The sequence below is a fragment of the Nannobrachium achirus genome (assembly GCF_963921795.1).
Source record: "Nannobrachium achirus genome assembly, chromosome: 12".
NCBI lineage: Eukaryota > Metazoa > Chordata > Actinopteri > Myctophiformes > Myctophidae > Nannobrachium > Nannobrachium achirus.
The window spans coordinates 64,111,305-64,183,393 of record NC_137832.1 but is presented as its reverse complement, the minus strand read 5'-3'; the positions used below and the strand labels follow the sequence as shown (position 1 = coordinate 64,183,393).

General features: G+C 43.7%; 2 protein-coding genes across 2 annotated transcripts; one reads left to right on the top strand and one right to left on the bottom strand.

Moving 5' to 3' along the window:
- Positions 1–24,537: 24,537 nt before the first annotated feature.
- Positions 24,538–40,912, top strand: LOC308295789 (E3 SUMO-protein ligase ZBED1-like; the record flags this gene model as incomplete). Its single annotated transcript, XM_080738835.1, has 3 exons — positions 24,538–25,382; positions 25,910–26,468; positions 40,739–40,912. The coding sequence occupies 3 exons, from the start codon at positions 24,538–24,540 to the stop codon at positions 40,910–40,912; spliced, it is 1,578 nt and encodes a 525-aa protein (XP_080594961.1).
- Positions 40,913–48,097: 7,185 nt separating this feature from the next.
- Positions 48,098–48,634, bottom strand: LOC308295788 (uncharacterized protein; the record flags this gene model as incomplete). Its single annotated transcript, XM_080738834.1, has 1 exon — positions 48,098–48,634. The coding sequence occupies one exon, from the start codon at positions 48,632–48,634 to the stop codon at positions 48,098–48,100; it is 537 nt and encodes a 178-aa protein (XP_080594960.1).
- Between the last annotated feature and the right edge of the window lie 23,455 nt (positions 48,635–72,089).

Sequence of the window (72,089 nt, the reverse complement as noted above, 5' to 3'; positions counted from 1 at the left end):
CATGATGAAATACTGTAGAGGGTTAGTTCAAATATCACTGAAACCAATCTTACCCCAAATGGCCAAAGGGGGGTGCTATATAATTTTGAGCAGTTTGTAAAACGCTTAAACCCGTTTTTATCCTGGTAATTCAATGAATATTGCAGTTTTATGCAAATTATTCTGCCTCTAAAAAGGTCTTTGCCTATCTGTCAAAAGGTCCCCAGTTCAAGCCTTTCGACATGCATTGAAACTGCACGTCACAAAACATGGCTGTGAATCTTTGTCAATTTGAAGTATTAAAGTTAACACAAAATGCTTTTTTGAGAGTAGTTATTTTCGATGTATGACATAATTTGTTGTGAATATAGCCAATTAACAATCTCCCAAGTTGTCCGATAGCGATGTGTTGAGAGCTTGTAGATTGGGTATTTCTGCTAGTTTGGGCCCCACTGGATATTGGTATCTCAAATCTATGTTGTTTAACATGCAACAGGACGTGCATGGATTGTGTGGGGGAGGATGTAATATAAATGTAATGTAAATGTAATGAAGTCACACCAATCAGTCACATGGGGTGGGGTTCAAACCCTGTCTGGGGTTGAATAAAAAGTCTATTGTACACAGCCATTTCCTACACGTCTTTCTAAACATATGGCAGGAGTGTTTTCATCTCATCTGTACTTGTATACTTGAGTCTGCATAGAATGTTTTCTATTTTAATAAACATCACTCTGATTAAAGAGACATGGCCACCATAGTGTTCTAGTGGTTATAGCAAATACCTTTCATGCGGAAGGTTAGGAGTTGTGAAAATAGCAGATCTACAAGCTCACAATGCCTTGCGTTGTGAGCTTGCAATTTGAAAGAGTGAGGTCACACAGGACGGAATTCATTTGCAAGTGTGATTCGAGTTGCGGTTTAACTTGGACAAAATATTTTCCCAAATATGAATATGACTGAATATGACTATATATATATATATATATATATATATATATATATATATATATTAAGCCCATGATATGGGCTTAATATTGACATAAGGGATCTCCATATATGGGGATTAAAGGGATTCTGTTAATGTGAGTGTGGTTCCCCTAAATGGTAAATGGTAAATGGTGCATTTTATATAGCGCTTTTAATCCAAAGCGCTTTACATAGATTGTGCATTACATTCACCCATTCACACACACATTCATACACCGGTGGCGGAGGAAGCCATGCAAGGCACCAACCTACTCACCGGAGGCAATTAGGGGTTCAGAGTCTTGCCCAAGGACCCTTCGACATTAACTCAGGGGGAGCCCGGATTCGAACTGGGAACCCTTCGGGATTTATACCCTTCGTGCTCTAATACCAGTTTCTCTACCCCTGAGCTATGCCGCCCCTTACTGTCCCCTAACAGGACGTCATCTGGGAATGACCATATATGGACAGGTGATGTCACAACAGGATGTCACAATATTACGGAAGGACGGTTGCAACAAAGTACATGGGCTATTGATCGCGATGTGAGCGTTGTCAGTTTTAGATCTGCTATTTTAAAATACATTCTTGAAAAAAAAAATCAAATGTTGAATATTTTGGAAACATTTTAAAAACACACATCTGGTATGGGGGTCCTTAGGTCCATGGTACAAACTAGATAGGGGTCCTTGGACAAATACAATTTGGATGGTCCTTGCAACAAAAATGGTCGAAATACTGGTTTAAATAACATTAGGAAGTAAGCCCAATAAGCAACTATACAGGCCTCAAAAAACCACAACTACTACAGTACCAATATTTAGTCTACTTTACAGAAAAACAAGACCAAAGTCGCTTATAATAAAAGAACATGGCAACCCTGGTTGTGCCCCAACTTCTGTTCAGGCTTTGCTAATGGCAGCTAAATTGTGTTGCATTGTGGGTCATCTGGGTCCTTCACACATTGTTTCATCAAACAAATATACCGGTAGCCATTTTTAATGTGTACAACATTGGGAGAGCTTTGAAGGTGAGTTTGTTCAAGTATGAAGCATTTCCTGTTTGTTGTTTAATCATGATCCTGAACTATTTCATTGTTTGTTCTGCTGTTCTGATTTTGTTATTGATTTAAATACTGGAGTAATTGCTTTTAAATTACTTAAATATTCAATAGTAGGCCTACTTGCTTAAAAAAAACTTGGAAGTAATAATATCAGTAGTGAAATTTGCAGATATACAAGCTCACAACAACATAGTAAAGTGTTTAGTAGGAACAAATATGAGGACTGTCACTCATGTACCATGGAATTAAACTTCCAAGGTATATATAATGTGAAAAGTTAATTGTTAATTAATCATGACAGTAATCATGATTACACCTATTGGTTTATAGACTCATGTTTTGAAACATGAGAGCCATGGTGGATTTGGCCATTGCCATCTTTTTGATTAAAGGGTGGTTCAAACTTGGTCAGAACAAAGTGTCATGTACAAAGTTGTTTAAGTTGCTAAAATGCTATATTAGTTGGTTCAATTATATTTTTATTCTCCTCTATTTTCTTTAACAGTAGGCTACTATTTTCTTTTATATAGCCTATATATTTTTAAAAGGTGGCTCTCCACCATATAGCCTATATATTTTTAAAGGACCTACACCATGAATTTTCACTTTTTCTATTTTAAAACCTTTTTTTGGGGTCCCACTGGCACCTTCTATCCTCACAAAGTCCTATTTCTGTACATTGTGTCTTTCTCTGGTTTTGGGAAGACAGAGATGAAAAGCTTTCCACAGGTTCTCAGAACAGTGCTGTTCTGAGAGTTGATCCGTGTGACGTCACACGGATTCCCGTTTTTTTTCAGAGTAAAAAAAAAAAAAAAAAAACTTTTTTTTTTTTTCAAAAAATCTTTTTTTCAAAACTTTTTTTTTCCAAAAAAATGTAATGCAGTCAATTTTTTTTTTCTTTTCAAAAACAGTTTTTTTCAAAACTTTTTTCAAAACTTTTTTTCAAAACTTTTTTTTCAAAAACTTTTTTTTTTTCAAAAAACTTTTTCTTTTTCAAAAAACTTCTTTTTTTTCTGGAAAAACGCCACTAGATGCGCCCCTGAGCAAACAGAGGCCGTTTTGGTATTGCAGCTGGAGAGCCTCATTATAGTAGAGCTAGAACAAACAAAAAGAATGGTCAGAGTGTTTGTTGAGGGTTAAAACCTGTCTAAGACTCAATTTTGAGCATATATTTATACAAAAAATATAGTTTTAAAAGCATGGTGTAGGCCCTTTAAAAGGTGGCTCTCCACCAAACAAACTGCTTGAAACATGTTAGTCTGTTGTCTGCTGGCATTAGTTGGACAGCGTTGCCAGTTTTGCTTATTATAGGCGTATTTGGTTTTGATGCCCAGTTGTCCAGGTGCCCACATGTAGTTGTACCCGTGCCCACATGTCTCCAGAACCCAGATGGTTTTGGTGCCCTGACATCTGTAGTGTCCAGTTGGTTTGGTGCACACCAGACCTGTTACAGTATACTGTAGATATACTCTAAATTTGGTAAAGAATGTGTTGATAAGTCATAATAACTATGACAGGTTGTGAGCTTGTAAATCAATTGTTCGTGGCTTAAATCCTAACGGGTTTAAGCGTTTCACAAACTGCTCAAAATGATATAGCGCCCCCCTTTGGCCAATTGGGGTAAGATTGGTTTTAGTGATATTTGGACTAACACTCTACATCTTTGCCAAATGCCATGAACATGTTACTTTGCATGTATGATTTAGAGGCAGAAGAATAATTTGCATAAAACTGCAATATTCATTGAATTTATTTAAAAAAGCATGTTTCAATTTTAAAGAAATCCGATCTGACAGATCTTTAGATATCGGTCCAAAGTTCACGTAAAAAAAGTTTTGTGCACGTGGAGCGAAAATTCCAGAATAAAAGCGGGTTTACGCGTTTTACAAACTGCTCAAAATGGCGGCAAATCAAAGGGCGGAGCTTACTTAACAACGACACAGATGTCTTCCGCTTGAGTCAAAGCACGTGTGTAACAAGTTGCATGTCTTCAAACGAAACGAGTCATGACTTATGCCCGTTTGAAGTTTGAATTTTCAAACGCTTCGTATAGCGCCCCCCTTTGGCCGATTGGAATAAAATTGGTTTCAGTGATACTTTGACTAACCCTCCACATCTTTGCCAAATGCCATGAACGTGTAACTTTGCATGTATGATTTAGAGGCCGAAGAATAATTTGCATAAAACCGCAATATTGATTGAATTATTAAAAAGTTATATTTCACTTTAAAAGAAATCCGCCGAGACTAGTTTGACCGTATTGGTCTAAAGTTCATGTGAAAAAAGTTTTGTGCGCGTTATGCAAAAATCCCAGGAGGAGATAGATTTTTACTGTTTTTCATATAATTCAAAATTCTGGGGGATCTAAAGGTCAGAGCGTAAAAGTTGTTCGGCATGAGGAGACGCATACGTGTATACAGGTTTCATGGCTGTACCTAAAACACAGCATGAGCTATACCTGTTCAAAGTTCGCACTTTCGAAGGCTTCCTACAGCGCCACCATTTGGCCGATTGCTATAAAAAATAATAGCACACTTCGCCACTGTAAACTGAACACATTGATGTTTTTATTTTCATTTTCTCACTAAGTATGTAGGAGTAGTAGGATACCGAAGTTTTGAGGAGAACTGACCTGACTGACCTACTAGATAAATAACTAGAAAAATATTGTTCCTTCGAAACAATTGTGGGCTCGCTTCAAGCCAGAAAACAATGGCTATAAAAGTACAAAATGTCAAGATCGCAGGCAGTGCTCTCTTTGACGTTATTGACGTCAAAGATTGGTCCATTTTGTTCCAAAAATGTGTTGTGCAAAAGTTGACCCGCTGGTGGCGCTATAACAGGCCAATGTAAGAAGGGTGGTATCTGTTCCTTGACCTATTGGGAATGTGCTTGCAAGATTTCACGCACATTGCAGGCTGTGTTCATGATTTGAGGTGTTTTTGGCTTTGGCCACTTTATCGCTGCTTGCAGCTATATTCATTATTATTATTTGTTGTGTGTGTGTGCACTTCATAGGCATATTAGATAAAGGTCCTTAGATTGTGTGTAGAATGTTTCATGCAAATTGCAAAAAAAAATCCTATCGGGTTTAAGCGTTTCACAAACTGCTGAAAATGATATAGCGCCCCCCTTTGGCCAATTGGGGTAAGATTGGTTTTAGTGATATTTGGACTAACACTCTACATCTTTGCCAAATGCCATGAACATGTTACTTTGCATGTATGATTTAGAGGCAGAAGAATAATTTGCATAAAACTGCAATATTCATTGAATTTATTTAAAAAAGCATGTTTCAATTTTAAAGAAATCCGATCTGACAGATCTTTAGATATCGGTCCAAAGTTCACGTAAAAAAAGCATAAACAGTGTATGGTTAAAGTTGCACTCCACACGACCAAAGTGCGGTTTAATTCTCAGAAAAACGAATCTCTGATCAATAAAACTACATGGTGATCATTTTCCCCACCACCTCTAAAAATGTTCCTAAATGAACTTTATGGGATCTCAAACTTTGCCATATCTGTACCCTCATTTACAAAGCCAGGATCTATTAACCCATTTAGAACGGGTACACATTATTGTGTATCGTTATTTTATGCTTTAACTATTGGAAAAATAGCAGATATACAAGCTCACAGCGCGGCACCGAGTGCCGCGCTGCGAGCTTGTAGATCTGCTATTTTTTTAATCATGAAAATTAAAATTTGTACCCGATTCTATAAGTGTCTTTTGAATCCTTCTAAGGTTTTTTGGAAAAACCCTATGTTTCTATGTCAGCAATCTGGCCAGCCATCGTCAAAGAAAATGTCCTTTTCACTTAACTGGAGCTCAGTTAGCCTGTTCTTGAGAGACGACTATGTCAGTGGTTCTCAAACCTTATCATGTGAAGGATCCCCCAAAATGATATGTATTTGGCCACGGACCCCCATCTCAAAATATCTAGTTCCAGGGACCACCCAGAAGCAAAACGTGAACGTTGCAAACGTTCACTTTAAAAATACAAATATTCAAAGATTTGCACACATTTTCGCAACGTTTTCAAAAATAGCAGATCTACACGCAGATCTTGTATATATGCTATTTTTCAATAGCTAAAGCATTCAATAATTCTTCTAGGCCTAATATACCACTATGCCACGCCTCCAGGAACAACCCCTCGTGAATTATGGGCTCACATTTCTTTTTTGAATAAGTTATGAATGAATTACAATGTAAATACTGTTACCTAGTTTTGATATAATTTGACGAAGTAGGCAGTGGTAGAATAAATGTAATTGTGTTCTGTGCAAACTTTTTGAAAAATGACTGCATGTTTTGAAAATCTGCCACATTATGTTTTTACATTGATCTACAAGCTCACAGTTCTGGCACAATTCCAATGTCCTCCCTAAGCCTTGTTGACTCACTGACTTAAAGCTGCATGAAACCCAAAATCACTTTTTCTATAAATATATATCTATCTATAAATGCGAGAAGTCTCTGCGTGTGTGTTTGTAATCCGTGTATCTCGAGAACCGCTCGTCCCACCGGCTTCAGATTCGGCACGCGCGCTCCCCGCCGCGGCACGGAGTGCAGTGCCGGGCCTCGACCCGTCCCGACGCGCGGTTTTCCCTAACCGGCGCGAAACGTTCGGAATCTCCTTATGCGGGGCTGATTGTTGACATCAGGCTGTTCCGGAGGAAATCGGCGCAAAATCGGTCATTGTGACATCACTGCAGTGCCGGGCGCAAGCGCTGACTCATTGTGACATCACTGCAGTGCCGGGCCTTGCCTCGACCCGACAGATATCTCCGTATATGGGCATAAGACTGAGAACTCCATATATGGGCATATGGGCAGATACAGAGATCTCCATACAGTATATGGGCATACATAGACAGATATCTCCGTATATAGGCATAAAAGGGACACAGACCCTAGACCCGACAGATATCTCCGTATACTGAGAACTCCATATATGGGCATCTTGCCTCGACCCGACAGATATCTCCGTATATGGGCATAAGACTGAGAACTGAAATCGGTGCAAGCGCTGACTCATTGTGAGATTTGTGACATCACCTCATAAAAGGCTCTGACATCACGTACGCCACATGAGTCAACAAAAAATCTCTGTGAGTGTGTATGTATGTATGTAATCCGCGTATCTCGAGAACCGTTCGTCCCACCGGCACGCGCGTTCTCCATATATGGGATAAAATGAATGCCCGTATGCGGAGCTGATGTCTGACATCAGAGTTTTCCACAACCGGTACTGTGTGTCCAGAGATCTTCATATATGGGCATAAGTGGACAAAGACAAACAGATGGTCAAAACGGGTCCTATGACAACAGGTATATTGGGGTTTGCATTAAAGGGTGGGGCATTCATGGGGTTTGCATTAAAGGGTGGGGCATTCATTCCCTATTTCAAATTCGGCACGCGCGTTCCCCACCGCAGCAGGTAGTGCAGTGCTCGGCCTCGACCCGACCCGATACACGATTTTCTGTAACCAGCACGAAAGGTTCGGATTCTGATGTCTGACATCAGGATTTTCCGGAACTGACACTGTGTCTGCATAGATCTCCATATATGGGCATAAAATGGATGCAGACAGACAGATACAGATATCTCCATAAATGGGCATAAATGGACACAGGCAAACAGATGGTCAAAGATCTCCATATATGGGCATAAAGTGGACGCAGACAGACAGATACAGATATCTCCATATATGGCATAAATGGACACAGGCAAACAGATGGTCAAAACAGGTCCTATGACAACAGGTATAATGGGGTTTGCATTAAGTTTGTCTCCTCCTCCATCTGTTTGTCTGTGTCCCTTTATTCCCATTATGGAGATCTCTGTATCTGTCTGTGCCTCCGACTGTGTTGCAGACACAGTGCCGGTTCCCCCTTTAATGCAAACCCCATTATACCTATTGTCATAGGACCCGTTTTGACCATATGGGCATAAGACTGAGAACTCCATATATGGGCATATGGGCAGATACAGAGATCTCCATACAGTATATGGGCATACATAGACAGATATCTCCGTATATAGGCATAAAAGGGACACAGACCCTAGACCCGACAGATATCTCCGTATACTGAGAACTCCATATATGGGCATCTTGCCTCGACCCGACAGATATCTCCGTATATGGGCATAAGACTGAGAACTGAAATCGGTGCAAGCGCTGACTCATTGTGAGATTTGTGACATCACCTCATAAAAGGCTCTGACATCACGTACGCCACATGAGTCAACAAAAAATCTCTGTGAGTGTGTATGTATGTATGTAATCCGCGTATCTCGAGAACCGTTCGTCCCACCGGCACGCAAACCCCATTATACCTATTGTCATAGGACCCGTTTTGACCATCTGTTTGAAAAAGCGACAGAGATCTCATATATGGGCATAAAATGGACGCAGATAAACAGATATCTCCATATATGGCATATATGGGCATACAATGGACGCAGAATCACAAAGTTCCCCATATACGGGCATAAAAGGGACACAGACAGACAGATACAGAGATCTCCATATATGGGCATAAAATGGACGCAGATAGACAGATATCTCCATATATGGGCATATAATGGACCCAGAACTATAACTGCAGTGATCTCTATATGGACATAAAATGGACGCCGACAGACAGACAGATACAGATATCTCCATATATGGGCATAAATGGACACAGGCAGACAGATGGTCAAAACAGGTCCTATGAAAACAGGTATAATGGGGTTTGCATTAAAGGGCGGGGCATTCATTCCCTATTTACATTGTTCCGAGTTGGCCAGGTCGCCGACTAGACGCTGGGCCGCCCGAAGGGCGGCCCAGCTTCTAGTTATATAAATGAGTCACTTGTGATAGGGAGCAATGATATGGTTCAATTTGGCTTGTGGATTCAGAGCTTTATGATATCTCTGTAGCTATTTCTGTGTTCTTCCAGTTATTATTTATGGTTTCTGAAATGCTGACGGCAAGTGCGGACAGCTCAGTCTGTGTGGCTACTTTCAGAATATAATGATATGCACGCATTACTCCGCCCCTTGCCCTCAACAACAGATAACCACGCCTACATATTAGATTTCTTTTCATAAGCTGAATTCTGATAAAATGAACATAGAGGCGGGGTTTCAGGCTCCTTTAAGTGACGTCAACATGGTAAGGGCTTGAGGGTACATCCCCCTAGTGGTGAGCAAAAGAACTTGTGGGGACTCCGCTAGAGGGTGCAGCTCCAAAATGAGTGGAACAGCACTTTAGATGAGTGTTTCATTCATGACACTTTACATCATTTAAAACTCTTTACTGTCCTTATTTACAGTCATTGCTTTAAAGGCTGTCAGCTGTAGCTTGATGATTGGCTACGCACAGGCATAAACACACTAGGGCATTAACGACTTGTGATTTTTGCAAGTCGACTCGACTCAGTAAAAAGTTGAGTTGAAGCCGACTTTATCGTTTGATGATGTCATCACATCACACACGACCCCCCCCAATTATTTTGGGGGGTCCCCAGATGATTAACTTAATGTGCAACATTGTTTTCTCACTCAACAGTAAACAAACCAACATAAAGTTTAAGTGTATAAAGGGTATCTGCACATTTCTAAAGTGACAATTTAAGGACTTTTAAGGACTTTTTAATACCTCTAAAATGACAAATTAAACATTGTCCAAATTGTCAAATATATAGAGGCAGAAATTGTAAAAATAGCAGATCTACATGCTCACAATGTTGTGAGCATGTAGATCTGCTATTTTCACAATGGAATGTTTTTATTTTTTTACTTTGACTTTCGACTTATGTAATGAAGACGACTGAAGCCCGTATCAGAGTCGGGTCCGCGGTGGAAGGCTGTCCACCGCGGTGTAGTCTTTTTGAGCGTTAACGTTGTAGTTTTATGACTCAAAAAGACTACACCGCACTACACCGCGGACCCGACTCTGATACGGGCTTGAGTCAACTTGTCGACTTTTTTGTTAATGCCCTAAAACACACACAGACATGCATAGATTTGTATGACCTGCTTATGCTCCAGCAGAGCGGGCCTTGTAATTTATATCAGGCCGCACTTGTTGATGGTGACGTCACCAAGAACCGCAATGCTGGTCCCATTGAATGATGTCACTCTGCGTTCAGGGGTTTAACCCATTGGATGGGTGTAAGCGCAGACAGACAGACACACAGACGGACATAGATTTGGCTAATTGTGGGCTAGCCTGAAAGGCGAGACCAGTATGTTATCTTCATTATTTATTTATTTGTGTATCTATCAAGTTCTCCCCGACAGTACAAAGGCAGGGCCCTTAGCCAATGAGGTGCAATTGGAAATTGGTGGGAAAACATCTGGGAGTGGTGGTAGCTGGAGTATTGGTTGAGCTTCGCATGACAGCACGCTGCAGAATATAGTCACGTCAGCAACCACACTTGCAAAGGGCAGATCTTTGTGCCCATACATGGTGTTACATGCGTGCCCACACTGTTTCATAGGAACAGTATTTTTGAGCGGTGCAAACCGCTCCTATAAGTGGCTGTGCGTGTGTCCGTAGCCTTTTTCCTCAGCGTTTTGCCATAGTAAAATGTGTGTGCGTAGCATCATGTTTGTCTAGTGATGTCATATGTCGTAGGCTATGTCTTAAGCATTTTTCCTCAGCGTTTTGCCATAGCAAAATGTGTGTGTGTCCGTAGCTGTGCGTGTGACCGTAGCCTTTTTCCTCAGCGTTTTGCCATAGCAAAATGTGTGTGCGTAGCATCATGTTTGTCTAGTGATGTCATATGATATGTCGTATGTCTGTAGCCTTTTTCCCCAGCGTTTTGCCATAGCAAAACGTGTGTGTGTAGCATAGCCTGTACATCCTAGACTCAAATCCTAGTCTGAAGATGTTATGCAAGCACGACCACTGCTCACTTCACATTGGGTGTGATTTTTTTAGTTTATAGTTAGATAGTGTGGTTGCTATGGGCAACACACTATTGCAGGGGTCAGCAACCTTTTTGAAATGAAGTGCCATGTTTTTGCCAGACCCATGAAATGGGTAGGCCTACATAAGCAAATGTCGGTCTGTCCGGGTTTTCTATATAAAGGGTATATATGATGATGACATGATGATGACATGCCTACAAAAGGCATGATGTCATAAATGATGATGACAGACAGGGGGTCTGGCACAACCAGGTTGACCTGGTCTAGTTATTTTGTAGATAGGCAGTGTGCCACGTCATTGTCAACATAGATTTTAATGACACCCCATCAAATATTCAGACATATTTTGATTGTCAGGACATTGTTATAATGATCATTAGACTCAATTAGCAATAGCCCACCTATCTCCCCGACTCCCTCCGCATGTCAAAGTTCAGAATTTGAATCAATGTAGAATTATATGCAAGATGTAATTTGTTGCAAATTAGGTGACTTCATTTAATTGACCGTTTAAAACGATATTTGATTTTAGATTCCTCCTGCCAGCAACGTGAAAACTGTTTTTGAGCGGTGGTAAACCGCTCCATAGAGTGGCTGTGCATGTGTATGTAGCCTTTTTCCTCCGCGTTTTGCCATAGCAAAATGTGTGTACGTAGCATCATGTTCGTCTAGTGATGTCATGTGTCGTATGTCTGTAGCCTTTTTCCTCAGCGTTTTGCCATAGCAAAACGTGTGTGTGTAGCATAGCCTGTACATCCTAGACTCAAATCCTAGTCTGAAGACGTTATGCAAGCACGACCACCGCTCACTTCACGTTGGGTGTGATTTTTTTGTAAACATTTTGAGTAATGTTAACCAGGTTGTAAGGTTAAGCTGTTGGTCAGGCAACCACACTTGCAATTTTCCAGAAGTGCAACTTTCTAACCAGAAATACTGTTCCTACGAAACAGTGTGGGCTCACATGTAACACCATGTATGGGCACAAAGATCTACCCTTTGGCTGCACCTCATTGGCTAAGGGCCCTGCCTTTGTACTGTCGAGGAGAACTTGACTGATAGATAAATAATGAAGATAACATGTGTTTATTAGTGTGGGCAACACACTATTGTTCCCTGCGTTTTTACTCATCATCCCTTGTAACCCTCAAAACGCATCGCGCTGCGGTGCGTTTTGAGCTTGTAGATCGGCTATTTTTGCTTCTTTTGAATTGGAATCCTGAATATTTTTTTTTATTTTTGAACAGTAATCCTGAAATCTAACCTTTTGTTTTCATTTCAAACGTTTTTAGTTATATACTCATGTTATCTTTATGAACCTAAATACAAATACATTGGACATAAAAATATATATACATTTTAATTAAAGGTGTCGAATTTAGCGCGCTATTATCTAGTTAACTAGAAATCCTTTTAATGCCGAGAATTTTTTTAACGTGCGATTAACGCGAGGCTCAAACGTGCCTCGGTCATAGAGTTGGCCTCGGTGCGCGCCGTAGTCTGCAGAAGCAGGAAATGAATGCACTCCACACTCACATGCAAGTGCAGCTTGTAAACAACCCGCTGTGAGCAGATGAACACTGACTGAGCAAGATGGAAAAGAATACTTCTCTTCTAAATGGAAAGTTCCGCTTCAAAGCCCTGCCAGATGGCAGTCTCGACAGAACAAAAGTTATTTGCATTTACTGTAAAGCTGAATTGAGTTACCACCGGAGTACGAGCAGTCTGAAGTACCATGAGTTACCACCGGAGTACGAGCAGTCTGAAGTACCATGAGTTACCACCGGAGTACGAGCAGTCTGAAGTACCATGAGTTACCACCGGAGTACTAGCAGTCTGAAGTACCATGAGTTACCACCAGAGTACTAGCAGTATGAAGTACCATGAGTTACCACCAGAGTACTAGCAGTATGAAGTACCATGAGTTACCACCGGAGTACTAGCAGTCTGAAGTACCATGAGTTACCACCGGAGTACGAGCAGTCTGAAGTACCATGAGTTACCACCAGAGTACTAGCAGTCTGAAGTACCATGAGTTACCACCAGAGTACTAGCAGTCTGAAGTACCATGAGTTACCACCAGAGTACTAGCAGTCTGAAGTACCATGAGTTACCACCAGAGTACTAGCAGTCTGAAGTACCATGAGTTACCACCAGAGTACTAGCAGTCTGAAGTACCATGAGTTACCACCAGAGTACTAGCAGTCTGAAGTACCATGAGTTACCACCAGAGTACTAGCAGTCTGAAGTACCATGAGTTACCACTGGAGTACTAGCAGTCTGAAGTACCATGAGTTACCACCGGAGTACGAGCAGTCTGAAGTACCATGAGTTACCACCGGAGTACTAGCAGTCTGAAGTACCATGAGTTACCACCGGAGTACGAGCAGTCTGAAGTACCATGAGTTACCACCGGAGTACGAGCAGTCTGAAGTACCATGAGTTACCACCAGAGTACTAGCAGTCTGAAGTACCATGAGTTACCACCAGAGTACGAGCAGTCTGAAGTACCATGAGTTACCACTGGAGTACTAGCAGTCTGAAGTACCATGAGTTACCACCAGAGTACTAGCAGTCTGAAGTACCATGAGTTACCACCGGAGTACTAGCAGTCTGAAGTACCATGAGTTACCACTGGAGTACTAGCAGTATGAAGTACCATGAGTTACCACCAGAGTACTAGCAGTCTGAAGTACCATGAGTTACCACCGGAGTACTAGCAGTCTGAAGTACCATGAGTTACCACCAGAGTACTAGCAGTCTGAAGTACCATGAGTTACCACCGGAGTACTAGCAGTCTGAAGTACCATGAGTTACCACTGGAGTACTAGCAGTATGAAGTACCATGAGTTACCACCAGAGTACTAGCAGTCTGAAGTACCATGAGTTACCACCGGAGTACTAGCAGTCTGAAGTACCATGAGTTACCACCAGAGTACTAGCAGTCTGAAGTACCATGAGTTACCACCGGAGTACTAGCAGTCTGAAGTACCATGAGTTACCACTGGAGTACTAGCAGTATGAAGTACCATGAGTTACCACCGGAGTACTAGCAGTCTGAAGTACCATGAGTTACCACCAGAGTACTAGCAGTCTGAAGTACCATGAGTTACCACTGGAGTACTAGCAGTCTGAAGTACCATGAGTTACCACCAGAGTACTAGCAGTCTGAAGTACCATGAGTTACCACCAGAGTACTAGCAGTCTGAAGTACCATGAGTTACCACCAGAGTACTAGCAGTCTGAAGTACCATGAGTTACCACTGGAGTACTAGCAGTCTGAAGTACCATGAGTTACCACCAGAGTACTAGCAGTCTGAAGTACCATGAGTTACCACCGGAGTACTAGCAGTATGAAGTACCATGAGTTACCACCAGAGTACTAGCAGTATGAAGTACCATGAGTTACCACCAGAGTACTAGCAGTATGAAGTACCATGAGTTACCACCAGAGTACTAGCAGTATGAAGTACCATGAGTTACCACTGGAGTACTAGCAGTCTGAAGTACCATGAGTTACCACTGGAGTACTAGCAGTCTGAAGTACCATGAGTTACCACTGGAGTACTAGCAGTATGAAGTACCATGAGTTACCACCAGAGTACTAGCAGTCTGAAGTACCATGAGTTACCACCGGAGTACTAGCAGTCTGAAGTACCATGAGTTACCACCAGAGTACTAGCAGTCTGAAGTACCATGAGTTACCACCGGAGTACTAGCAGTATGAAGTACCATGAGTTACCACCAGAGTACTAGCAGTCTGAAGTACCATGAGTTACCACCAGAGTACTAGCAGTCTGAAGTACCATGAGTTACCACTGGAGTACTAGCAGTCTGAAGTACCATGAGTTACCACCGGAGTACTAGCAGTCTGAAGTACCATGAGTTACCACCAGAGTACTAGCAGTCTGAAGTACCATGAGTTACCACCGGAGTACTAGCAGTCTGAAGTACCATGAGTTACCACCGGAGTACTAGCAGTATGAAGTACCATGAGTTACCACCGGAGTACTAGCAGTCTGAAGTACCATGAGTTACCACTGGAGTACTAGCAGTCTGAAGTACCATGAGTTACCACCAGAGTACTAGCAGTCTGAAGTACCATGAGTTACCACCAGAGTACTAGCAGTCTGAAGTACCATGAGTTACCACTGGAGTACTAGCAGTCTGAAGTACCATGAGTTACCACCAGAGTACTAGCAGTCTGAAGTACCATGAGTTACCACCGGAGTACTAGCAGTCTGAAGTACCATGAGTTACCACCGGAGTACTAGCAGTCTGAAGTACCATGAGTTACCACTGGAGTACTAGCAGTCTGAAGTACCATGAGTTACCACCAGAGTACTAGCAGTCTGAAGTACCATGAGTTACCACCAGAGTACTAGCAGTCTGAAGTACCATGAGTTACCACCAGAGTACTAGCAGTCTGAAGTACCATGAGTTACCACCAGAGTACTAGCAGTCTGAAGTACCATGAGTTACCACCGGAGTACTAGCAGTCTGAAGTACCATGAGTTACCACCGGAGTACTAGCAGTCTGAAGTACCATGAGTTACCACCGGAGTACTAGCAGTCTGAAGTACCATGAGTTACCACCGGAGTACTAGCAGTCTGAAGTACCATGAGTTACCACCGGAGTACTAGCAGTATGAAGTACCATGAGTTACCACCGGAGTACTAGCAGTCTGAAGTACCATGAGTTACCACTGGAGTACTAGCAGTCTGAAGTACCATGAGTTACCACCAGAGTACTAGCAGTCTGAAGTACCATGAGTTACCACCAGAGTACTAGCAGTCTGAAGTACCATGAGTTACCACTGGAGTACTAGCAGTCTGAAGTACCATGAGTTACCACCAGAGTACTAGCAGTCTGAAGTACCATGAGTTACCACCAGAGTACTAGCAGTCTGAAGTACCATGAGTTACCACCAGAGTACTAGCAGTCTGAAGTACCATGAGTTACCACCAGAGTACTAGCAGTATGAAGTACCATGAGTTACCACCAGAGTACTAGCAGTCTGAAGTACCATGAGTTACCACTGGAGTACTAGCAGTATGAAGTACCATGAGTTACCACTGGAGTACTAGCAGTCTGAAGTACCATGAGTTACCACCGGAGTACTAGCAGTCTGAAGTACCATGAGTTACCACCGGAGTACTAGCAGTCTGAAGTACCATGAGTTACCACTGGAGTACTAGCAGTCTGAAGTACCATGAGTTACCACTGGAGTACTAGCAGTCTGAAGTACCATGAGTTACCACTGGAGTACTAGCAGTCTGAAGTACCATGAGTTACCACCAGAGTACTAGCAGTCTGAAGTACCATGAGTTACCACCAGAGTACTAGCAGTCTGAAGTACCATGAGTTACCACCAGAGTACTAGCAGTCTGAAGTACCATGAGTTACCACCAGAGTACTAGCAGTCTGAAGTACCATGAGTTACCACTGGAGTACTAGCAGTCTGAAGTACCATGAGTTACCACCAGAGTACTAGCAGTCTGAAGTACCATGAGTTACCACCAGAGTACTAGCAGTCTGAAGTACCATGAGTTACCACCAGAGTACTAGCAGTCTGAAGTACCATGAGTTACCACCAGAGTACTAGCAGTCTGAAGTACCATGAGTTACCACTGGAGTACTAGCAGTCTGAAGTACCATGAGTTACCACCAGAGTACTAGCAGTATGAAGTACCATGAGTTACCACCAGAGTACTAGCAGTCTGAAGTACCATGAGTTACCACCGGAGTACTAGCAGTCTGAAGTACCATGAGTTACCACCAGAGTACTAGCAGTCTGAAGTACCATGAGTTACCACCAGAGTACTAGCAGTCTGAAGTACCATGAGTTACCACCAGAGTACTAGCAGTCTGAAGTACCATGAGTTACCACCGGAGTACTAGCAGTCTGAAGTACCATGAGTTACCACCGGAGTACTAGCAGTCTGAAGTACCATGAGTTACCACCAGAGTACGAGCAGTCTGAAGTACCATGAGTTACCACCAGAGTACTAGCAGTCTGAAGTACCATGAGTTACCACCAGAGTACTAGCAGTCTGAAGTACCATGAGTTACCACCAGAGTACTAGCAGTCTGAAGTACCATGAGTTACCACCGGAGTACTAGCAGTCTGAAGTACCATGAGTTACCACCGGAGTACTAGCAGTCTGAAGTACCATGAGTTACCACCGGAGTACGAGCAGTCTGAAGTACCATGAGTTACCACCGGAGTACGAGCAGTCTGAAGTACCATGAGTTACCACCGGAGTACTAGCAGTATGAAGTACCATGAGTTACCACCGGAGTACTAGCAGTATGAAGTACCATGAGTTACCACCGGAGTACTAGCAGTCTGAAGTACCATGAGTTACCACCAGAGTACTAGCAGTCTGAAGTACCATGAGTTACCACCAGAGTACTAGCAGTCTGAAGTACCATGAGTTACCACCAGAGTACTAGCAGTATGAAGTACCATGAGTTACCACCGGAGTACTAGCAGTCTGAAGTACCATGAGTTACCACTGGAGTACTAGCAGTCTGAAGTACCATGAGTTACCACTGGAGTACTAGCAGTCTGAAGTACCATGAGTTACCACCAGAGTACTAGCAGTCTGAAGTACCATGAGTTACCACTGGAGTACTAGCAGTCTGAAGTACCATGAGTTACCACCAGAGTACTAGCAGTATGAAGTACCATGAGTTACCACCAGAGTACTAGCAGTCTGAAGTACCATGAGTTACCACCGGAGTACGAGCAGTCTGAAGTACCATGAGTTACCACCAGAGTACTAGCAGTCTGAAGTACCATGAGTTACCACCGGAGTACGAGCAGTCTGAAGTACCATGAGTTACCACCGGAGTACGAGCAGTATGAAGTACCATGAGTTACCACCGGAGTACTAGCAGTATGAAGTACCATGAGTTACCACCAGAGTACTAGCAGTCTGAAGTACCATGAGTTACCACCGGAGTACTAGCAGTCTGAAGTACCATGAGTTACCACCAGAGTACTAGCAGTCTGAAGTACCATGAGTTACCACCAGAGTACTAGCAGTCTGAAGTACCATGAGTTACCACCGGAGTACTAGCAGTCTGAAGTACCATGAGTTACCACCGGAGTACTAGCAGTCTGAAGTACCATGAGTTACCACCAGAGTACTAGCAGTCTGAAGTACCATGAGTTACCACCAGAGTACTAGCAGTCTGAAGTACCATGAGTTACCACCAGAGTACTAGCAGTATGAAGTACCATGAGTTACCACCAGAGTACTAGCAGTCTGAAGTACCATGAGTTACCACCAGAGTACTAGCAGTATGAAGTACCATGAGTTACCACCAGAGTACTAGCAGTATGAAGTACCATGAGTTACCACCAGAGTACTAGCAGTCTGAAGTACCATGAGTTACCACCAGAGTACTAGCAGTCTGAAGTACCATGAGTTACCACTGGAGTACTAGCAGTCTGAAGTACCATGAGTTACCACCAGAGTACTAGCAGTCTGAAGTACCATGAGTTACCACCAGAGTACTAGCAGTCTGAAGTACCATGAGTTACCACCAGAGTACTAGCAGTCTGAAGTACCATGAGTTACCACCAGAGTACTAGCAGTATGAAGTACCATGAGTTACCACCAGAGTACTAGCAGTCTGAAGTACCATGAGTTACCACCAGAGTACTAGCAGTCTGAAGTACCATGAGTTACCACTGGAGTACTAGCAGTCTGAAGTACCATGAGTTACCACCAGAGTACTAGCAGTCTGAAGTACCATGAGTTACCACCAGAGTACTAGCAGTATGAAGTACCATGAGTTACCACTGGAGTACTAGCAGTCTGAAGTACCATGAGTTACCACCGGAGTACGAGCAGTCTGAAGTACCATGAGTTACCACCGGAGTACTAGCAGTATGAAGTACCATGAGTTACCACCGGAGTACTAGCAGTATGAAGTACCATGAGTTACCACCGGAGTACTAGCAGTCTGAAGTACCATGAGTTACCACTGGAGTACTAGCAGTCTGAAGTACCATGAGTTACCACCGGAGTACTAGCAGTATGAAGTACCATGAGTTACCACCAGAGTACTAGCAGTCTGAAGTACCATGAGTTACCACCAGAGTACTAGCAGTCTGAAGTACCATGAGTTACCACCAGAGTACTAGCAGTCTGAAGTACCATGAGTTACCACCAGAGTACTAGCAGTCTGAAGTACCATGAGTTACCACCGGAGTACTAGCAGTCTGAAGTACCATGAGTTACCACCGGAGTACGAGCAGTCTGAAGTACCATGAGTTACCACCGGAGTACGAGCAGTCTGAAGTACCATGAGTTACCACCGGAGTACGAGCAGTATGAAGTACCATGAGTTACCACCGGAGTACTAGCAGTATGAAGTACCATGAGTTACCACCAGAGTACGAGCAGTCTGAAGTACCATGAGTTACCACCGGAGTACGAGCAGTCTGAAGTACCATGAGTTACCACCAGAGTACTAGCAGTCTGAAGTACCATGAGTTACCACCAGAGTACTAGCAGTCTGAAGTACCATGAGTTACCACCGGAGTACTAGCAGTCTGAAGTACCATGAGTTACCACCGGAGTACGAGCAGTCTGAAGTACCATGAGTTACCACCAGAGTACTAGCAGTCTGAAGTACCATGAGTTACCACCAGAGTACTAGCAGTCTGAAGTACCATGAGTTACCACCGGAGTACTAGCAGTCTGAAGTACCATGAGTTACCACTGGAGTACTAGCAGTCTGAAGTACCATGAGTTACCACCGGAGTACGAGCAGTCTGAAGTACCATGAGTTACCACCGGAGTACGAGCAGTCTGAAGTACCATGAGTTACCACCGGAGTACGAGCAGTATGAAGTACCATGAGTTACCACCGGAGTACTAGCAGTATGAAGTACCATGAGTTACCACCGGAGTACTAGCAGTCTGAAGTACCATGAGTTACCACCAGAGTACTAGCAGTCTGAAGTACCATGAGTTACCACCAGAGTACTAGCAGTCTGAAGTACCATGAGTTACCACCAGAGTACTAGCAGTATGAAGTACCATGAGTTACCACCAGAGTACTAGCAGTCTGAAGTACCATGAGTTACCACTGGAGTACTAGCAGTCTGAAGTACCATGAGTTACCACTGGAGTACTAGCAGTCTGAAGTACCATGAGTTACCACTGGAGTACTAGCAGTCTGAAGTACCATGAGTTACCACTGGAGTACTAGCAGTCTGAAGTACCATGAGTTACCACCAGAGTACTAGCAGTCTGAAGTACCATGAGTTACCACCGGAGTACTAGCAGTCTGAAGTACCATGAGTTACCACTGGAGTACTAGCAGTCTGAAGTACCATGAGTTACCACCGGAGTACTAGCAGTCTGAAGTACCATGAGTTACCACCGGAGTACGAGCAGTCTGAAGTACCATGAGTTACCACCAGAGTACTAGCAGTCTGAAGTACCATGAGTTACCACCGGAGTACTAGCAGTATGAAGTACCATGAGTTACCACCGGAGTACTAGCAGTCTGAAGTACCATGAGTTACCACCAGAGTACTAGCAGTCTGAAGTACCATGAGTTACCACCGGAGTACTAGCAGTCTGAAGTACCATGAGTTACCACCGGAGTACGAGCAGTCTGAAGTACCATGAGTTACCACCGGAGTACGAGCAGTCTGAAGTACCATGAGTTACCACCGGAGTACGAGCAGTATGAAGTACCATGAGTTACCACCGGAGTACTAGCAGTATGAAGTACCATGAGTTACCACCAGAGTACGAGCAGTCTGAAGTACCATGAGTTACCACCGGAGTACGAGCAGTCTGAAGTACCATGAGTTACCACCAGAGTACTAGCAGTCTGAAGTACCATGAGTTACCACCAGAGTACTAGCAGTCTGAAGTACCATGAGTTACCACCGGAGTACTAGCAGTCTGAAGTACCATGAGTTACCACCGGAGTACGAGCAGTCTGAAGTACCATGAGTTACCACCAGAGTACTAGCAGTCTGAAGTACCATGAGTTACCACCAGAGTACTAGCAGTCTGAAGTACCATGAGTTACCACTGGAGTACTAGCAGTCTGAAGTACCATGAGTTACCACCGGAGTACGAGCAGTCTGAAGTACCATGAGTTACCACCGGAGTACGAGCAGTCTGAAGTACCATGAGTTACCACCGGAGTACGAGCAGTATGAAGTACCATGAGTTACCACCGGAGTACTAGCAGTATGAAGTACCATGAGTTACCACCGGAGTACTAGCAGTCTGAAGTACCATGAGTTACCACCAGAGTACTAGCAGTCTGAAGTACCATGAGTTACCACCAGAGTACTAGCAGTCTGAAGTACCATGAGTTACCACCAGAGTACTAGCAGTATGAAGTACCATGAGTGAGTTACCACCAGAGTACTAGCAGTCTGAAGTACCATGAGTTACCACTGGAGTACTAGCAGTCTGAAGTACCATGAGTTACCACTGGAGTACTAGCAGTCTGAAGTACCATGAGTTACCACTGGAGTACTAGCAGTCTGAAGTACCATGAGTTACCACTGGAGTACTAGCAGTCTGAAGTACCATGAGTTACCACTGGAGTACTAGCAGTCTGAAGTACCATGAGTTACCACCGGAGTACTAGCAGTCTGAAGTACCATGAGTTACCACCGGAGTACGAGCAGTCTGAAGTACCATGAGTTACCACCAGAGTACTAGCAGTCTGAAGTACCATGAGTTACCACCGGAGTACTAGCAGTATGAAGTACCATGAGTTACCACCGGAGTACTAGCAGTCTGAAGTACCATGAGTTACCACCAGAGTACTAGCAGTATGAAGTACCATGAGTTACCACCGGAGTACTAGCAGTCTGAAGTACCATGAGTTACCACCGGAGTACTAGCAGTATGAAGTACCATGAGTTACCACCAGAGTACTAGCAGTCTGAAGTACCATGAGTTACCACTGGAGTACTAGCAGTCTGAAGTACCATGAGTTACCACCAGAGTACTAGCAGTCTGAAGTACCATGAGTTACCACTGGAGTACTAGCAGTCTGAAGTACCATGAGTTACCACCAGAGTACTAGCAGTCTGAAGTACCATGAGTTACCACCGGAGTACTAGCAGTCTGAAGTACCATGAGTTACCACCGGAGTACTAGCAGTCTGAAGTACCATGAGTTACCACCGGAGTACTAGCAGTCTGAAGTACCATGAGTTACCACCGGAGTACTAGCAGTCTGAAGTACCATGAGTTACCACTGGAGTACTAGCAGTATGAAGTACCATGAGTTACCACCGGAGTACTAGCAGTATGAAGTACCATGAGTTACCACCGGAGTACTAGCAGTATGAAGTACCATGAGTTACCACCAGAGTACTAGCAGTATGAAGTACCATGAGTTACCACCAGAGTACTAGCAGTCTGAAGTACCATGAGTTACCACCGGAGTACTAGCAGTCTGAAGTACCATGAGTTACCACCAGAGTACTAGCAGTCTGAAGTACCATGAGTTACCACCGGAGTACTAGCAGTCTGAAGTACCATGAGTTACCACCGGAGTACGAGCAGTCTGAAGTACCATGAGTTACCACCGGAGTACTAGCAGTCTGAAGTACCATGAGTTACCACCAGAGTACTAGCAGTCTGAAGTACCATGAGTTACCACCAGAGTACTAGCAGTCTGAAGTACCATGAGTTACCACCGGAGTACGAGCAGTCTGAAGTACCATGAGTTACCACCGGAGTACGAGCAGTATGAAGTACCATGAGTTACCACCGGAGTACTAGCAGTATGAAGTACCATGAGTTACCACCGGAGTACTAGCAGTCTGAAGTACCATGAGTTACCACCAGAGTACTAGCAGTCTGAAGTACCATGAGTTACCACCAGAGTACTAGCAGTCTGAAGTACCATGAGTTACCACTGGAGTACTAGCAGTCTGAAGTACCATGAGTTACCACCAGAGTACTAGCAGTCTGAAGTACCATGAGTTACCACCAGAGTACTAGCAGTATGAAGTACCATGAGTTACCACCGGAGTACTAGCAGTCTGAAGTACCATGAGTTACCACCAGAGTACTAGCAGTCTGAAGTACCATGAGTTACCACCAGAGTACTAGCAGTCTGAAGTACCATGAGTTACCACCAGAGTACTAGCAGTCTGAAGTACCATGAGTTACCACCGGAGTACTAGCAGTCTGAAGTACCATGAGTTACCACTGGAGTACTAGCAGTCTGAAGTACCATGAGTTACCACCAGAGTACTAGCAGTCTGAAGTACCATGAGTTACCACTGGAGTACTAGCAGTCTGAAGTACCATGAGTTACCACTGGAGTACTAGCAGTCTGAAGTACCATGAGTTACCACCAGAGTACTAGCAGTCTGAAGTACCATGAGTTACCACCAGAGTACTAGCAGTCTGAAGTACCATGAGTTACCACTGGAGTACTAGCAGTCTGAAGTACCATGAGTTACCACCAGAGTACTAGCAGTCTGAAGTACCATGAGTTACCACCAGAGTACTAGCAGTCTGAAGTACCATGAGTTACCACTGGAGTACTAGCAGTCTGAAGTACCATGAGTTACCACCGGAGTACTAGCAGTCTGAAGTACCATGAGTTACCACTGGAGTACTAGCAGTCTGAAGTACCATGAGTTACCACCAGAGTACTAGCAGTCTGAAGTACCATGAGTTACCACCGGAGTACTAGCAGTATGAAGTACCATGAGTTACCACCGGAGTACGAGCAGTCTGAAGTACCATGAGTTACCACCGGAGTACTAGCAGTCTGAAGTACCATGAGTTACCACCAGAGTACTAGCAGTATGAAGTACCATGAGTTACCACCAGAGTACTAGCAGTCTGAAGTACCATGAGTTACCACTGGAGTACTAGCAGTCTGAAGTACCATGAGTTACCACCAGAGTACTAGCAGTCTGAAGTACCATGAGTTACCACCAGAGTACTAGCAGTATGAAGTACCATGAGTTACCACCAGAGTACTAGCAGTCTGAAGTACCATGAGTTACCACCAGAGTACTAGCAGTCTGAAGTACCATGAGTTACCACTGGAGTACTAGCAGTCTGAAGTACCATGAGTTACCACCAGAGTACTAGCAGTCTGAAGTACCATGAGTTACCACCGGAGTACGAGCAGTCTGAAGTACCATGAGTTACCACCAGAGTACTAGCAGTATGAAGTACCATGAGTTACCACCAGAGTACTAGCAGTCTGAAGTACCATGAGTTACCACTGGAGTACTAGCAGTCTGAAGTACCATGAGTTACCACCAGAGTACTAGCAGTCTGAAGTACCATGAGTTACCACCAGAGTACTAGCAGTCTGAAGTACCATGAGTTACCACCAGAGTACTAGCAGTATGAAGTACCATGAGTTACCACCAGAGTACTAGCAGTCTGAAGTACCATGAGTTACCACCGGAGTACGAGCAGTCTGAAGTACCATGAGTTACCACCGGAGTACGAGCAGTCTGAAGTACCATTTGGCTGCTAAGCATACAGCTGATGCAGAGAGCCCGACGCCCCCCTCTACCTCAAAGCAAACAACACTGGATAACTTGCCGCGGAGACCAATGGACAGCTCGACAGCTCGCAAACTTTCAACAGCGGTCGCCAAATGGGTGGCTACAGCTTGCAGGCCGATTAATATCGTGGAGGACGAGGGTCTGTGTGACGTGATCCGCATCGCATCCAGCGACTGGACGTATACATTGCCTTCGAGAACCACTACTGTATCAAAGATCCACAACTTGTATGAAGACGAGCGAGCCAAAGTGGCGGAGGCTTTGGCGGCCGCGCTCACAGCCGGGCTCACTGGCGACTACTGGACGTCACTAGGCAATGACAGTTACCTCGGGGTAACAGCGCATTATATTGATGGGGGGTGGGTACTTCGGTCTCATGCGTTGACTGTTATGAAGACGGAGGAGAGGCACTTCGCCCACGCGATTGCAGAGCACTTCATACACGTAGCTCAAGAGTGGAACATTGAAAACAAAGTCAGCACGTTGACCACTGATAGTGCACGCAACATGATAGCAGCGGCCAGGGAACTCCCGTTTGAACACATGCCTTGTGCCGCACACATTCTCCAACGAGCCATCACAGTTGCTTTAGACAAGAGCCCATTTGATAACGCCCTGGCTAAGTGCATGAAAGTAGTGGGGCATTTCAAGCACAGCCCACCGAATCAAGGGGAGCTTGAGGAGAAGCAAGCTGAGCATGGTCTAAAAAAAGAGGCGCTCACACAGGACGTGCCAACTCGATGGAACAGCACCCTGGAGATGATCAGGAGTGTTCTGAAAAACCAGGAACCTATCAGAGCTACCCTGGCCCTACATGCAACGAAGGTCGCTATGCCTACAGCAGCTGAGCTGGACAAACTGCAGAAGCTGGAGACAGTGCTGGAGCCCTGCAGGTAAATTATTGATACTGATATTTTGTGTGTGTTTGAGAGAGAAGAGGGGGGAGGCTGGCTGTGTGTTTAGACTTTTTTTAAACAATTAATCATAAGCATTTTCTCGGTTAGTTCTTTAAAACAATCAATCACAAACTGCACATTGTGTGTGTGTGTGTGTGTGTGTGTGTGTGTGTGTGTGTGTGTGTGTGTGTGTGTGTGTGTGTGTGTGTGTGTGTGTGTGTGTGTGTGTGTGTGTGTGTGTGTGTGTGAGAGAGGGGGGGGGGATAGATAGAGGGATGTGTGTGTGAGAGAGAGAGAGAGAGGGGGTATAGATGGAGGGGTGTATGTGTGTGTGTGAGAGAGAGAGAGGGGAGGGGGTATAGATAGAGGTGTGTGTGTGTGAGAGAGATGGGGGCAGTGTGAGAGATGAGGAAGGGGCAAGAGAGAAAGAAAGCTGTGTGTGGGTGAGTGAATCCTCAGCCCTTATGTGGGTGAATATTACACATTTCTAAACTTTCTAACTTTTTCCCCCTCTATTACTGCAGGTATGTCACTGAACTTCTCGGAGGACAGAAGTTTGTGTCGTGCTCAGTGGTGCTGCCAGCCTTATGCCATCTCTCCAGAGTCATGCAGGTTTCCGAGGATGACCCAGCGTACCTGATTAAATTCAAGGAGACCTTGTCAGCTGACCTGGAGCAACGCAAAACCAACACAAACGTGAAATGGCTGAAGGTTGCAACAGCTCTGGACCCGAGGTTTAAGGAACTGAAGTGCATGCCAAAACCTGACAGGGCTGAGGTGTGGCGTTCTATCACTGCCTTGCTCAGGCAGGAGAGGCCTGCACAGCCAGAACCCACACAGGTCTCAATGCAGTCCTCCTCTTCATCGTCTGAGCCCCCCAAGAAGAGATTGGCTCTCATGCTTGTCTCAGATTCTTCAAATGATGAAGAGGAGGACTGCATTGAGGCCTGTGTGGACCGCTACAAGGCGGAGCCAAGTATTGACCCGGACTCCTGTCCGCTGAAGTGGTGGTCTGACCATGAAGGGGCACACAGCTTGATGGCCAGCCTTGCACGCAAGTACTTGGCAACACCTGCCACCTCTGTGCCATGCGAAAGATTGTTTTCAATGAGGCTCGCTTCAGAAGAAGCGAGCCTCCCTGTTACCCGTAAATGTCAACAGGCTTGTCTGTTTGAACAACTGGCTCAGTACAAAGAAAAAATAACTAAGTGTGCTGTATGTGTCTTAGGTTCATTTATTCTGTTAAGAAAAAGAGAGAAGGGAGAAGGAGACTGCTTCTTCTCTCTGCTGCTGAATACTATGACTGGATGGCTATGGCACTATGTATGGATATGGGACTGACTATGGATGACTATGGCACTGACTATGTATGGATATTTGACTGACTATGGTACTGACAAAGTATGGCTATTGGCTATGGGACTGACTATGTATGTATGGCTATGGTACTGAGAATATATGACTATGGATATCTATGGATGGATAGGGGACTGACTATGGTACTGACTATGTATGGCTATGGGACTGAGAATAGATGACTATGGATATCTATGGATGGATAGGGGACAGATTATAGATGACTATGGACACAGGCTATGGATGACAAAGGGACTGACTATGGATAACTATGGATGGAAAGGGGACTGACTGGTACTGAACAGCTGTTTAAGGCTATACTGCCTAACTGCACTATATCATTTGAGTCCTGTTATGTATTGCACAGTTTTCATAATTTTAATTTATTTCATTTAATTTATTTTGTGCACCACAGTTTAGATTAGGGTGTTAATTTTGTGTTAATGGCAGCTGGAAAAAAATGGTGATTAATAGTTTAAATTGAAAAGGAATGAAGATACTGTGATAGTAATTACTGTAGTAATCATTACTATGTAATGTTACAGTATACAGTTATGCCCATCTGTTATTTGTTGGGCTTGAGATTATAATTTCAGTTTTCTATTTTTATTTATTTTATTTTATTTGTTTACCTTGCGCTGAATGCATTTTGTTTTGTTACTTGAATATTCTGGACCGTATACTGTATCTCCAACTATAATAAACATGCTGCAGTTGCAGAAAGCAAGTATTTGTCTAAGCCCATGTTGATATGAGTATTACAAACTTGAAAAATATCCGTTTAAGGTAGATTTAAACATATAAAAAATATGCGATTAATTATGATTAATCGTGCGATTAACTATGGCCAATCATGCGATTAATGAGATTAAAAATTTTAATCGACTGACAGCCCTAATTTTAATACTACATACTAGTCATTAAGCTACTAAGATCTTCTTTCTTTTTTGTCTTTACAGAACATGAAGTTGACAAGAAGAAGTCATCTGTGCGGTGGAGATAACCAGGAAGTGGTGTTAGGATGACGACCGGAGCGTCGTTGTGCTGTTACAGGGTCCACATACACAAGGGTTCAATACAGCACTGCTCAACTGTCACTCAACTGTCACCCGGCAGTGATAGACACTAACCAATGGGACAGACCTAAATGCCGGTATAAGAACTGGCACTTTGTTGAGCCCTCCCATCAGCCGCTCAATAGTCAAAGTTCAAAGGTACGGCAGGAATTGCATCTGTACAAAGCAGAGATCCACTCTTTACAAATCCTACTGAGTGGCCGCAGCCAGAGCAAGGAGGATGTGCCACTACAGAGCGAATAAGATTTATCCACTACACCCGAGGATGCCCTTAGAGATGGAGATCTGGAGATCTCTCTCCAACCGAGGATGCCCTTAGAGATGGAGATCTGGAGATCTCTCTCCAACCGATGATGCCCTTAGAGATGGAGATCTGGAGATCTCTCTCCAACCGTGGATTGGTCTGCGTGGGAGGAGTGGAGGATTCCTCTGTGCCGCCGGTCTGGTCTTCGGTGGTTTCGTGCCCGTTGACCTTGGTGCCCGCCGGGGGTTTCTTCTGAACACGGCTCTTGGTAGGACCCCCATTTAGGGCTGTCACAATTATGACGTCTGAATTGACGTTTCTCGCAAGGCTCTCGACCAGCCTCTCCCCGCGGCCGCCTCCGTAGTGGACAACGACGGGACCCGGCGTCGCCTCCTCGCGCTTATAGAATATAATTGTGTCCTCTCTATTCTTCTTATAACTCTATGCATAGGATTGCCGCTTGTTGGCCTTTTTGATCTTGCAGAATTGCATGACACCGTCTGGAAGAATACATTGTACATACATACATACAGTGTACTTAGAAGACCTCAAGAATCATCCGGCCCTATGAATTCAACCCGTCATGCAATTTTAACAAATGGAAGACGGGTCTTTTTTAAAAGTACATTATATTTAACGGTTAACCCTCAGCTACCAGCCATTGCGCAACTGTGCAAGAGGCAGTTTAGTCATTTTAGGCTTCCATTAATCTTGCGTTTGCTCAACTGTGCAAATGCATTCTAAATTTGTGTAGCTGAGGGAATTTAAGTGTTAGCCCTCACCTACCAGCCTGTGCAAGAGGCATTTTAGTCATTTTAGGCCTCCATTACATTGGCATCATATAAAAATATCAATATATCAATATCAAATAATGCTTTACTGGCATAATATTACTCTTTGGTATGGGTGTTACATTGTGCAGTGAAGAAGCTTGTGTGGCTCTTCTGGGACAAACAACAGCCGCTAGAGGCCCATGGGCTCTGTTTCTCTACATTTGATGTTTAGCTGTAACCACAATCCTTGTGTTTGCAGTTGAAGTTCCCTGCATAGATGGCAGGTGCAGGTACGAGTGGGAGTGGCGAGTTCACATTGTCATGTCTTCAACAGATCGGCTTCCACCACCTCCTTCTAACACCTCCTTCTAACACCTCTTTCTAATCCCAACTCCTTCTAACCACTCTTTCTAACACCACCTTCTAACACCACCTTCTAACACCACCTCTTTCCATGAGGTCTTAGTGGTGGTGGTGGAAGATGGTCTGTAGAAGACACATGACAATGTGACCTGCCACTCCCACTGGTACCTGCACTTGCCATCTAGGCAGGGGACTTCAACTGCTAACACAAGGATTGGGGTCACAGCTAAACATCAAATGTAGAGAAACAGAGACCATGGGCTTCTAGCGGCTGTTGTTTGACCCAAAAGAGCCCCCAAGCTTCTTCACAGCACAATGTAACACCCATACCAATCCAGACCTGGCCTATGCCGTGTCAGCAAAGGAAATAATTTGTGTAGCTGAGGTAATTTAACTGTTAGCCCTCACCTACCAGCCATTGCGCAACTGTGTAAGTGGCATTTTAGTCATTTTAGGCCTCCATTACTTGGTGAACAATGTTTTGCGGTTGTGCAACTGCGCAATTGCGTTCAAAATTTGTCTAGCTGAAGCTGAGGAAAGCAGTGCGTTGTGCAGCTTTTATTTGATATGAAAAGCAGTGCAAATGTGTTGCTTTCTAAATTAGTTGTTTGTTGGTGTTGATTGGGGGTGGGGGGTATCCATGAGATTTCTCTTTCAGGAATCAATTTGCATGACGGGTTCATTCATAAGTAAGTCTTGTCTGGAGTATGCAGTAAGATCCTGTCATCTTTCAAACCTGTAATCAAATCCAATTTGACTCCTGCAGTGTCATTTGGCACAGCAGACATTGGACTGGCTTTGTTAAACCTCAAATCGCAAATAATATCAAACGATGCTTTACTGGCATATATTCATCTCTGGTCATTGATCCCTACTGCTTTGCATCGTAAGCCATAAGATGACTAGAACTCGAAGTCGAAGAAGAACCATCTGTGGAAGCCGTCAGCGAAAACGTTTGACCCCTGAATGACCTACTGGAATGACAATGGCCATAGATATCCGACAGAGACGGTATGGATCAGCTGTTCTCGGCAAACCAAACCTCAAGCTTGAGGAAGTCTGGACTCAAACTATGGAAGTGCACATGGAAACCATCACGGTTGCCCTCCCAAATCTCTCACATCACCCGCAACCCCCTTTCTGTACACAGAACTACCAGAAAGATGCAAGAGAAATTTCACATCAGCATCTGCGACTTCAATGCCCAGAGAACATCATGGGCTTATGAGAACAACAACCAAGATGGAGGTGAAGTTAGACCCCTACTGCTTTGCCTCTTAAGCCATGAGATGACTAGAACTCAAAGTCGAAGAAGAACCATCTTCATTCCATCTTTCAAACCCGTAATCAAATCCAATTTGACTCCTGCAATGCATTTGGCACAACAGACCTTGGACTGGCTTTATGTTAAGCTTAAATCCCACATGTCAAAAAGGTTGACACTGTAATCAACAACTCTCTCTGAACCATAACTGGCCGCCTGAAGCCTACTCCTGTGTCCTACCTGCCAGTCCTTGCAGGAATTGCCACCTCAGACGAGAGGACAATACAGCACTGCTCAACTGTCACTCAACTGTCACCCGGCAGTGATAGACACTAACCAATGGGACAGACCTAAATGCCGGTATAAGAACTGGCACTTTGTTGAGCCCTCCCATCAGCCGCTCAATAGTCAAAGTTCAAAGGTACGGCAGGAATTGCATCTGTACAAAGCAGAGATCCACTCTTTACAAATCCTACTGAGTGGCCGCAGCCAGAGCAAGGAGGATGTGCCACTACAGAGCGAATAAGATTTATCCACTACACCCGAGGATGCCCTTAGAGATGGAGATCTGGAGATCTCTCTCCAACCGAGGATGCCCTTAGAGATGGAGATCTGGAGATCTCTCTCCAACCGAGGATGCCCTTAGAGATGGAGATCTGGAGATCTCTCTCCAACCGTGGATTGGTCTGCGTGGGAGGAGTGGAGGATTCCTCTGTGCCGCCGGTCTGGTCTTCGGTGGTTTCGTGCCCGTTGACCTTGGTGCCCGCCGGGGGTTTCTTCTGAACACGGCTCTTGGTAGGACCCCCATTTAGGGCTGTCACAATTATGACGTCTGAATTGACGTTTCTCGCAAGGCTCTCGACCAGCCTCTCCCCGCGGCCGCCTCCGTAGTGGACAACGACGGGACCCGGCGTCGCCTCCTCGCGCTTATAGAATATAATTGTGTCCTCTCTATTCTTCTTATAACTCTATGCATAGGATTGCCGCTTGTTGGCCTTTTTGATCTTGCAGAATTGCATGACGCCGTCTGGAAGAATACATTGTACATACATACATACAGTGTACTTAGAAGACCTCAAGAATCATCCGACCCTATGAATTCAACCCGTCATGCAATTTTAACAAATGGAAGACGGGTCTTTTTTAAAAGTACATTATATTTAACGGTTAGCCCTCAGCTACCAGCCATTGCGCAACTGTGCAAGAGGCAGTTTAGTCATTTTAGGCTTCCATTGCTTTTGCGTTTGCTCAACTGTGCAAATGCATTCTAAATTTGTGTAGCTGAGGGAATTTAAGTGTTAGCCCTCACCTACCAGCCTGTGCAAGAGGCATTTTAGTCATTTTAGGCCTCCATTACATTGGCATCATATAAAAATATCAATACATCAATATCAAATAATGCTTTACTGGCATAATATTACTCTTTGGTATGGGTGTTACATTGTGTAGTGAAGAAGCTTGTGTGGCTCTTCTGGGACAAACAACAGCCGCTAGAGGCCCATGGGCTCTGTTTCTCTACATTTGATGTTTAGCTGTAACCACAATCCCTGTGTTTGCAGTTGAAGTTCCCTGCATAGATGGCAGGTGCAGGTACGAGTGGGAGTGGCGAGTTCACATTGTCATGTCTTCAACAGATCGGCTTCCACCACCTCCTTCTAACACCTCCTTCTAACACCTCTTTCTAATCCCAACTCCTTCTAACCACTCTTTCTAACACCACCTTCTAACACCACCTTCTAACACCACCTCTTTCCATGAGGTCTTAGTGGTGGTGGTGGAAGATGGTCTGTAGAAGACACATGACAATGTGACCTGCCACTCCCACTGGTACCTGCACTTGCCATCTAGGCAGGGGACTTCAACTGCTAACACAAGGATTGGGGTCACAGCTAAACATCAAATGTAGAGAAACAGAGACCATGGGCATCTAGCGGCTGTTGTTTGACCCAAAAGAGCCCCCAAGCTTCTTCACAGCACAATGTAACACCCATACCAATCCAGACCTGGCCTATGCCGTGTCAGCAAAGGAAATAATTTGTGTAGCTGAGGTAATTTAACTGTTAGCCCTCACCTACCAGCCATTGCGCAACTGTGTAAGTGGCATTTTAGTCATTTTAGGCCTCCATTATTTAGTGAACAATGTTTTGCGGTTGTGCAACTGCGCAATTGCGTTCAAAATTTGTCTAGCTGAAGCTGAGGAAAGCAGTGCGTTGTGCAGCTTTTATTTGATATGAAAAGCAGTGCAAATGTGTTGCTTTCTAAATTAGTTGTTTGTTGGTGTTGATTGGGGGTGGGGGGTATCCATGAGATTTCTCTTTCAGGAATCAATTTGCATGACGGGTTCATTCATAAGTAAGTCTTGTCTGGAGTATGCAGTAAGATCCTGTCATCTTTCAAACCCGTAATCAAATCCAATTTGACTCCTGCAATGCATTTGGCACAACAGACCTTGGACTGGCTTTATGTTAAGCTTAAATCCCACATGTCAAAAAGGTTGACACTGTAATCAACAACTCTCTCTGAACCATAACTGGCCGCCTGAAGCCTACTCCTGTGTCCTACCTGCCAGTCCTTGCAGGAATTGCCACCTCAGACGAGAGGACAATACAGCACTGCTCAACTGTCACTCAACTGTCACCCGGCAGTGATAGACACTAACCAATGGGACAGACCTAAATGCCGGTATAAGAACTGGCACTTTGTTGAGCCCTCCCATCAGCCGCTCAATAGTCAAAGTTCAAAGGTACGGCAGGAATTGCATCTGTACAAAGCAGAGATCCACTCTTTACAAATCCTACTGAGTGGCCGCAGCCAGAGCAAGGAGGATGTGCCACTACAGAGCGAATAAGATTTATCCACTACACCCGAGGATGCCCTTAGAGATGGAGATCTGGAGATATCTCTCCAACCGAGGATGCCCTTAGAGATGGAGATCTGGAGATCTCTCTCCAACCGAGGATGCCCTTAGAGATGGAGATCTGGAGATCTCTCTCCAACCGTGGATTGGTCTGCGTGGGAGGAGTGGAGGATTCCTCTGTGCCGCCGGTCTGGTCTTTGGTGGTTTCGTGCCCGTTGACCTTGGTGCCCGCCGGGGGTTTCTTCTGAACACGGCTCTTGGTAGGACCCCCATTTAGGGCTGTCACAATTATGACGTCTGAATTGACGTTTCTCGCAAGGCTCTCGACCAGCCTCTCCCCGCGGCCGCCTCCGTAGTGGACAACGACGGGACCCGGCGTCGCCTCCTCGCGCTTATAGAATATAATTGTGTCCTCTCTATTCTTCTTATAACTCTATGCATAGGATTGCCGCTTGTTGGCCTTTTTGATCTTGCAGAATTGCATGACGCCGTCTGGAAGAATACATTGTACATACATACATACAGTGTACTTAGAAGACCTCAAGAATCATCCGGCCCTATGAATTCAACCCGTCATGCAATTTTAACAAATGGAAGACGGGTCTTTTTTAAAAGTACATTATATTTAACGGTTAGCCCTCAGCTACCAGCCATTGCGCAACTGTGCAAGAGGCAGTTTAGTCATTTTAGGCTTCCATTGCTTTTGCGTTTGCTCAACTGTGCAAATGCATTCTAAATTTGTGTAGCTGAGGGAATTTAAGTGTTAGCCCTCACCTACCAGCCTGTGCAAGAGGCATTTTAGTCATTTTAGGCCTCCATTACATTGGCATCATATAAAAATATCAATATATCAATATCAAATAATGCTTTACTGGCATAATATTACTCTTTGGTATGGGTGTTACATTGTGTAGTGAAGAAGCTTGTGTGGCTCTTCTGGGACAAACAGCCGCTAGAGGCCCATGGGCTCTGTTTCTCTACATTTGATGTTTAGCTGTAACCACAATCCTTGTGTTTGCAGTTGAAGTTCCCTGCATAGATGGCAGGTGCAGGTACGAGTGGGAGTGGCGAGTTCACATTGTCATGTCTTCAACAGATCTGCTTCCACCACCTCCTAACACCTCCTTCTAACACCTCTTTCTAATCCCAACTCCTTCTAACCACTCTTTCTAACACCACCTTCTAACACCACCTTCTAACACCACCTCTTTCCATGAGGTCTTAGTGGTGGTGGTGGAAGATGGTCTGTAGAAGACACATGACAATGTGACCTGCCACTCCCACTGGTACCTGCACTTGCCATCTAGGCAGGGGACTTCAACTGCTAACACAAGGATTGGGGTCACAGCTAAACATCAAATGTAGAGAAACAGAGACCATGTGCATCTAGCGGCTGTTGTTTGACCCAAAAGAGCCCCCAAGCTTCTTCACAGCACAATGTAACACCCATACCAATCCAGACCTGGCCTATGCCGTGTCAGCAAAGGAAATAATTTGTGTAGCTGAGGTAATTTAACTGTTAGCCCTCACCTACCAGCCATTGCGCAACTGTGTGAGTGGCATTTTAGTCATTTTAGGCCTCCATTATTTAGTGAACAATGTTTTGCGGTTGTGCAACTGCGCAATTGCGTTCAAAATTTGTCTAGCTGAAGCTGAGGAAAGCAGTGCGTTGTGCAGCTTTTATTTGATATGAAAAGCAGTGCAAATGTGTTGCTTTCTAAATTAGTAGTTTGTTGGTGTTGATTGGGGGTGGGGGGTATCCATGAGATTTCTCTTTCAGGAATCAATTTGCATGACGGGTTCATTCATAAGTAAGTCTTGTCTGGAGTATGCAGTAAGATCCTGTCATCTTTCAAACCTGTAATCAAATCCAATTTGACTCCTGCAGTGTCATTTGGCACAGCAGACATTGGACTGGCTTTGTTAAACCTCAAATCGCAAATAATATCAAACAATGCTTTACTGGCATATATTCATCTCTGGTCATTGATCCCTACTGCTTTGCATCGTAAGCCATAAGATGACTAGAACTCGAAGTCGAAGAAGAACCATCTGTGGAAGCCGTCAGCGAAAACGTTTGACCCCTGAATGACCTACTGGAATGACAATGGCCATAGATATCCGACAGAGACGGTATGGATCAGCTGTTCTCGGCAAACCAAACCTCAAGCTTGAGGAAGTCTGGACTCAAGCTATGGAAGTGCACATGGAAACCATCACGGTTGCCCTCCCAAATCTCTCACATCACCCGCAACCCCCTTTCTGTACACAGAACTACCAGAAAGATGCAAGAGGAAATTTCACATCAGCATCTGCGACTTCAATGCCCAGAGAACATCATGGGCTTATGAGAACAACAACCAAGATGGAGGTGAAGTTAGACCCCTACTGCTTTGCCTCTTAAGCCATGAGATGACTAGAACTCAAAGTCGAAGAAGAACCATCTTCATTCCATCTTTCAAACCCGTAATCAAATCCAATTTGACTCCTGCAATGCATTTGGCACAACAGACCTTGGACTGGCTTTATGTTAAGCTTAAATCCCACATGTCAAAAAGGTTGACACTGTAATCAACAACTCTCTCTGAACCATAACTGGCCGCCTGAAGCCTACTCCTGTGTCCTACCTGCCAGTCCTTGCAGGAATTGCCACCTCAGACGAGAGGACAATACAGCACTGCTCAACTGTCACTCAACTGTCACCCGGCAGTGATAGACACTAACCAATGGGACAGACCTAAATGCCGGTATAAGAACTGGCACTTTGTTGAGCCCTCCCATCAGCCGCTCAATAGTCAAAGTTCAAAGGTACGGCAGGAATTGCATCTGTACAAAGCAGAGATCCACTCTTTACAAATCCTACTGAGTGGCCGCAGCCAGAGCAAGGAGGATGTGCCACTACAGAGCGAATAAGATTTATCCACTACACCCGAGGATGCCCTTAGAGATGGAGATCTGGAGATCTCTCTCCAACCGAGGATGCCCTTAGAGATGGAGATCTGGAGATCTCTCTCCAACCGAGGATGCCCTTAGAGATGGAGATCTGGAGATCTCTCTCCAACCGTGGATTGGTCTGCGTGGGAGGAGTGGAGGATTCCTCTGTGCCGCCGGTCTGGTCTTCGGTGGTTTCGTGCCCGTTGACCTTGGTGCCCGCCGGGGGTTTCTTCTGAACACGGCTCTTGGTAGGACCCCCATTTAGGGCTGTCACAATTATGACGTCTGAATTGACGTTTCTCGCAAGGCTCTCGACCAGCCTCTCCCCGCGGCCGCCTCCGTAGTGGACAACGACGGGACCCGGCGTCGCCTCCTCGCGCTTATAGAATATAATTGTGTCCTCTCTATTCTTCTTATAACTCTATGCATAGGATTGCCGCTTGTTGGCCTTTTTGATCTTGCAGAATTGCATGACGCCGTCTGGAAGAATACATTGTACATACATACATACATACAGTGTACTTAGAAGACCTCAAGAATCATCCGGCCCTATGAATTCAACCCGTCATGCAATTTTAACAAATGGAAGACGGGTCTTTTTTAAAAGTACATTATATTTAACGGTTAGCCCTCAGCTACCAGCCATTGCGCAACTGTGCAAGAGGCAGTTCAGTCATTTTAGGCTTCCATTGCTTTTGCGTTTGCTCAACTGTGCAAATGCATTCTAAATTTGTGTAGCTGAGGGAATTTAAGTGTTAGCCCTCACCTACCAGCCTGTGCAAGAGGCATTTTAGTCATTTTAGGCCTCCATTACATTGGCATCATATAAAAATATCAATATATCAATATCAAATAATGCTTTACTGGCATAATATTACTCTTTGGTATGGGTGTTACATTGTGCAGTGAAGAAGCTTGTGTGGCTCTTCTGGGACAAACAACGGCTGCTAGAGGCCCATGGGCTCTGTTTCTCTACATTTGATGTTTAGCTGTAACCACAATCCTTGTGTTTGCAGTTGAAGTTCCCTGCATAGATGGCAGGTGCAGGTACGAGTGGGAGTGGCGAGTTCACATTGTCATGTCTTCAACAGATCGGCTTCCACCACCTCCTTCTAACACCTCCTTCTAACACCTCTTTCTAATCCCAACTCCTTCTAACCACTCTTTCTAACACCACCTTCTAACACCACCTTCTAACACCACCTCTTTCCATGAGGTCTTAGTGGTGGTGGTGGAAGATGGTCTGTAGAAGACACATGACAATGTGACCTGCCACTCCCACTGGTACCTGCACTTGCCATCTAGGCAGGGGACTTCAACTGCTAACACAAGGATTGGGGTCACAGCTAAACATCAAATGTAGAGAAACAGAGACCATGGGCATCTAGCGGCTGTTGTTTGACCCAAAAGAGCCCCCAAGCTTCTTCACAGCACAATGTAACACCCATACCAATCCAGACCTGGCCTATGCCGTGTCAGCAAAGGAAATAATTTGTGTAGCTGAGGTAATTTAACTGTTAGCCCTCACCTACCAGCCATTGCGCAACTGTGTAAGTGGCATTTTAGTCATTTTAGGCCTCCATTACTTAGTGAACAATGTTTTGCGGTTGTGCAACTGCGCAATTGCGTTCAAAATTTGTCTAGCTGAAGCTGAGGAAAGCAGTGCGTTGTGCAGCTTTTATTTGATATGAAAAGCAGTGCAAATGTGTTGCTTTCTAAATTAGTTGTTTGTTGGTGTTGATTGGGGGTGGGGGGTATCCATGAGATTTCTCTTTCAGGAATCAATTTGCATGACGGGTTCATTCATAAGTAAGTCTTGTCTGGAGTATGCAGTAAGATCCTGTCATCTTTCAAACCTGTAATCAAATCCAATTTGACTCCTGCAGTGTCATTTGGCACAGCAGACATTGGACTGGCTTTGTTAAACCTCAAATCGCAAATAATATCAAACAATGCTTTACTGGCATATATTCATCTCTGGTCATTGATCCCTACTGCTTTGCATCGTAAGCCATAAGATGACTAGAACTCGAAGTCGAAGAAGAACCATCTGTGGAAGCCGTCAGCGAAAACGTTTGACCCCTGAATGACCTACTGGAATGACAATGGCCATAACCGCCATAAAACGCCAAGAAGAAGAAGAAGAAGAAGAAGAAGAAGAAGGCCATAGATATCCGACAGAGACGGTATGGATCAGCTGTTCTCGGCAAACCAAACCTCAAGCTTGAGGAAGTCTGGACTCAAACTATGGAAGTGCACATGGAAACCATCACGGTTGCCCTCCCAAATCTCTCACATCACCCGCAACCCCCTTTCTGTACACAGAACTACCAGAAAGATGCAAGAGGAAATTTCACATCAGCATCTGCGACTTCAATGCCCAGAGAACATCATGGGCTTATGAGAACAACAACCAAGATGGAGGTGAAGTTAGACCCCTACTGCTTTGCCTCTTAAGCCATGAGATGACTAGAACTCAAAGTCGAAGAAGAACCATCTTCATTCCATCTTTCAAACCCGTAATCAAATCCAATTTGACTCCTGCAATGCATTTGGCACAACAGACCTTGGACTGGCTTTATGTTAAGCTTAAATCCCACATGTCAAAAAGGTTGACACTGTAATCAACAACTCTCTCTGAACCATAACTGGCCGCCTGAAGCCTACTCCTGTGTCCTACCTGCCAGTCCTTGCAGGAATTGCCACCTCAGACGAGAGGACGCTACCCTCACGCTGGCAAGGAAAGCCCAGATACACAACTGGCATATCCTGCACAACACTAAAGTGGATACAAAGCCTCCAAACAGTCAAGTCCTGCCACCTTTACAACAAGGCTGCACAAGAGCTGCTTCGCTCCATCCTGGAGGACTTGTCCACATCATCACCACTACATCTGGGATCCGGGAGCAGGCGTTGAAGGAGAGTACCTACCACACCGGCAATGGACTCTATTGAACTGCCTGCGCACTGGAGTCGGCTGCTTCAAATCAGCTGTGAAGAAGTGGCGCTTGGCAGACAGTGCAGCATGCAAGTGTGGCGAGCCTGAGCAGTCTGCAAAGCACATAATTAACACCTGCCCCTTGTACAGACCACCTTCTGAGGCCGGCCTCTTCCAAGTGGGACCAGAGACAAGGGCGTGGCTACACAATACTGAGTTGGACATTTGAGGATGATACACGAAAGAAGAAGAGAAGCTTAAATCGCAAATAATATCAAACAACGCTTTACTGGCATATATTACTCTTTGGTATGGGTGTTACATTGTGCAGTGAAGAAGCTTGGGGGCTCTTTTGGTTCAAACAACAGCCTCTAGAGGCCCATGGGCTCTGTTTCTCTACATTTGATGTTTAGCTGTAACCCCAATCCTTGTGTTAACGGTTGAAGTTCCCTGCATAGATGGCAGGTGCAGGTACCAGAGGGAGTGGGGAGTTCACATTGGCATGTGTCTTCTCCAGATCAGCTTCCACCACCTCTTTCTAACACCTCTTTCTAACCCCAAATCTTCTAACGCCTCCTTCGAACACCTCTTTCTAACACCACCTCCTTCTAACCACTCTTTCTAACACCACCTTCTAACACCACCTCCTAACACCACCTCTTTCCATGATGTCTTAGTGGTTGTGGTGGAAGCTGATCTGTAGAAAACGCATGACAATGTGAACTCGCCACTCTCACTGGTACCTGCACCTGCCATCTATGCAGGGCACTTCAACTGCTAACACAAGGATTGGGGTTACAGCTAAACATCAAATGTAGAGATACAGAGCCCATGGGCTTCTAGCGGCTGTTGTTTGACACAAAAGAGCCCCCAAGCTTCTTCACTGCACAATGTAACACCCACACCAACCCAGACCTGGCATATGCCGTCAGCAAAGGGAATATGTTGGCATCTCAGATAATTAATCTGACTGTGCATCAAGAAGACTGATGCCTTCTCACTTATTGAATATCCTGAGCTGGCCAAATTGACCTGACAAGTGCAAATTGAATTGAATTGAAGATGACCTGGCTTTATGTTAACCTCAAATCACAAATAATATTAAACAATAATTTACTAGCATGTATTCCTCTTTGGCCATAGATCCCTACTGCTTTGAATCGTAAGCCATGCCATGACTAAAACTCAAAGTCGAAGAAGAACCACCTGTGGAAGCTGTCAGCGAATACGTTTGACCCCCTGACTGACCTACTGGCTTTATGTTAATCTCAAATCGCAAATAATATAAAACATAACATAAAACCCGTCTGCGATTACTACAGACTTGAAGAAGAAGCCAGTCATCGATCTTGGACTGTTCACAAAAGGAGAGATGGGGTAGAGTCACACCGATGAAACCTGATGCAAAGCAGCTTGTCAGATTTGTACAGGACAAGCCAACGACAGCACACTGGAAGGACTTGTTTATAAGCTATGCCTCATCTGTGTGACAGACACTTAAGTTGATTGTTTTCATGATGAAGGTTGTTTGTGCGTCATTCTGTAAAGATCATTAGACATGAGATGCTCAACTCCACCTCTGGGGACATATCCAGAGATGCATGGTTGGCAGCAGCTTGGAAGCAGGAGTGGGAGCCAGCCGGGCCCTCCCGCATCCATCGCTACATCAGGGACCTAGGAGGTGGCGCCATAGGAGGAGACGACCTACCACGCCGGAAATGAACCACACTGAACTGCCTACGAACTGGGGTTGGTCGCTTTAAAACATCAATGAAGTGGGGCCTGGCGGAGAGTGCGGCATGCGAGTGCGGTGACCCTGAGCAAACTGCCGACCATATAATCACCACATGCCCCTTATACAGACCACCCTTGGAAGCAAGCCTCATCAACCTAGGACCTGAGATGCGGGCATGGCTATGCAACACAGAGTTGGACCTCTGACGTTACGCAAAAGAAGATTGAATAGATAATGCTGTTATTTTGTTTTCTCTACATTTGCTGATGTTTGGCTGAACTTGTCATTGTCATGTGTCTTCTACAGATCACCTTCCACAACCACCTTCTAACCCCTCTTTCTAAAACCACCTCCTTCTAACACCTCTTTCTAACACCACCTCCTTCTAACACCTCTTTCTAACACCACCCCCTCCTAACACCTCTTTCTAACACCACCTTCTAACACCACCTCCTAACACCTCCTAACTCCTCTTTCCATGAGGTCTTAGAAGGAGGTGGATGAAGATGGTCTGTAGAAGACACATGACAATGTGAACTCGCCACTCCCACTGGTACCTGCACCTGCCATCTATGCAGGAGACTTCAACTGCCAACACAAGGATTTGTGTTTCAGCCAAACATCAGCAAATGTAGAGACACAGAGCCAATGGGCTTCTAGAGGCTGTTTGACCCAAAAGAGCTCCCAAGCTTCTTCACTGCACGATGTAACACCCATACCAACCAAGACGGAAATACGTCATTACCTCCGAAAATCCATCTGACTGTGCACCAAGAGGACTGATCCTGCAGGAACCAGAGAGTTGGTGGCCAAATAGACCTGACAAGTTCAAATTGAAGATGACCACAAGCTGAGACAATAGGCCTACATACATGTCACACATGCAGCTGAAGACGGATGTTATGAGCAAGCTCATCAACCATTACTCCAGTTGATGCCTGTTGAGAGCTGTGGCCTGGATTCTATGTCTTGGGTCTACTTCTACAATGTTGCAGAATCATGGAGATGTTCAGACAGATCCCAGCTTTCAAAAGACAACTCTGATGGAGAAAAGACGTGACCAGTCAGCCCTGAAAAAATGCTCTTACACTTTGTTTGACTCAAGTTCGAAAAGAGGAAGTCATGCGTAGAGTCATCCATTGACGGAGCTTGGTCTAATAATACAAGATGGAGTATTGAGAGTTGGAGACCGTCTCCATGCATATGCCATGCCAACATAGAAAGCATCCAGCTATCATTCCGAAAGACTTGCACATCACAATGCTGATTCTGCAAGACATCCATGAGAAAATCAGACTTTAGGTAAGGAACTAACTATAATGCTCTCACAACTGTGTCAGAGATATATGTCCCCCTCAGCAAACTCTGTAGTGAGGAGGTTCCGGCAACCAGGATGTATTACCTGGAGAATAATCAAAGGCAAGGCACTAGGATTGAATATGGCAAACATACCTCAAGACACATTATTACCTGCATGTCACCGTTCACAAACATGGAGGTGGACTATTTTGGACCGTTAGATGTGAAGCAGCGTCACGGTACTGTGAAAGGGTGCAGAGTTCTTTTGACATGCCTCTCGGCCAGAGCAGGACATCTGGAAGTAGTGCACACATTGCACACTGATTCTTGCCTGAACGCTATCCGTCACTTTCTGTGCAGACAAGGTAAGTATCCATCATGCTTTCTGATAATCAAACTAATCAATACCGAGTGTGAGCTGCGAGAAACCCTTCATCAGTGGAACCAGCAGAAGATCCGGGACACACTCATGATGCAAAAAGCAATACAGTGGCTGTTCAATCCTCCTGCCAGCTCTTCTGTGTTCAATCCACCTGCCAGGTATCACTTTGGAGGGATCTGGGAGAGACAGATTTGTTCTGAGAGGAAAATAATAGTATGTTCTGAAGGAGCAAAGCATCGACAATGAACGTTTATGAACATTGTTTTGCGTAGTGGAATCAATATTAAATGGCAGACCACTTACCAAGTCATCAGATCATCCAACAGATATTGAGCCATTGACTTCTAACTATTGATAATGAAGGAACAGACTGTCATGCCGCTTGGAATGTTCACAAAGGATGCACGCTAAAGTTGGAAGCAAGTGAAGTGTCTTGCTGACTTGTTTTGGAAGAGACAGAGTAGTCACACAGATGATACCTGATGCAAAGGGGCGTGTCAGATGTGTGCAGGATAATACAAAGACAAACCACACTGGAAAGATCCTTTGACAAGATGTGCCTCATCTGTGAGACAGCCACTTAAGTTAATTGTTTTTATTGTTTGTCTCATGCACCTTCCTTGAAATCTCATGTACATGAATGTTTGGATGGATATGTGTAAATATGTATCTTATTGTAACCATGTTGTATACATATCTGTTTCATGTTGTCTCGCCAGAGTTTGTCTTGTCTTGTCACCCCTCCCCATGTGTTCTGTCCTGTGTCCCCTCTCCCTCGTGTGTCCCCCACTCTCGGCCTGAACCTTGTCGTGGTGAGTGGGCTTTAAACCAAGACAGACCATTTTAACGACAACATACAGTATGAGATGGTGTTGCTGTACCTTGGACCACTGATCTGCTGTAACACAAGGAATATCAGAATAACCATAGCACTAATGACCTTTAATATATTGTGATCTAATTCTCTCTAATTGTGGGCCCGCTGAAAGCGAGACCAGTATGTTCTCCCAAATATTTATATAGTAAGGTTATTCTCCTCAAAACTGGCCGACAGTACAAGGTTTAGCCAATGAGGTAGCAGCGTTCTTGGTGACATCACCACCAACAAGTGCTACCTGAGATAAATAACAACACCCACATGAAATCTTTTGTAGTTTTTGAAATATTTAACTTTAAGCAGCCAATGCATTTCCAATCGGAAATAAGTCGGAAATCTATCAGTCAAGTTCTCCTCAAAATGACGTAATATGTCAATCAAGTTCTCCTCAAAATGATGTAAGACACTGCCTTTGTACCGGCAGGGCCCTTAGCCAATGAGGTGCAGCCAAAGGGTAGATCTTTGTGCCCATACATGGTGTTACATGCAAGCCCACACTGTTTCGTAGGAACAGTATTTGTGGGCTCACCTGTAAGGCGAGCACACTTTAGATATTGTCATTATTTATTTATCTAGTAGGTCAGTCAGACAGTTCTCCTCAATATTTTGGCACCTTTCTACTCCTGTATACTTCGACAGAAAATGAAAATAAAAACATCAATGTGTTCAGCTTACAGTGGCGACGTGTGCTATTACTTTGTACAGCAATCGGCCAAATGGTGGCGCTGTAGGAAGCCTTCGAAAGTGCGAAGGTATAGATCATGCTCTGTTTTAAGTACAGTACAGCCATGAAACCTGTATACACGTATGCGTCTCCTCATGCCGAACAACTGTTACGCTCTGACTTTTAACCTCTGACCTTTAGATCCCCCAGAATTTTGAAATATATGAAAAACTGTAAAAATCTATCTCCTCCTGGGATTTTTGCGTTAGGCGCACAAAGCTTTTTTCACATGAACTTTGGACCAATACGGTCAAACTGTCTGGTCGGATTTCTTTTAAAGCGAAAGACTATTTTTTAATAATTCAATAAATATTGCGGTTTTATGCAAATTATTCTTCTGCCTCTAAATCATACATGCAATCTTATTCCAATCGGCCAAAGGGGGGCGCTATACGAAGCATTTGAAAATTCAAACTTCAAACGGGCATAAGTCATGACTCGTTTCGTTTGAAGACATGCAACTTGCTTACACGCGTGCTTTGACTCAAGCGGAAGACATCTGTGTCTTTGTTGAGTAAGCTCCGCCCTTAGATTTTCCGCCATTTTGAGCAGTTTGTAAAACGCTTAAACCCGCTTTTATTCTGGAATTTTCGCGTCACGTCCACAAAACTTTTTTTACATGAACTTTGGACCAATATCTAAAGATCTGTCAGATCGGATTTTTTTTTTAAATTGAAACATGCTTTTTTAATAATTCAATAAATATTGCAGTTTTATGCAAATTATTCTTCTGCCTCTAAATCATACATGCAAAATAACATGTTCATGGCATTTGGCAAAGATGTAGAGTGTTGACCCAATAGGTCAAGGAACAGATACCACCCTTCTCACATTGGCCTGTTATAGCGCCACCAGCGGGTCAACTTTTGCACAACACATTTTTGGAACAAAATGGACCAATCTTTGACGTCAGTAACGTCAAAGAGAGCACCGCCTGCGATCTTGACATTTTGTACTTTTATAGCCATTGTTTTCTGGCTTGAAGCGAGCCCACAATTGTTTCGAAGGAACAATATTTTCTAGTTACTTTTACTACTAGCTGTTATTTACAGTTACCGTACCACAATAGCACAGATCTATTAATGACCATGTCGTTTTACGATTCACTAAAATCAACAAACTTAAAAGATTAGATTGTGAATATTTACGATGGACCTGTTTTTGTATGTACATCATACGTGTCAGTGGAAATGCAGACACAGGAGTGTATCTCACAAAGGTTTTACTGATCTCCACCTACAGTAATGATGATTGGACCTTTTATCTGCAGATGTTGATCAAAAATTACCAACATGCATGACAGATTTTTAGACCGAGATAAATTAGCTTTCTACCTGATGTGTAGAAATCTTACATTGACCGGCAAAGGAATGTTTTGTGTTAAAGTATGTGATTATGTGATCAAGACGGATCTGTCAGAATGTTTTCATATTCCATCTTGATAGATTGCCAAGATTGGCATTGCAGGAGTGGCTCGTTTTGAGCTAAATGTCTCAAATCATGAATTGAACGCAGCATCCGTTTGCCGTGAAACTTCACATTGGCCTGTTATAGCGCCACCAGGAGTCTGATTGCAGTGAAAGTTTGCACGCACATTCCCACTAGGCTGAGTAAAAAGAAATGCCACCCTTTTCACATTGGCCTTTTATAGTGTCACAAGCAGGCTGATTTTTGAAGAAAAGAAAATGTGTTTTCTATTACTCTTTCAGATTTTGTCCAAACTTCACGCAAATCAGTACACATTGTCTCTATAGTCATGTCAACAGGACAGATTAAAGTGTTCTTGATTAATTGTGGGATCAATGCACATTAGTAAAACAGCTATTATGATAGAGAATACAGAAATAAAACCATTATAGTAGACTAATTCTAACGGTATTGCTTTACCTGCTATTCAGTAATGATGTTACGTTCCTTCCCTTACATTTGGTTCGAACAATATAATGATAGGACAAAGTCAGCTCTCAAGCAATGGATTTGATTTTAAACAGAATTGTATTTAGCACATATATCAGAGTATTAAACATAGCCTACCATAAGAAAGGAGTTGTGAAAGAACCAAACTGAGACCTAACTAAAAATGGTGTTTGTGAGGTTAGGGTTAAGGTTAGGTTTCTTTAGGCATAGTTTTACAGAGGTTAAGGTTAGAGTTAGGTTTGGGCATATAACCACGCCCACCTGGGCGAAACACCTGGGAAAGAGGGAGTCCCCATGAGGTACAGCTGGGACAGGGAGAGGCTGTCAGAGCAATCACAATGAATACAGGTGGGGGGGGGGGGGGGGTGGTGTCTAGCCATGGACCAGCAGATCCAACCAGCAAGGCAGTGTAGACCAGAGACAGAAGTAGTATTAGTGAACAAAAAATATTAGTATTGCTGTAGACCGAAAAAAAGCACGTAGCTAAAAATGACCTGGGGATTCCCTCCCGTCCATATCTATACCCCGACCCAGGAAAGGGGCTGTGGCTGTGCAAAAGGCTACAGAACGGTGTGTCACAGTGGCAGTGGCTCAGGAGGTAAAGCGGTCGAACCCGGGTTCGATCCTGGTCAAAGTGTCCTTGAGCAAGACGCTGAACCCCTAATTGCTCCGCGATGAGCAGGTTGTTGCCTTGCATGGTTTCCTCCACTATCGGTGGCAGTGGCAGGGGATGCGTCACAGCGGGAGTAGCTCAGAAGGTAGCGTGGTCGCTTGAGAACCAGAAGGTTCTCAGTTCGATCCCGGCTCCTCCAGGGTTGGTCTCAAAGTGTCCTTGAGCAAGACTCTGATCCCCTAATTGCTCCTGATGAGCAGGTTGTTGCCTTGCATGTAGGGCTGTCACGATTATGGCATTTTACATGACGATTAATTTTCTCTCAAATAATTGCGATTAACGATTTAATTGTGTTTTTGTCGTTGACAATTACATTTCTGTTTGGCTTTTAGGCTTTGAATTACACATGGTAGATATGACACATAAGCTAAATATACAAAGAAATTACTGACATATTTGACAACTTTATACTTAAAAAAGAACATTGATAGTGGAAATAGCCGATCTACAAGCTCACAACGCGTCGCTATTTCCACTATTTTTGACATGGAAACGATTATGACGATTATGAAAAATATTCACGATTATGTCAAATAATCCCGATTAGACGATTATGTAATAATTGTGACAGCCCTACTTGCATGGCGTCACAGGGACAGGGGCTCAGGAGGTAGGCCGGCCGCTTTGGAACCGGAAGGTTCTCAGTTGGAAGGTTCTCACTCCTCCAGAGTTAGTGTCGAAGTGTCCTCGAACAAGACGCTGAACCCCTCGATGAGCAGGTTGGTGCCTTGCATGGTTTCCTCCGCCATCGGTGTGTCAATGTGTATGAATGGGTGAATGTAACGTACAATCATTGTAAAGCGCCTTGGATAAATGCACCATTGTCTTTCTTTTTTCTTTCTTTTTGTGGGCGTGTGGATGTCAGAGGGTGCAATATTTTGGTAACACAACTAGATCAAGGCAGTGTTCTCTAACATAGGAAGTAGCTATAGATTGAGTTTATGTCTGCAGTCAACAGTGCTTTTGACCCTAAATCCCCCAAAATGAGATTATTGTGATTAGTTTAGCTTGCAAGCGGCTATGAATTATGATTGTTTTTACATTTAAATGAAGCCCTCCATCGTCCTTATTCCTCATATTGTTATTCCATGTGTATTTGTAGTGTTCTTTTTGCATATCTGTTCTGAACGTAGTTCATAGAAGGATGAATCTGGTATTGGCAGTTTTATTGACATGATACAGAAGAACCATGCTCAGAGGAGATACAGTATGTGTTTGATCAGTATAGGGTGCATATGTGCATGTGTGTGTGCGTGCGTGCCTCAGTGAGTGAGTGCAAGAGAGAGAGAGAAATACACCATCACTTCCTCTGCTGAGCTCCTCCCTTCCAAGCCGGTTCTTTCCATGGTCTTTTGGGATTATTTGCGATCAGAGTTTCGAGCTCTGTCTCGATGTCGTCGGGTGCCAGGGCAATTCCCGTGACCTCCACTCGCTTGGGGTTAAACACACAGTCCCACTCCTCCTCCAAGCCACTTGGTACACTCTTCATGCCACAGTCGGGGGGCACCCAGGCCGTGTTGTACCCCTGCGAGTTCCAGGAGTACTGCAAGGGGTGGTTGTCTTGGTCGATGCGTTTGACGCGGCCAACGTGCACACGCAGCTCAAGAACCACCTGATCAGTGCCATCAGAAGGACTGCCATCAGGCTGAAGTGGGTATCGTGCAGCCTTCTCAGGATCGCGGCTGACGTAGACTCCAGGTCCCAGCATGCCCTTGGTCGACTGGCGAAAGCCATTGATGATGATGTGGCGTGCGCTTTCGACACTGGTGCCGTGGTACATGGTGTAGACAAGACGGTCTGTGGGAGTCTGAGCTCCTCTCAGTTTCTGGAATGCCATCCTAATGCAATAAGAAAAAACATAACAATGCTGTTGAATATAAACACTGCACTGGCAGATTAGAACATTTCAGGGTCTCATGCAGGGTGAAGTAGAACTCATGGTAGGCCCATTAAGCTCATAGTTTAAGCCTTGTGTAGTACAGAATAGCCTTGCCTTGTTCTATCCTTTGATTGTTGTGTGGCTAATGCTACAGCTGTTTGGTTTGGTCTGTTGTGTATGCACATGGATGTTTGCCATGCTTAAAGCGCTTTAATTTGTATCGAACATCATTTAAAATAAGTAAGCCTTGCCCAGACCTGAGTGTGTAGGGCAGGAGCCTCCTGTTTCCTTAGCGTGAGCCTGAGGGACACCCTGGACATGTTGCTGGGACTTACAGTACCCAACCCTTGATGCTGAGTACCAAGCATTCCTCCAATGTTTAGTTATTGCTGTGACACAGTCAGGGATCAAACCCCGACCTCCTGTGGACAGGGTGGACATACAAACCACAGCCTCTGAGCTGTTTTAAATATCTTTATGTTATCTTTATGTTATTTTGTTCTGAACAACTGCTGTGCCTGGGGACCTGGAGATACTGGTTTAACAGTATACATGCTTAAGTTACAGTATACACGTCTCCTTTTGTATTTTAACGCAGCTGACTTTTGTGTCACTGCAAGAATTTACGGATGTTTTAATTCCACTATGCCCAATTGTGATAGTGTTTTTTGTAACACATTACACACTATAACATCTCAAGGGAGGGGCTATAGTTTATCCTCCAGTGCAATTTCAAAATAAATACATAAATAGTAGTTAAAGTTAAAAACTTATGTTGGTGCCTTAAGGATCAATGGGACTGAAGCTGGTTGTGTTTTTCGGGCCGAATATCGGAGTGAATTTCAGAGTGTGAATAAAAAAATCAACCTCACGTTATGTCAGTCACGTTTGCTGCCCGTTTCTTGTTTATTTGTATTCTTTTTTGCTAGTTTTTATCGCTCTGACCTTTGGACACTGCACTATTAGGTTGTGTTAGTAATTTTTCTTTTAGTATTTCTGCTTGTGTTTGACTTGATGTAGAGATACTTGTTACACTAACTAGCATTGACTGTATGGTCACTTTGATTTGGGCACTGTATTATTTTTTGATAGTCGTGCTTTAAGACACTTTATGTATATATATTATTCGTTCCCTTTCCTGTTGTACCTTGCTCTTACTGTACTTACTGTACTCTGTACTCTGTTCTTGTTTTTTCTTTTTATCTTTTTCTTACTTCTCTGTAACTTTGTAAATAACCTTATACTGCTGTGCTGCCTCTGGGCAACACATTTTCCCCCTTGGGATAATAAAGGTATCTATCTATCTATCCGTTTCGCGGACCACTCGGTCCCTTGCTCTCTCTATCTCTCTCTCTCTCCTTGCCCTGAAAAACGCATTTCGCAACGAAAAACGCAGCAGTGTGCAACCACCTTAACACTTGAAAAAAGAGGAGAGATCCAAGAACTCAAGAAAAAATAAATAAAGTATTATATTTTGAGTGTGCAGATCACTTCACTTTTTTTTATAAATATTAGTGCTGGCAACTCATGTGTTTTGTCTGTTTCCTTAAAGTCACAGTCATTGAGGTTCAGCAGGTGCCTGGCAAAATCTTTGGTTGCATTGATGGGTCTTAATGAGTTTGCCCCGGCCTGGGCCGTTGGCACAGTGGTCCGTATGCCCCCGGCCTGGGCCGTTGGCACAGTGGTCCGTATGCCCCCGGCCTGGGCCGTTGGCACAGTGGTCCGTATGCACCCAGCCTGGGCCGTTGGCACAGTGGTCCGTATGCCCCCGGCCTGGGCCGTTGGCATAGCGGTCCGTATGCACCCAGCCTGGGCCGTTGGCACAGTGGTCCGTATGCACCCGGCCTGGGCCGTTGGCATAGCGGTCCGTATGCACCCGGCCTGGGCCGTTGGCACAGTGGTCCGTATGCACCCGGCCTGGGCCGTTGGCATAGCGGTCCGTATGCACCCGGCCTGGGCCGTTGGCATAGCGGTCCGTATGAACCTACAGTAGGCACAGTCTAACCTGACAGAGTGTCGCGGGTTCAAGTCATGATCCCGTCAGCCTTTACTGCATGTCGCTCCCCATCTCTCTCCCCCATTTACTGACTGATCTCCATCAATAAGGCATAAAAAAGTACAAAAATAAAAACTAAAATGTTGCTCTCCTCTCTTTCTGTTACAGTTTGACTTAACAATGACATAACAACATGGAGTTTATTCTCTATTTTAATTCAAATTAAGCCTACCTTTATGAAGATTTTTCTCGTCGCCTCCAATAAAGATCCCTTTGTCTCTGCCCATCTTTCATTTCCTTATATAAGAAAGAATGTCCTAAACCGGTTGAACACGTCTCCTACCGTGACACATGATGCAAGGTGGGGTTTAATCATTGACAACTGAAAACAAGTATTCTGTCTACTGAATCTGTTTTATTTGTTTTTGGGAAGCATAACGTATAATGCATATCATTTATATGTGACACCTTGGATTTGAAGTCTTCAAACATCTTAACACAAGACCATGGGGTTTTCATAATCAATTCAGTACTGGATATGTGGCGTAACCGGCATGGATTTCTACACAGAGAGGGGAATTCTTTCAATATAAAATGCAGCATTCAAGTTCAGGAGAGTTTGGACAAGGCAATTCTCTTGCTGCTCGTCACGGTTTCTAAGGAATGAAAATGATAAGAGAGGTGGCACATTTCATAGCCACGATGCACCGATGCACGCACACACGCACGCACGCACGCATGCACGCACGCACGCACGCACGCACGCGCGCACACACACACACACACATGCAACCATAGGAACAACACCTCTCGTCTCTGTGGTGCAACTCCACCTCCTCATCTTATCTTATTCCGTGATGTTCTTATAGTTTCTCAGAAATATCAACCACAGCCTGCCTACGCTGTGCTGACTGGAACGATACGCTGTGCTGACTGGAACGATACGCTGTGCTGACTGGAACGATACGCTGTGCTGACTGGAACGATACGCTGTGCTGACTGGAACGATACGCTGTGCTGACTGGAACGATACGTGGCCACAGTCTTCCTGCAGCAATATAAGTTTGGCCCATGTCCAGCTGCTGAAAGTCAGCCAGAAAAAATACAAATCTACACAACATAGCAGCCCCTCGCCCCCCCCCCCCCCCCCCCCCCCCCCCCCCCGCCCCGTGTGTCCATACTGTGGGAACAGCACACGATGCATGCACATGTTCTAACCCTCAGCGCAAGGCGTTGCTCGGAGGGAGGGAGGGAGGCTGCACCCATTTGATATTTCCTGTGTAAATAAGCCAAGTGCTTCTCTAGGCGCTCCTTTTAGTTGACCTTGTACCAGTGAACTGTACCGTCATGAAACTGTACCTTTTTCTATGCAATAAATAAATAAATAATAGTCTTCAATCAATCAATAAGTGACTGGAAACGTGAAGCGCTCTGTGCAGTGAAACATATTTCACAGGTTCTGATTGTATTTCATAGCCTACACTGCGGCTTGTAAGGTTCTCAACCTCTCCGAAACTGAAGGGCCTGGTACTAATTGTCTAATCCTGAGTATTTAAATGTTTCTAAAAAAGTGAAAAAACACAACACACTGTGAGCTCGTAGATTTGCTTTTATTTTGTATAATTGCTTTGACCAATTCAGGTCTGGTTCTGCTTCTAATGGAAAATGTAAACAAAAGGTACAGACCCGAAAATAACCAGACCCGGTCTGAAACAGACCCTACGGTCTCGACCCTATCATGCTGGACCCGGTGCACAGGCTACTGCACAGGCTACTTTATATAGACTAGTTTATGCAGGACGCAAGAGCCTTGCCGCGCCCAGCTGTAGTCAGCTGTCAGTGTGCTCTTTTCCCATTCCACATTTTCATATCAGCTGATCCTTACGTCACACTGTCATCCTCCAATCAAAGCTCGCATTCAGCAGGGAAGGCCCCTTTAAATACGTCTTGCTTTCTCTACCTGCATGCTTGCTTTCCGAAGCTTCGGAACATTTGCTGCTAGCTGCCTCCTCCACACCCCAGCCCCCACCTTTGCATAGTCTCGCGTGGCCAGACTGTTTTTGATTTGCAAATGCTCCCGGCATACAGTCTGGGAGACGGAAATTCTAACGATGAATGCGAGATGTGACACACCCGCTCCTTTGGTGCAGTAACGATAACAAGTCCTACTGGAAGCGTTATGTCTTCTTTCAATATTTTTGGGGACGTTATTTTGTCTTTCTCTGGTGTTGTTGGTGTTACTTCATGTTTTCAAATATTTGCTTAAACTATACATGCATAACAGGAGTATGTGCTTCTGTTATGTTTCCAATGGGAGTACAGTTCAGTTCAGCAGTGGCTACGTCCGGCTACGCAAGACTAAATTACATGTCAATGTATTGCTAAGCTCAAATACCTGTGATTTTGACAGACTAAGTTACGTCAATGTATTGCTATTGTTCTGCTATTGATCCCAACATCTTGCTTAGCGTTTCCTAGCATACTCAAAACATTCAGGGAACATCTCCGAACGCGGAGGCCTTCAAGTGCCAAGACTAACTGTATTCCCTTTATGCAATAAATGATTAAAACCTACTTTGAAGGGAGTGTTCCTGACTAAATTACATTTTCAGCAAGGCTTAGTAAAACAATGCTTATTTCACCACTGAGAAGTGCCCGACCTGTCCTGTCGTGGCTGCATCAGATCTGAGGAGTGCATTGCGGAGTGTAGCCTGCAATCAATAACCACAGAAATGCTTCACACTGGCATTCCTGGAGGAAATCGCTCACTATATTTAGTTTTCTTGTAGTTTACGTATCGCCTCACTAAAGAAAACATCCTGGTGTTCAGGACAGGGTACACAGTCAGTCAGTCACTGCCCTCGAGACTTGCTACATTTCAATCGGCTGTTTAACGTTAAGCGTGATTTGAGAGAACAGACAGCACGGATTTAGATTTTACAACATAATTAAACCGATAAAATCGTTTAATCACCCACCAGCTTGTGTGTGCGTGCGTGCCGTGTGTGCGTGCGTGCGTGCGTGCGTGTGTGTGTGTGTGTGTGCTGGTTGGTGTGTATATGTGTCTGTGTGTGTGAGTGTGTGTAACCCGTCCTACAGCTTATCATTTCCATCTTAGAAACGTTGTTTACCCGCTTCCTGTCAGAATGTCAGCGAGGAAAGAAACCACTCCCTTCTTGATGAAGCGATGATGAGGCGCGCACATTCACACCCACGAGCACCCACCCCTGCGCGCGCGCGCACACACACACACTCAAAGTCTGCACTAGACCAGTGGTTCTCAATCTGCGGGTCGGGACCCCAAATTATTTTGAGGGTTCCCCAGATGATTAACTTATTGTGAAACATTGTGTTTTCTCACTCAACAGTAAACAAACCAACATAAAGTTTAAGTGTATAGAGGGTATCTGCACATTTTTAAAGTGATGTATGGACTTTTTGATACCTTTAAAATTACTAAATAAACATTGGCCAAATTGTCCGGTATTAGAAGCAGAAATTGTGAAAATAGCCGATCTACATGCATGCTCACTTGTGAGCATGTAGATCGGCTATTTTCACAATAGAACCATGTTATAAAAAATGTAATGCCTCAATTCTTAGTGCTCGTAGGGTGGGGGGGGGGGGTCACCAGTTAAAATATGATTATTTGAGGGGGTCACGGCCTCAAAAGGTTGAGAACCGCTGCACTAGACTGCCTAATAAATGTGAAAGATTCGGTTCACTATCCTATTATGAAATGAAGAAACCTCTGCCATTGACTATTAGCATAAGAAGACAGTGACGCAGCCCATTTTCCCCTTTCCTCAAATTCAAGCTGTTTATTAGGGTTTTGTCTAAAGCCATGGCCTATATCAGGGTTCCACAATTAGTTTTCCCCAAGGGCTGAATTATGTCTGGCGACGGTGGCGTTCCCGCTACTCCAGCGACAGTTCAGATATACTTGACAGTGCAGAGACGCGTGATTATGGATCCAACTGGGAAAGATGGATGGAAACGGCATAGAGCGCTCGTTTTCACAGTTATTGTCCACGACACTGCAAGCGGCGCGAAGGCCAGCGGACCTTGGTCCTGCTCTTCGCCCCCGAGCGCCGCAGGAGCGCCGCGCGAGTTACGAAGCCGTGGTGAATGCAATCGTTATATTTATGCCCAGGCCGTAAGGCCTGGGCAATAATTGGGTACCGTGCACCTCGCGCGGTCCAAGTGACTACAACGGAGCGCTCCCTACGTCCGGTTCAGCCAATCACAAGCTTCAAAAATGAGTCCGGGGCGTGGTTATCCATCTTTCCCAGTTGGATCTATAATCACGCTGCAGGGACATCATTTCCTTCCTCTGATCCATTAACGAGGGGCCGTCAACTACTAACTGTTATCAGGTGGACACTACACACACACACACACACACACACACACACCTTCCTTCTGCAGTGCTCTGTGTCTGTCTTATTTCTCTCCAAAAGCCATGGAATATGACTGAAAGTGATTAAGAATTACTGTGATTATGGTAAGCTGACGTTTCATATTGCACTCATCATACCTGTAACTTTCACTAGTCCCCCAAAATATTTTTTTGAAAAAAAACAAACAGGGGAACCCTGGCCTATATGGTCTGTTGTCACGGCATAGCCGCTGTGCTGCTGGGCGGTTGGAACACACACATATCGGCAGAATCAGCGCTGCAAAGTTATTAAGGAGTTTGATTTAGGGGTCGTGTCCACAGACCTGTGTTGATGTTGATGTTGATGTTGACTAAAACTATGACGAAATGTGTTGGTCGACTACCTTTTTTCACTGACAACAACTAACTAAATAAGATAAACTAAATGCTAAATATATTGACAATTTCAAAATAAAAACTAGACTAAAATGTTAGGAAGTGACTAGTGGAGAATAGATCCAGTACAAGACAAGTCATTTTATGTTTGGTTGCACTGAAAATCAGCAGATCTACAAGCTCACAACACATGCTGTTTTCATCATGCAACCAAAGGATAAAATCAAGCATTACAACGCTATCAAGTTCCGCCAAAACATTTTTTTTCTTTTTTTACAAAATCAACTGTAGATTTATTTGACTAAAATTTTATGATTTTGAGTCAACTAAAATCAGTCTAAAACTAAAACTAAATGACATTTTATTTAAAAGAATATGACAATGATTTGATGCCAGATCCTAAATGACCGGTTGTTACACACACCACACAGTATGCAGCGAGTAGTGCTCCTCTCCAAAGGTTTAACTATGCATACCAACCACATAACCCAAAAGCCTGCATATGTAGTTCATGTGCGTACAGTACATCCCCGGATATGAACTAGTTTTTATAAATATATTTTTAAATTATTTTAAACTGTATTTATTTGACCGAGGAGGAGTGCTAATGGGATTCTGTAGGCTTTATTCTCCAAGCTATTATATTTAGCAAGAATTCACAGAAACATACAATCTAGTAATGTCTAGTAATGTCTCCTATCTGCCTATAAAGGCCCTTTCAGATGGGGAGCGAGTGACTCGCCTTATTAGGCCTATTTCGCGCCGAGAAGTCGAGGTGAAAATTCTACCACTCATTTCATGTGCGAGTCCGTGGGTGGCATGGGTCAGCTTTTTTCCCACGATACGTACAGGACAGCACTGCCGCACGATCCCTGCTGATCCACGTCTCAAACGGCCTTCATAGCTCATGATAGCTCATGTCGTTTTCTACAGTCATAATCCAAGGATATCCTTACACGGGGTGGAGCTGGGTCCAACCTAAAAGTTGGCTTCCCCTCCCCTGATCCAAGTTAGGCACCTATGAGAGATGGATGGATGGATGCATAATTCTAATGATATCATTTATAATTAGAAGTAGGTTTAACTTGTTTTGTCAGATGTTCCATCTCTCGATACTCAGGTGGTGACAGCTTCCTGTCAGAATGTAAGTGAGGAAAGTGTGGTCTCTGATGAAGTGATAAGGAGTGTTGACGTATTAAAGTGTGCTGACACAGAGACCACTCTCTGATGAAGTGATAAGGAGTGTTGACGTATTAAAGTGCTATAAGACAGCAAGTGGCTGGAACTCTGCATCATTATCTACTTGACAGTCCTGGCTGACATATAGAGAATCATGATGCTGTTGACATTGCTTTGGATGATGATCTCAGGTATGAATGTGTTTTAATGGTACTTGTTGGTTGATGTCAACGTGACTGTATGCTGTTATTCTGCATGGCAATACAAATTCCAGGAGCTTTATTGGCATGAGAAACAAATATGTTTACATTGCCAAAGCAAGTGTCAAAATATGATAAAAACTTGAAAATGGGGAACATATATACAGTTGGAGGGGGTACAGCAGAGCTATGATGCATTGTGTTGTTATATACATGTGCTGGGTATAAAGCTTTTTGAAACAAATAACAGCAATCTTTTGCAGTCGCTTTGGAAAAAGGCAGCATTTCTCTTTTTCTTAATACCATTTAAACAGTATGCAAAAAAAGCCTCATAAATGCGTTTAAAGTTTAAAGGTAGCAGCTGTGTTTATATGTACCGCAGGTCTAGATATTAGGGTGGTTGTATTCCATTCTCTAGTCTTCTTTTATCACAACAGTTAACACATCTTGCTGCTGTGTTGGCACGTTGTTGTATTTCTCCCAGTAGGTATGGGAGTTTTTTTTTTTTTTTTAGAAAATAGAGTTGTACCGGATGTTGGATCTGCTTCATATTATTCCTGAAGGAGATCCAACAGGATCAAAAAATGGAAGCAATAAAAAGCAGTGGAGCTGAGTAGATTAGTAGAAACCAGTCCTGCAGACTCTATTTTCTTCTTGTATTGCCGTTTGTCCAGCACCTGGGCTAGAGTGGATTTGTGCTTCAACCCTGTCAGTTTTTTGTTGGTCATGTTTTCAAACTCACTCAACAGCAAGGTTGTTTTCACTGAGTCTGTACATATCAATGCTTTCCTAAGGTTTGGTTCATTTTCCATGCTCAGATATTCTGCCAGTGTATATTCTCTTTTTAGTGCAAGGTAGCATTGCATTTTGATTTTAGGTTGTCTCTTTCCAGTATGTCTGGTAGCTTTCTTTTTGTTTTCTTATAATCTGGTTCAATATGGGTTAGGGTTCAATGGGTTTTCCATCTGGTAGTTGTGCTTGTGTTTGTGCCATTGGCCAGCTGACTGAGGGGGCATCCCTGTAGGTTTTCACTTTGGTTGAGAGTTATATTGTGGAGCATATCTGGATTGCTTTCTTTTAAGCGGTTATAAAATGTAAATGCTCTCTTTTTTATTTTGATAGTGAGTGGGTATCGTCCTAATTCTGCCCTGCACACATTGTTTGTTGTTTCCCTTTGGGGGCAGAGGATGATTTGCACAGTTCTGCGTGCAGAGTCTCGGTTTGGTGGGCAAGGGCACCGAGTTTTCCCACATTGTTGTTAACACAAATCCCTCTGCAGTTATTGAGGTCTGATTTGTCTCCACTTTTGTGGAGCGGCGAACAGTCCTTGGTTCCAAATGCTGGGGAAAGTCCCAGAACTAAGGACAATGTTCAGGAGTTTTAATATAGCCGATTGGAATTTTGGTCTGTGTATTTTATCATTGCATTTAAAAATGTGTAATTTATTGGATTTTGGTAGTATTTTATGATTGCCTCTCTAACCCTGCCTCTAACCGCACACCAGACTAATTTTTTTTTTTTACAGTGTTTTATACTCTTTCAATGTTTTGCAATATTGTAGGCGTGTGTTTTGGTCTCCCTCTCTGTTTTTGATTTGATAAATGTCTTAGTCGAGTCCTTAGGTTTTTACAGTCAATATCATATAAATTGTCAGTGTTGTCTCTGTTCCTCGTTTATGGAGAAAGTTTTAGGTTTGCTAATGAGGCTGTAAGCTATCAAACATGTTATTGAGGCTTTCTACTGCCCTGTTTTGTGTGTCTATTAATTTAAGGTTCTTTTTAATAATTTATCTAGTAGTCGGATTGTTTTTGTCTAATAGCGTTCTGGAATGCTTCCGTTGAAAATTGTGAAGCTTGTTTGGTTTTGACATTTTGGTGTGTTAATCTGTTCAGGTAGGCTGTGATTTTGCTGTGGTCTGACAGGGCCTCGCGCAAACAGGTCACCGCAAACTATAATTTGACCACGAGCCTGGAAATGGCTGATGTCCACCTCTAAGGTGGAGAACATGTCCTCCTTAACAGGGGGATTCTATTGGGGGTGTGTATGTATAGGTAGCAGCACATGGGAAGAAGTGTTTCTCGGTTGAGGTGAGGTTTTTGTTAATTTCCAACCAGATGAAAAGTGGTCCGGTTTTGATTTGCTTAATGGCATGTGTCAGTTCTGTTTTGAACCATATTAGCATGCCTCCTAGCTGAGTCTCTTCCTTGCTTGACCCCTGTCTGCTTTGTGGATGGTACTACAAGCTCTCTGTAATTTGCTGGACCACCGGTAGGGCCATCGGTAGGGCCATCTCCTCTATGCCATGTCTCTTGTAGTACAACGATATTCATGTTTGCAATTTCTTTGATGACGTTTGGGTTTCTGCTCTTGGTACCAAAGGTAATTGACCTCAGACCTTGTTCCAAGTTGAGATAGTGAAATATTTGTATTCCATTTTTGTGTTATATTCAATGATGGTGTTAAATTCCTGGTTTACTGGTAGTTCCGACGAAGCAATCTGATTGGTTGAAATAGCTCTCTACCCTTGTGAATAACGAGCGCTACCACACGGGTCTAATCAAACAAAGATATCAGCTGCGCTGGTCCCAAAAGAGCTGAAGCGCCCCCCTCTCCCCACACTATGTTAGCGGCTAGGCAAGCAGTTTTCATGTAGCTAGATGTGGCATTCATTTTTTTAAGGGCAACAGTTGTATAATCGCAATATTACACTCACTTATTCATAAAAAGGGTTAGGGTTAGGGTTAGGGTTAATTTAGACCTGTTGTAACCATTATTTTGTTATACCTCATGCCGAGAACATGTCCCTCTCTCTGTGTTTATTCATTTATTGTCTCCACCAGCCGAAGGCATGGGTGAGAGTATGTTTTCGCCCCTGTCCGTCCGTGCGTCCGGCTGTCTGTTACCAGCTAATCTCCAGCACCGTTGGCTCGGTTGCTGCCAAACCAGGCACACACACTCCCTGGATGCATGAGGCCAATGTTTGCAACACATTTCTGTACACTACTCCTAGAGAAATCATGAAGATCGGTAGACAGTATCTCTACAGTCCAAATTTCCATATCTATACTATAATTTTGCGAATGTCTGAGTGAGTGTCTGAGTGAGTGTCTGTCACAGCGTTTCTCCTCAGTGGCTGGAGCAATTGATCTGAAATCGCATCACCATAAGCATATGAACACACCTGACATAACTGTGAAGCCCGTTTGTCACTTTCACAAATCGTATGCTGTATATTAGCATTTTTATGGTGTATCTACTATCTATTCTGCATCTAGCATGAGGCACATCTATTCTGCATCTAGCTTGAGGCAAAATGTTTAACCAGCTCTGTGTGTGTGTGTGTGTGTGTGTGTGTGTGTGTGTGTGTGTGTGTGTGTGTCTGTGTGTGTGTGTGTGCAGGCAGGCGGGTGTGTGTGTGTGTGTGTGTGGGGGGGGGGGGGGGGGGGGGGGGGGACAGTATCTCTGTAGCCATTAAACGAAACGGGTTTCTTACATTGATGCTCCTACATCATGCAAGCACCAGTTAAAGTTACTTTCCATCCCTCATATACTGTGTGCACAGTGCACATCCCATAACCCACACACTGCACATCATTTTGGAGCTCATATCTTTGAACGGGTAAGGGCTAGTTCTATCCTGATTGGCTACAATTGGCTTCCAAAGTTTGGCAGGATTGCTCCATTTTGAACAAAGGTCCACTAGGTCAAGGAACAAATGCTACCCTTTTCACATTGGCCTGTTATAGCACCACCAGCAGGCAGACTTTAGCAAAACACACATGTGTGCGTGCGTGCGTGCGTGCTTGCGTGTGTGCGTGTGTGTGTGTTTCCATGAAAAATATATATTTTAGTGAAGTGAATCTGAACTTCTTGAGAATTTTTTTAAAAGGTGTTTTTAGTATTGGCCTCAGGTATATACATAACAATATAAGATCTATTTCATCATGTTAACTTTCCAGGCTGTCTATCTGCTTGGCAAGTAGGCTAGGCAAGTACACCAGTATTAGAACAAATTGAACTGATTGTCTTTCACTTGTTGTTGAGAATTTGACCAGGATCATTTTGACTCAAGTATCTGGGAGGAGTATTGTATTCACCAATACAGTACAGTACATGTTTCAATGGAACCTTTTCTGTGCTTTACTGTAGGTCCCTATGGTCCTGGAAGTCCCTACGGTGCTGGAAGGCCCCACGGTGCTGGAAGGCCCCACGGTGCTGGAGGGACCTACGGTGATGGAGGGACCTACGGTGCTGGAGGGACCTACGGTGATGGAGGGACCTACAGTGATGGAGGGACCTACGGTGCTGTCACAGGTCTTGGAGGTGGAAGTGTACCTGCAAGCCTATCTGCAGCTACGACTTTGAAGCCCCCAGGTGTGGGTGTGCGACTGTTCGTGTGCATGCGTGCACGTGCATGCATGAATGCTTGTGTGCTTGCGTGTCCGCAGTCCATCCGTTCTGCCTTGTTTATATTGAATTTGCTAAAACATAATTTTTGGAAAAATAAAAAACATTTAAAAACATGCCCAGTCACTATACTGCACCTGAGAGGCTCCTTTTTACTGAAACTAAGTTTAAAATGAGAATTGAACACACAACATAACAATAAGAAGAAACTGAATTTCAATGGTAGTGGAAGGAGAGAAAGGACCAAGACACAGCAACCAATGGGTGCGAAGAGGGGCAGGACAACGGACGGGACTTGACAAAGGGTGAATAAACCCTTTTGTAAATCCCGCCCCATTCTGCCCTGTTACTATGATGGGACATTAACCCTGGGCAGATTGTTTTTATAGTGGAAGTGGATGGGATTTTTTTTCCCTTCATAGCCTCATTACAGCTATATAAAGTACCAAAGGAAAAACACCTAGGTGATATTAATAAAAAGGGAAGACAAAGGTACAGTAGTTACATTGCAAAACAGGGGGTTTACCCGAAAATATATGTTTTAATGTGTTTAATCCCAGTGGGACAGAATCCTCTTTGCAGATTCTTTTATAGTGGAAGTGGATGGGTTTTTTTTTCCCTTCATAGCCTCATTACAGCTATATAAAGTAACACAAAAAACACATCTACGTGATATTAATAAAAAGGGAAGAAAAAGGTACAGTAATTACATAGCAAAACAGTAGTTTTCCCCCGAAAAATAAATGTTTTAATTAGTTTAATCCTCTGGATCAGAGATAGAAAGAGAAGCGCATTGCATCTTGGGTACTAGGAAGAGGACAGAGAGAATGTTTCTCCTCACATAATAGGCTGGCTTTTCGTAATTCTGCCCATTTAAATTATATGTACCCAATCGCGACTCTTAGACCATTGATAAGGTACATGTGAACTAGTTTGTTGAAGCTTATTCGTTATGATGAGCGAGATCGCTTGACGCTTGCCGTCGCTATCACCGTACCGGCCGATCTCCGTGTCGCGCACTGCGGACAGTTTTTGAAAGCCTGAAGCAACATTCTCCACTGCACAAACTCCACCCCCGATAGCAAAAAGTGAATGTTTTTTTCTGGTTGGCCAGTCAGGGAGTCTCAGGGACCAATCAGAAGGCTGACAAACGGTCTATTGTCTTGTGTATGCCAGTAGGCCAAGTAAGCCAGTAGGCCAAGGATCTCAATTCCTTTTCAAGAGATAGATTAGATTAGATTAGATTACTTTTCTATGGCACTCTGTGATGCTATCTATCAAACAGTACACACACCAAAAGAAGACACCATCACACAACAATTCATTCTGAACGCGCCCTGCAGGCTATGGCAAAACCTTTACTTTTAAAGTAATTGCAGCTTTGATTAAAACAGAAAATGGCATTGTGTTATGTATCGGCAGCACTGGCTTGGCTGTTCAAAACCTTGAGGACACTCGGCTCATTCAAAATTTAAGATCCCAATCCCCATTATTTTGAAAAATCTTTCTGCCAAGTCCTCTCTGGCTAAGCTAATCAAAGTCAGCAACATCTACAGTACTTGCCTCAGCCTGTGTTCGCTCATGGCCAACTCTACACAGCCTTCTCCAGGGGAAAGAAGGCCAGCAACGTTGCATTGAGGGTAATGACGAGGGAAAATACCTGATCATTCAAGCAATATATTTTCCGACAGTTCCACATGGAAATTCACAGTAGCCTACTCTGCTTTGAAACAAAGTTCCTTTAATATATATTTTTTGATACAGATCTCCATATGACCATATTAGTTGGATCCCGCCGCTCCAGATGATCTGTAAACATGGGCGGCCCTGAAATGCCCAAACCTCTAGTGCGTTCGGCTGCGTTGGTCGGCAGCCGTTTGTTTTTAGCCTGTAAACCAATCAGGGACCAGCATTTCTGGTAACGTCATCATTAACAGCCAATGAGGGACCAGCATTCCTGGTGATACCATGACAAAATCTGTCTGTCTGTCTGTCTGTCTGTCTGTCTGTCTGTCTGTCTGTCTGTCTGTCTGTCTGTCTGTCTGTGTCTCTCTCTCTCTCTCTCTCTCTCTCTGTATAGAGTCTGATGAGTTCAGGTTGGTGGGAGGAACCAGTGACTGTACTGGTACACTGGAGATGAAACACCTGGGGCAGTGGAGACCAGCAGTTGCATGGAATTGGAACCAGGAGTCATCAGCTGTAGTGTGCAGGCAGCTGGACTGTGGCTCTGCTGTTTCAACAGAAAGGCGTTCTGATTCTACATATCAGCATGTATGGAGGATTGGATCTTCCTGTTTTGGGCTTCACCAAGGGAGTGAAACAAAGGAGTCGGATGTATCCTATTACAGGCTGAACATAATCTGTGGTAACAATGACTATATATCTATCTATCTGTCTGTCTGTCTGTCTGTCTGTCTGTCTGTCTGCCTGTCTCTCTGTCCATCATTTGATCTAGATTTATCTATCTGACGGCCAATCGTCAGGACAGTAATAGAATTGGCATTTCATTTGCACTATTTATTTTGTATATGTAAAACATAAGGACTACATATTTGGATAATTTTGTATGCAAGAGATTGTAATCCCATACTTGGCAATAAAGATATTCTGATTAGCGGTTGTGAGCCAATTAGGCTTAATTATGATTTCCATGCAAATAAGACATGGTTTTATTTGACTTGTAATAATCCATTGTATCCATGGGTGTCTCCATTCTTTGTTTGCAGACAAGTGCCGGTGTCTCTGCTCACAGTTACCACGTGTGGAATTCACTGAACCTCCAGAAGAAGCGAATTGTTGTCAAAGTGACAACTACTGGTACAGGTGTATTGATGGTTACACCAGAGAGCCAGGCACCTCTTACCTCATCAAGTGCGGCCGTCAACAGTGGGACAGCACAAATCTAAGGTGTATACCTAAATGTAAGACTTCATTTTTATGTGTGGTTGAACTTAAAGGGATATTTCACTTTCATTTTATCGTCTACTCAGGCTTTTGTGAACACCCGGGACAATTTTTAAGTTGTTTGATTCAGTATTTAGATATTAGATATTCATTTTATCACACGCCCCCTTCCTATACAACACCATTGTAACTTCAAACTCCATTTTAACCATGAAAGATTCATCTAAAACACCTTGGTTCTGGTGACTCATACTGCCCTCCTAATACATGAGGATGGAGGCAGTGGTTTTTCACATTATTATTCTTTTTTTTCCTTTCATTTTCTTTCTTCTTTTTTTTCCAAAACAAATATTAATGTATTTTATTTCATTGTCTTTCTTCTTTATGTCATTTTCCAAAACAAATATTAGCCTATAAAAGAAATGCACAAGATGTAGAAAATGACACGCACACCGTCTACACTTTTATTATAATTTAAGCAACGTTTCGGTCACATAGTCCTTCTTCAGGCATCTCGTGGCAGGCCTCTAATGCATTTTGTGCGTTTTTTATATATATATATATATATATATATATATATATATATTGATCCCTGCCTTGCCTACACCCTTCTCTGAGCCGATCAGGCGTTCATAAAAAATATTTCAAATAAATGAAATAAGTAATTGAAAAAAACACAGCCTCCTCACGTATTAGGAGGGCAGTGTTATGACCCTATAGGGTCATATAGGTATATTTTGTGTTTACATGTATTTTTCCCCTCATTGGTGTGTGTGATTGAGTGGTGCTGATTGAGTGAGTGGCCGATTGACAACCAGATGGGGTGAATGGTGACTGAGTGGTGTCTGAATGTGAGTGGTTGACTACCAGGTGGATGCTGCATGGCGATTGGCTCCTGAACCAGGTGGTGATCTATAAAGATGGCTGCCACCAGCAGTCTGGTGTCTTTCTCCTCACCAGCCACCAAACACCAGCCTGTTGTTATGAGTTTAGGATTGTGTTTTGTTAGAGTCTCTGTGTAGGGGTGGGTGACCCCCTTGTTATTAGATTAAGAGGTTTTTGTATCTAGGATTTTATGATCCCACCCTGAGGTAACTTGTAAATCATGACTTTTATCTATAATAAATCCTTAAGTTGGGGATTTCAAACCTGTGTGGCCTGGCTGTTTGGGGACTGGGAAGGAGGGAGTCCATTTTTGTTATGTTGCACCTAGGGACCCCTAGCCTGGGCCGTAACATGGGGGCTCGTCTAAAACTTTGTCTAACATTCTTTTGGTAAGTTTGGTAAGTCCATTATTTCTGGTTGACAGTTTTATAGTTATATTCTAGTGAAATTGTTGTGATTGGTAAATTGAGGCTTGAAAATGCATTGAATTTAAAAGGGGTGGAGAAGCTGGGGTATAAGTGTGTTTGTGGGCCATGGTCACTGCAGGGGGGTGTGGGGAAGCTGGGTTCCAGCTCAGTCCTGCCATGATGCAGGTGCTCTGCCTCATATTTGCTCCCATAGAGCCTGCCATATTAGCCTATAACTGGGTTTCTGACTTCAGTGATGGAGGTGAAAAGTGGGGAGTAAGATGTGAGATGTATTGGGGTACAAACCTCAAGGCTGTAAGGCCACCCTGGTCCCCAGTAACTGCAGGTTCCCTAGAGAACAAGAACACTGCCCCATGATTGCTTCACTGGTGCCACCCTAAACAAACAATGCTTGAATTTGACTAAAGTGTATGAATAAGCTCGAGTATTTTGAGAAAATGTTGTCAACCAGAAATGTTTGGATTTGTTAAACTGTCTATGGTGTTTCTGTAAGTTTCAATTTCAGATTAAGTGTGTACTTTAGTAGTTTTTGAGTGTTTATTCAGTGATAGTGATTTTTGTGATTTTTATGCAGTTCAGGAAGTTGAGTGAGATCTCAGTGGAGATATTAGGAGTGAGGGGGTCGGCTGAGTGAGGTCAATAGACATTAGGAGGAAGGGTCTCAGTGGAGACAGAGGAAGAGGTCTCTGTGGAGACACTAGGAGTGAGGGGGTTCGCTGAGTGAGTTAGGAAAGAAATAACTGTGAAATTGAGTCTTGAGTTCTTTGAATCTGAGTTAAGTTTTGTGAGATCTGTGGATCTGAAATTATGAGTTGTGTCGTCTGGATCTGAAATTGAGTTCTTTTGAGTCCTGTTCTTTTGAGTCCTGTGAATCTGAAATTGAGTTCTTGAGTCCTGTGAATCTGAAATTGAGTTACGTGAGTCCGCCGGTGAATCTGCAATTGTGAATGTTCTTTGAGTTCTATGAGTCTGAAATTGGGCGTTCTGAGTTATGGTGAATATTTAAGGGGGGAGGTTTTTGTGTAATTATGGCTCTAAGTCAACATTTCTAAGGAGAAAATAGGGAATTTGGCTTGTCCTTAAGTTTTGTGATTTTGTGAAATCAAAATGTATTTTAAATGTTTGATCTTAACTCATTCCCCGCCTCCCCCGATAGTCCCGAGAAAATCCCAATGTCGCTCCCCGCCAGGCCCGATAGTCCCGAGAATTAGCTTTTATATAATGTAATGTTTAATTACATTCTCCCCCTGCTCGTGACAAATTCTGAGCCTTTTATCTTAAAGGGAACCTAAAATATCACACATCAAAGTAAGTGTGTTTGAAAAAAAGACTGTAATAATGTACAAATTGCAATACAAATGTATAAATCTCCCCAACCACAGTTAATTGGCAAAAGACGCATTTGAGCTCAAAAGGCTGGCAGCCGAAAAAAAAGAGAAGAAAAAAACAGCTGTGTGTGTGTGTGTGTGTGTGTGTGTGTGTGTGTGTGTGTGTGTGTGTGTGTGTGTGCACATCTCTTAGCTGGCTGGTGGTCCACGACCACTGTCTGTTTCAGTGGTCCCCCTGTCCTAATCAGCACACAGTCCCATAAAGAAATAGTGCTATCAGAGTCTCTGATTCAGAGATCTGTCTCTCTCTCTCTCTCTCTCTCAAGACACAAAAAAATTATCGCCAATTCGCCATATAAATGCTTCTAAAACATACCTGAGAATGATGATGGTTGATTAGTATCCACAGGTTACTGTATAATCCATATATCCAGGCTATAATATATTGTTTTGTAATGGTCCACAAGCAGCCAAGCAGGCCATTGTCAACAGGCGGTCCTTTGCAAAAGGGGGTCCCTGGGGGGTCCGCGGGCTCAACGCTTCGCTCAGCAGAGCAGTGGGAACACGATAATCAACTCTTACAAAATCAATCAATAAAACTGCCCGATTACATAAAGTTCACACGACGCGATCCAGTTGATTCAGAGACAAGTGAAGTGGTCCCTGAAAGGGGGTCCGTCCTCTCACTACCCTGCCTGGTCTCCAGCCAACACTTCTCAAGGGTGGTGGTCCGTGGTCGTGGACCACCACCAAAACTCCCACGCTCCCCCACCACGCTCCTCCAAAAAAGCAAGAGATCAACTAGTGTTGATTACTAACGAGCAAAGACGCAGAGGAGCTGTTTAGCAGGGCAGTGCAGAGGATTTTTTTAGGGGCAGGGGGAGACATTTTTCTAACATGTCCTAGAATGTGAAAATAGCAGATCTACAAGCTCTACAAGCTCTCAATGTGTCACAGAGCGATGTGTTGAGCTTGTAGAGCTTGTAGATCTGCTATTTTCACATTCTAGGACATGTTAGAAAAAAGACTCATGCCCCCTTTGATGTCTATTTGTGTGTGTGCACCTGTACAGATCAAAACCCATCCGAGACCGAAAACAGACACATAGAGACAGAGAGAAAGCGCCCCCAAGTGGGGGCTCACATAAATGCTCACATAAATACTGCAATATACAGTAGTATATATGTGAAATTGCTGAGTGTATGGTCAGACATAGCCAATAAAAATATGTTTCTCTGCATTTTTCTAAACAGAAAAAAAAAAAAAAAAGAAATCCTATTACATAATTACATTAGTACACTTATCTGATAATGCCTGAAGCCATAAAGACAAATATCAAGTGAGTTATCCACTTGAAAAGCGATCGATCACAAAAAGGTCAATATTTCCAGTTGTTTCAATTATAGCTGGATTTTGGTCAAAAATGGCTATTTTGAGATGGCTGCAACTATAGAAAAAAAAGCTTTTTATTTATTTGTTTTATTTTTTGGTGAGACTAGAGGTGGTCCTGTTTCAATTCAGGTCCTGTATGACACAAAATACAGAATACAGAATTTAGGAAAAATGTCAATATAAAAAAAATATATCAATTTTTTCATTAAACAAAATGGCAGGGGAGCCAAACAGTCAATGTTAAAATGGCGGCCAATGAGTTAAGGGGGGAGGTCAGGTGTCAAAATTTCTAAGGAGAATTTTTTGATTTTAAGGGGGGAGGTGTTATGACCCTATAGGGTCATATAGGTATATTTTGTGTTTACATGTATTTTTCCCCTCATTGGTGTGTGTGATTGAGTGGTGCTGATTGAGTGAGTGGCCGATTGACAACCAGATGGGGTGAATGGTGACTGAGTGGTGTCTGAATGTGAGTGGTTGACTACCAGGTGGATGCTGCATGGCGATTGGCTCCTGAACCAGGTGGTGATCTATAAAGATGGCTGCCACCAGCAGTCTGGTGTCTTTCTCCTCACCAGCCACCAAACACCAGCCTGTTGTTATGAGTTTAGGATTGTGTTTTGTTAGAGTCTCTGTGTAGGGGTGGGTGACCCCCTTGTTATTAGATTAAGAGGTTTTTGTATCTAGGATTTTATGATCCCACCCTGAGGTAACTTGTAAATCATGACTTTTATCTATAATAAATCCTTAAGTTGGGGATTTCAAACCTGTGTGGCCTGGCTGTTTGGGGACTGGGAAGGAGGGAGTCCATTTTTGTTATGTTGCACCTAGGGACCCCTAGCCTGGGCCGTAACATGAGTCACCAGAACCAATAATTTTTCGATGACTCTATCATGGTTAAAATGGAGTTTGAAGTTACAAGGGGTCTGTATAAGAAGGGGGCGTGTCTGATAAAATGAAAATGAAATATCTAAATACTATAACGAAAACATTGCATGGATGCACCTGGGACGTATTCTCAGTAATGTAGCCCAAGCTCATCTGGGCTTCGGGTTCATACCCCTCACCTGGGTGACCCAGCCGGGGTTGATCAAGTCCCGACTTACGTCCCAGTAGCTACCCACGATCAGTCCCACTAGGGAAAGACAGGACCATTCACTCCACAGCTCCAGAACTACTCTGCCAAGACTGGGAAAGGAAATCTGGCGCTTGGAAGGACCAGGCTCTGTGGATTTACTCCTGTCCGGGCCCCTCCTACGTCTCACCAGGTCCACTCCTGCTCTCACCAGGTCCAGGACCTGTGCGTTGCGCCAGACTTCAACCCCAGACATTTCACTCAGGAGTGGTGGATTCTTGAATAAAGCAACTTAAAAACTGTCCCGGGTGTTCCCGTTTGCAGTGTCATCATGTCACACACCATCACAAATCTACAACCTCAATGTGTTGTGGAGCGATGTGTTGTGAAATCTGCAATTCTTTCATCTAATTATTTCACAAGAACATAGAAATATTGTCCTAAACACCAATATTCCCTAATAATTGAATTTCTTACATTCTTAAGGCCTGTCCATAAACCGAACTTTTCGTCAGAGAGTTGAGACTTTCCAACGTGCATCTTTCCGAACTCTAATTCTGAGTAATGCTTTTCAGAAGTTGCGAGTGACATCATTTTGTAGTTTCGGAGAGACTATATGGACAGGCCTTTAGTTTAACGCTTAGCCACAATCGGCTCGCTATTGGTCAATATTAATTCCTGTTTTGTTCAATCAGGAAGGAGTCTTTTATGCACACATTTAGTAATGTTAGTCTTTAGTTCTTGATTTCATGTTTAATATTCAACCCCATTACCTTTGCTTTTGTAAATGTATTTCATGTAATTATTCATTGCTCTTATTAAGCCATTAACCATTGTATGTATTAAGTAATGGATGGCCTCTGATTTTATTGAGGTGGGGGTTACCCCCTCTCCACATCTTCAAATGAGTCCAGTGACTCTGGTAGTCCAAGTTAACTTGTGACCTAGCTCTCCTTAGAACCTGTGGTGTATGGGTGTACGGTGCGGTACAGGTCAGGCACCTATACAGTATATTGCTCCTCATTTTTCATTTTTGCACCCCCCTCTAGATGGCCCATGTACATGTTTAGTACATGTTACACTTAAGTACTTGATTAAGTGTGCCTGCCATGCAATGGCAAAACACTTATTGTAATCCGCCATACTTATATAATAATAATCACTTCACAAAATTTCGGCACGTAATAACTGCCGCACAATTTACGCCACCGCCGCAATATATACATCAAAACGTGCGGCTCGGCCGGGAATGGGGTGCTATCACTTTTCTAAGAGAAAAGTTGTATCGTTTAATTGATATTAATTTATTAGTGAATTAATTTTACCCATTGACTTATAATGGGAATCGCAAAAACTCACATTCAATATTTTTTTTCTCGCAAACCATAGGGGCTACAGTTTCAAAACTTGGAGAGGAGATTTATAATGATATCAAGGATTAAATAAAAAAATATTTCGTCAGTTGGCCTCATGGTGGCGCTATAACAGTCCACTTTACCTTTCGGCCTGTAACTCTTGAACCGTGGGTCGGAAAATTAAAATTCCTTTTTCCCTGGATTCCTTGGGTCATGACGCATCTCCTCATATAGGCCACGCCCATTTGCGTCAGGATAGATTTTCCGCCATTTTTAATTTTCTTCAAAACACACTTTTTGCTCCTTTTCCTACATATTTTCTCCAAATGTCACAAAAATCAATACACACGATCTATGGACTCATGCGATAAACATATTTAAACGATATTTTGATAGTCCATACCGTTCTTCCGTAACAGGGTTCCAAAGTTAGCGGGAGGAGCCCGTTTTGTAAGAAGTAGCCATAAATCACAAACGAAACATCCAGTCAACACCAAATTTTAACCACAAGTGGGGGGCGCTATACTGAACATATACCCAAAAGCATTTCCACTTCGACCCATAGGGGGCACCACAAACGCGCAAAACGTAACCGTTTCATGCCAAAACGTGTTTTTCAGGGGGAACGACCCTCTCAAAACGAAACACTAACACCAATCGCTACACAAGGTTGCACAGACTTAGCGAGCTGCAGGCACACTTAAAATTTCTTAGAAATTTTCTTGGTAACCCTTTACTTTCCGGTACAGTAATTACATGGTAGTTACCACATAATTACAAGGTAATTACTTGGTAACCACCCCGTATTTACTGAGTAATACCTAGGTAATTACAAGGTAATTACAATGTATTTTACATAGTAATTACCTGGTGTTACCTGGTAATTCCTGCCAACCCCGAGTTGACATTCCTGAGAACTACCAGGTAATTACTAGGTAATTTAAAGCATGTACCTGGTAATTCCATAGTAACTACCTGGTAATACACTTAGCAATTACTTAGTTTATTACCCGGTAGTTCCCTGGTATTTTCTTAGATACTACAAGGTAATTATTAGGTAATTATAAGTATTTTATTATGTATTTAGCATGTAATTATACTGTAACTACCTGGTAATACACTTAGCAATTACTAGGTTTATTACCCGGTAGTTACCTGGTATTTTCTTGTATACTACAAGGTAATTATTAGGTAATTATAAGTATTTTATTATGTATTTAGCATGTAATTATAGTGTAACTACCTGGTAATACACATAGTAATTACAAGGTATATTGCCTGGTATTTACCGGGCATTTTCTTTGATACTACCAGGAATTTATGAGTAGTTGCTTATGCAATTACTATATAATTACATGGTAACTACCATGTAATATACCTATTAATGTTTAGGTAATTCCTATGTATTTTCTTAGAAATTACTAGGTAATTACCGTTTAATTTCATGTTAACTATCATGTTATTTACCTGGTCCTTACCTTGATAGGTAA